The following is a 60948-nucleotide window of genomic DNA, read 5'->3' on the forward strand; positions in this document are numbered from 1 at the left end:
TTTTCATCATTGGGATCAAAATACCTGACAAGGACAATTAGAGGGAAAAATATTTGTTTCATGTTTCAGAGGTCTTGGTCCATGTTCAAGTGACTCCTCAGCCCTGGGCCTGAGGTGAGGAAGAATTTGAAGTTAGAAGAGCACGGCAGAGGAAAGCAGCTCAGGACATGGCACTGGGAAGTAGCTGCCCAACTCTGTTCAAGGAGATGCTCAAGCTAAGCACTGAAAGGAAGTGAGATCACTGGAAAAGGAGGACTTTTAATTAACTGGCACTGGGGGATGTAATGGAGGAATATGGAACTAGAGGGAATAGGAAGGAAAAACAATCAGACAATAATTAAGGACCAGGAATACTCTTGATTTTGAGTAGTGTAGTTTGACCATTATTGACTTTCAGCAGCATTTGTGCAAACATGTCATGACCACTTATCTGCAGAGTGCTTACTGTGGAAATGCAGTAAATGAGGAACACCAAGATAGAAGAGTTTTTTTTTGGGGGGCGGGGGGTGGATGGCCAGCATCTCAATAAGAGTTCCTTCTTTATGCCCAGGAATCCAAGCCACCCTAAAACTTACGATCTTAGATAATTAGTAAGTAACAAAACACAAATACTCAGAAATATATTTACAGAATGCAAAGCTCCCAATAGATGTAGTCCACATGGGTTCTGGAACTAGACAAAAGGAAAATGGCTCCAGGGGTTATTTAAGGGGTACATCGAAGCATGGATAAGGTTTCAAGGGCAAAGTCTTGCTTCATGGTTTCTTGTAGTCAGCAGGTTGATTGACATCTTGGCAGGTCACACCCATCTCATGTGCTGTGTGGGCCATAGCAGAAAAGGAAAGAGATTCACATTGTCCCTAAGCAATTGACCAGAGGAAATGTCCACTGGCCATTCCCAGACAACAGATGTCTCTACCTGCAAAGTTTCCATGCACAGTGTCCCACTTGCAACCCACAGATGGCTCATGACAAAAGTGCAGGACTTCTCCCCTTGGGGTGACTCAGACTGTGGCAGACATGCAGGAGAGGCAAATCACGAGGAGGCTGCAGGGCCAGTCATCTGGGTGTTGGAACACAGGAGTTAGCAGCAGTCATACTCTGTTTACTTCATGGCCTGCCACTGGGCAGGCTACCTGGATAAGTTGTCAGGTGTGGAGACACAGAACTTTGACTCTGGATTTAAAGGAGACTGGGAAGTGTGGATTTTAAGCAGGGATGTTTCTCCTATTTCACAATTTATCTTTGGTTCTGAAACTGTCTCAAAATTTACTGGTAGTTCTCACATAGAATTGGATGATTCATCAATTTTGCAGATAGGTAATTTGGAATGGTTGGTTTTGTCTTCATTCACACTGTCTGTCAAGTTCTGCAATGAAGACAAAAGCAAAAACAAAAAATTTACTCATCCACACGTGTATGGTAAGAATGTACAATGCAGCCTTGGACTCAATGTTTCTTGAATTTATCCTTCAGCCCACACCAGAGTTGACACTGGCCACATGAAATATATTGTGGACGATGCTAGGAAAAAAATGAATACAATTCATGACTTATTGGCCATCTAGCAGAACTGAGCTAAAATGATAGAGATGTGTGTGTACATACATATGCATATATATTTGAGTTCTCTGATAAAGGTGAGCCGTTAAAAAATCAAAATGAATAGAAGTTCATCAATATGGGGTATTCATAAGACAGAAATGGCTTTAAAAAGGCAGTTTCATGATGAAGAAGTAGAAATATTCAACAAAATCATACTAAATTTAATCTGGAGGTAAAACATACAGAATGTCAATTTTAGGAAATGTAAATTATTATTTTAATTGCACTGCAGAGTGTCACAGGAAGATGCATGAAAACCTGAGAAGTGAGCAAAAAGATCAAGATGGATAATTAAACAGATCTATACAATGTGCTCCAAATGAGAGTTTGGATTCATCTTGAAATCTCTGGAAGTTTTGTTTGGAATTAAGCAGAATCTCTGTATCTAATCATGCACATCCCCAGATTCTGTCCATCTGTTTCTCAAGCCCTAAATCCTTGGTTTGCTGCCCAATCACAGTTTCCTCAGAAATATTTTATGTTGCTATTGCAATAAATACTACAGGTTTATTGAACATGCTATCTTCCTCGATTAGGTTAGTCTACACTGGAGCCAGGCACCTGCCATGTTTTCCATTGTATCTCTCTCTAGTGGAGACACAGTGGTTCCCCACCCTGAAAAAATGACAATCAAGAAGTACCAGGTATATTGTCACCAGGTGTGGCCAAGGTGAACCCATCCCTGAAATGAAGTGTGAGGAGTTGAGATATAATATGAGGTTTCATTTAATTTATAGATAATGGTGACAACTGCACATTGAGTGTTCCATTTCATAAAATGATATAGTTCTTTATTTCATTATTTTTTCAGTGACTTCTGGTCTTTTTTTATTTTTTGTCTTCTACAAAGCATATATATGCTTTGTAGAATACAAAAAAAGACCTATATATATGCTTTTGATGTTTCTATAAATGCTAGTTTTATTTCAAATTTCAATTACTTATTGCTGGTAAATAAAAATCTGATTGTATCCTGCAACTTTTCTGTGCTCATTATTTCCACGAGACTATTTAAAAAATGCTTTTCCCTTCCCAAGTTATTTTGTCTTCTGAACGTAGAACATTCTTATTTCTTTCTTGCCAAATTTTCATCCTTTTATTCTTTTTCCTGCCCTATAGCACTGGTTAGTGTAATGATTCTGAATAGGAATGGTGAAAGCAGCTATGCTAATAATGGGGGCCAGAGGGGCATGTCCAGCCTCTCAACAGTGAATGTGTTCCAATTGTAGGGTTTTTTTGGTAGATGGCCTTTCTCAGGCAGTGAAAATTCCCAACTAAAGGTGAAATTTTGTCGAAGGCATTTTCTCTATTTAGAAATCATATGGGTTTTTTTTTTCTTTTTGTTTCTATATTTATTTATATTTTGATACCAATGATTGAACCCAAGGGTGCTTTACCACTAAACCACATCCCCAGCCCTATTTTTAGCTTTTATTTTGAGACAGGGTCTGGCTAAGTAACATAGGCCATGATCTTCCTGCCTCAGCCTCCAGAGTTGCTGGGATTACAGGAATGCACCACCATGCCTGGCTGGGTTTTCTTCCTTATTCTGTCAATATAGTGAATTGTATACATGCAGATTTTATTAATTCATGATTACATTCCTTAAATAAGCCATATTAGTTGTGGCTTATTATATTTTGATATACTTTTGAATTGGATTTGATAATATTCTGTTGAGGATGTTTGCATCTGTATTAATAAGAGTTACTGATATGTAGTTTTATTTCCTATACCTTTGTTTTGTTTGACAATTAGAAGACAGCTGACCTCCTATTTAAAGGTTTATGTAGAATTATTATTTATTCCTTAAATATTTAATTAAATATTTATTCCTTAAATATTTTGCACCTAATGTACATAGAAATCAATGGTGATATGATATGTATTTGGGTTTTTATTGTTGTTGAGATGGTTTTGTCTATACATTCGAATTGTTAGATAGATGCTGGACTATTCCAGTTATCAATTTAATTGAGTCAGTTTTGGTAACTTGTGTTTTTTGAGTAATTATTTTACTTCCACCAAGCTTTCAAATTATTGTCATAAATTTGCATAAGGTATTTTCTTAGATCCTTTATTAATATCTGTGGGTCTGCAGTGATTTTCCTTCTTTCATTCCTAAGTCAATCATTTCTGTCTTCTCTCTTTTTCCTTTGGCCATTTTGAACACAGTTTGATCAATTTTACAGATTTTAGTGTAATTTCATCTTTATACAGTTATATGTTAATATTTTGTTGGGTATCCTTGAGCCTGCCATTCATAGATTGATAGAGATAGATTGAGATGCGTGTAATAGATATATAGATAGATATTCTTCAAATTTAATGATCATTGAAAATATAATTTCTTGAATTTTGTTTTATTTTTTGTTTGCTTTATTATTACATTTTGAATATATTATTAATAAGTTAAGCACAAAAACCAAGAGAAGGTACATGAGAATGTGAACTTCCTAGAGATTGTTCCAAAGAAAATAATTCTATTTAATAGGTTAAAGACTGAACATAGTCTGTCAGGTTAGTGTAAAGAAATAGAGAGAACATGTCAAAATAAAGCTACCAGCTGTGCTGGGGATGCCCCTAATGAGTCTGAGCAGAGGAACATGATATACATCAAGTTTGCCTCAGCATATCAGAGCTGTTCATCTGGAGAGTTCTGGGAGTGGAATCGCAATGAAGGATATAAGGCAGAGGTGACAGTGCACTTTCCTCCCGTGCATGGGGGCTCAGGTTTTGAGAGGCACAGAAGAGACCCAGCTTAGGAAGACTGTGGGCTCCCACCTCTGTGTGCTGGAACAAACCCACATAGGTAGCACTTTTTGATTCTTCATTACTCAGTCCACAGAAAGTACATTGTCTATACTCTTGGTGGAAAGAGGCAGAGCCAGCAGAGACTGGGCAGAATGTGGGCCTCAAGTCAACTGTTTTTCTTTTATTCTGGTTGTAGATTCTCAATATCAAATGTTTCAGGGTAATTTTTACATAATATGAAAATCTGCAGAGACTTAGAACAGCCTGAGTTAGTTTTTCATTGCTGATTTTGTCCTTCTGATTACACACACAAATTACCCACCAGGAGACAAGGAATAAGTCAGAATTCACAGAGAGGGACTTTTTCCAAACTTATTTTCTTGCAGACCTAATTTAAGACACAGGGCAATCATATGATTAGAACGCTAATACAGAAACATTTTTGGTTATGATCTGCAAGTGGCATTCAGAACATAGAGATGAGACGTTGTGCCAGCTGAGTTTCCAACAGCATTCTTAAAGGAAATGCTGAGGACATTATAACTCATCTAGTGTAGATGTTATAATGAGGTCTAGATGGGTTTTAAGGCACATTTACCTGTAAAGAAAATAGAATTTTTCAGTTAATAATTCAGGTGAGCACAATGTAGCAAACATACTGAAATCTTATTTTTGAATTGAGTAATAAAATTCTCTACATAGATAGCAGAGGTGGAAGAGCAGGCTTTGATGGAAAGATGATGAGTAAAAATGTCAGAATCTGACTCCATCTACTGAGTCAATGGTTGGATTGCAGCTTAGAATAACAATCAAAAGAGGAACTAAAATATTAACATTTGATAGAATATTCTAATGCTTAACTACATATATCTGGAGTAAAAATCATTAAAGATAACAGTGAATAAATGAATGCCTTGGATATATCATGGTAAATTATTTTGAACCTAATGTACATATTTCTTGAGTGAATGATGGATGAGTGAATGAATGAATGAGTGGATTGTTCAGAGAGGAGTATTAGGGCACACTTTTAGGAGTGAATGGTTCATATTCTTCCAATAAGTGCTACCTTGAGAGCAATGGCTCCCTTGAACACCCAAACTTGACTTTGTAGATTTGAAGGAGCTAAATAAGGGATGTGTTTTTGAATCATCTGACCTACGGATTTTGGTCCTGCATCTCTAAATATATCTGTGAACTGGAACCAGTTATTTTTTGTCTTTAGAGATAGGGTCTCATTAAGGAATTGATAGCACTAATGGAGATTTTTTCTATTCATAAAGCATTAACAGACAAGTATCATGCACCAAAGATACCAACATAAAAGGTTTCTTTTGGTGTGAACTGTGTGATCACAAAAAACTAAGTGCCTTGTATCAAATTTTAAACTTAAAGATACGATGGGATATTTTAAAAATACATGTTTTGGGTTAACAAAAAGTATCCCCTAGGCATTCCATTGCCACAATATCATAACCTTTCACTAGGACTTTAGAGAAATTTATACCCAAACACTGCTGGGATCAATTTAACCTGCTGCTTTTCATATTTTGGAAATTTTCAATGAATTTCAAGAGGCAAACATTATGTTTCTACTTTGGTCCAGGAACACTACACAGAATCAGCAATCTGAATGGGTCTAATTCCATATGTCAATATAAAGTAAGAAGAAAATGTAAGACACAAGAAATTATAAAGTGCAATAAATATAAATTAAACATCTGTAATAGAGATGTACTGGAACTCAGAAATAAAACCTTAGTTATGTAAAATCAATGCAATTAGGAAGAGGCTGTGCCCCTACTTTCTAAACTAATGTAATGTTATAAAATAGTTATAAATTTGCCTTAGTCATAATGGTACAGAAAGAAAACTCTTAAATTTGAGGAAAATATCTAATATGAATTACTTTACAAGAATGCCTATTGAAGAGTTTGTTCCACTGTGGATATCCTAGTATTAAGAAAATTGGACATTGGCATCATTTCTAATTGTCAAGCTGATACTGCTGGTTATGGGTGACGAGTTCTGCTTCCCCACATGTTGAAGTCTGAACATTAGAGAAGCACACTGAGGCAAGCAAATAAAGCAGGGTTTATTTAAAAAGGGGTAATATAGACTTCTCCTGCGAGGGAGAAGGGGGCCATAGATGGTATCCTGGTCTCCCAAGAGGGGAGGTGTTCTGCCCTTTTTATATGTCCTGGGCTTCCTTTGTTCACCTTTCCCCCTTATCTTTCTCCTTTGTGACTAGGCCCAGGAATGCTAGGTGGGATGGCCAAAAGGTGAGAAATAGGTGGGCTGAAGGGGGAAGGACTGGATGGAGTAGCCAAGGACACATTAACAGGTGGGGAAATTCCTGCCACAGGTTATCTTGGCAACAGGTTAGAGCAGGGGCAGGTTCTTGATAAGGGTGAAGGAAGGGCTCTGAGGGAATTAACATTTTAATCCCTCAGGGGACACTCTCCAACTTCTCAGATTCACTCAAAATTGGCCTCCTAGATCGACCTGACTCCATTTACCTATCTATACTCACTGCCTATCTAATTCTGGCTTCAAAGCCTGTAGACATAAGTATGATGACATCTTCTAGCTGGCAACCTTGAGACTCAGGTGCATGAGGACAGTTCATCTCCACACAGAGAATAAAGTCAGTGGCTTCTTCATGTCTCCCTTCAAGATTCTCCTGTTTTCCAACCATAGTTGAAGCATGACTCTCATTGTGCTATATTCTCACAATTATCTTGGATTTGATGATCAATTCTGTGATATCTTTAATTAAAAGATAGGACAACATCTTCAACTGACATCTGCTTGCCTTTAAATTCCAAGTTGTGTCTTTGTTCCTCTGGATAAAGCTAAATATGTCACCACTCCAATGGTGGGCCATTTTTACAATTTTGTGGCTACATACAACTTAACAACAACAAAAAAAAAATTTTAAAAAGTGACTTGACTCATAACATTCTCAAAAATAAAACACCTTATAGTTACCTGAACTTGACATTTCCCAGCCTCCATCATGTCCCCAGTTGATGTAGACTATAGACTGCAGTTGAGGGCTCCAGGCTTAAAAATCTCCAGCTTAGCTACATGGACATATGAACATTGCTGGGTCAATGACCTATCATCATGTAAAACAAAGATTTCAAATAATGGAGGCCTCCTGTCTTCTACCTTTACAATCTGAGTACCACACTTTGCATATGGAAGGGGCACCTCTGTGCAGTTAACAGGTGGCAATCTATTACAGAATGAGCCAGACTCTGGGTTCTGGTGGGATGACACTGAACGTTCTTCCAAACCAAAACCAAAGAATCCCATTAGAAACCAATGGGGCAAGATCACCTAAAGGACATCGCCAAGGCAGGCTGCAAAACTTCCTGAAGAGGAATCTGAAATCTCCAGGGGTAATTAAGTGAGTCACACTGATAGAGACTTTCAAATGAGAAAAGATGGGGATTTGGGGGGTTGGAGTTTGTTCTGGCCAAAGAGGTATTTGGCACAGAGTTAGGGGATAATTTTCTGTGTCAACCATTCTGTGAAATAGAAGAAAGACACCTTGACTAAAGCAAGACCCCACTACATGGCAGGGGGTGGGGGTGCACAGAGAGAAGAATTCAGAGTCCTGTTTTCCTGGATGAGACAGTAAGAATACCACACCTAAGTCTACTGATTTTGAAATACATTGCTTCAAAATAAACATCCCCTCATTATACTGGTGAGCTACATGTGTTTTGGACTCAAAGGAGTCTAATGAATGAACTCCAAACAGGGCAGAAGTTGACATCAATGTCAATCATGACTGAAACTACCTCATGATTCATTTTTTCCCTCAATATTTTGCCAAGAGAGTTATCAGTCTATCATACCAGCATTTCAGGAAGATGAAGGAAAAACGATGCATCCTTGTTAAAATAATTCTTGCATAACAAAAATAGGGAGAGGTAGTAGGGTTTCCCCCCTTTATGATGTTGAATGAGGAATATCAACAAGGTAGTATTGGATCTTTGGCAATATGGTAAACCTCTGAGGGACTCGAAGATAATGAGTTACTAAGGGAATATAAGTAAGCTCCCAAAGTTTATGAACATGTTTTTTTGTGTTTCTGTGCAAACATTTTAGTTGTGATTGTGTGTGGTGCTATACCATTCTCTTTTGATTATTTGGTAATATAATACAAATTTTAATAAGAAATGATTATCTTCATAAATTTCTTATAATGCCTAACCTATGGTTCTTCCTCTGATATTTCCCTTCTTATTCTTTAATAATAATTGCAATAGTTTTAACTTGAAAATGAATATTCAGTTGTTACTTTATATCCCACGCACTCTGGCAGCTCAAGATGAAGAAATGGCTGGTGAAATGTGACGCTGCATGCCGTGTCTTACTTAGGGGTCACTCCCTTAAGCCTAAGGGGCTATGCTCCCATTTCTCTCTTCCTTTCTGCTGAGTGTGATGTGGATGTAACAGAGGGGACTGGAACCACCTTCACAGAGCCAGAGGACAAAGCCAAATGTTGAGAATACAACATCTGCCCTTACATGTCATCACAAAGCCCTGGCTTGCAATGACCAGGGAAGGTCTGAAGTGTCAATCAGCTCCAGCACAACCCCCGCCCCCATTAGGAACTTGATGCACAGGTGAAAGGGTTTCTCCAAAGCCCACTCCAAGAGGCCTAGACATGGACAGTAGTGCAATGGGACAGAGGGGAATGGAAAAGTTGATTCCTCTCAGCCAAGAAACTGTGATGGAGCCTTAGTAATTTGTACCACATCTTGGGAGATCTCCATAATTCCCACCTCAGAATCCTTATTAGGACTAATAATTTGTCCCAGAACTTACCACAAGGATTTGTTGATGAGAACTACAGTATTCAAAGACCTTGGCACCTGAGATTGGTGCGGTATGTTCACTGGGTGACAGTACCCTGGTGAGCTGCGTGTGTTTTAGACTCAAAGGAGTCTAATGAATGAACTGACAGTGACAGTGAGGTGTGCATGGGGAGAAAGGCGTGTGTGTGTGTGTGTGTGTGTGTGTGTTCAGTGGTCCTGATGACGGCGACCCATGATGGTCCTCATTCTCCTTTAATAATAGAAATCATAATTATTTTAGATAAATCTTGAGCCTAATAGAACTCCGCATCCTCTCTTGCAGTTCAGAGTGGTCATATCATAAATGGTAGCACCGTGTCCTGTGAGAGAAGAAATGTGTGTCACTCAGATCTAACAAGTAAATGTCTTTGTTCTGTGCACTCGTGCCACGCACATTGTGAAGATATCAGAAGGCAGCTGTAGCTGTAGGGGCTGTTTTCATGTCTATTTATCACCTCCATGGATGGTGCCATCCTCTGATTCTGTTATATAATGTGGTGGGAAATGCACTATTTCAAGGGCCAAATGTAATCCCAGGAGATTTTCAATGCTGAACATTTTAGCCCAACTCTGGGGAACAGGCCTCTAACCCCACTACTCAGGAGTCTGAGGCAGGAGGACTGCAAGCATGAGGCCTGCCTGGGCACCTTAGCAAGACCTCTCTCTAAATAAAATGAAGGTAGCTGGTGACATAGCTCAGGGCATGAGTGTCCTGGGTTCAATCCTCAGATACTCAAGAAAACAAGTGTTTTCCCTTTCTGGTAGAAGAAGAACTAGGGAAGATGTAAAAGATGATAGTGCTCAGCAAAGAGAGAGTTTTCCCTTGCTTCGGAGAAAGCCTCCAAAATATCTGTCAGTGTCCTCTAAGACAGAGGTCACCCTGTCTTAGAGGGAGAATCCAGGAGAATCCAGCCAGGCCCATCTGGAATCTGATCTTCAGAACTTTGTGATGGTAAGGAGATATTAGGTATTATTTCTAATTTGCCAGTTTATTGGAATTGTTATGCAACAATAGAAAACACTTACATAGTTTGGCACTGGTTATGAAATGTTACCAAAACCAATATCTAAACCTGGGAGAATCATTGAATCTGAGTAATGGGATGAAAGAAATTTCAGAATTTTTGAGGAGCAGTATTGAAACAAACAAATAAACAAATGAACAAACCTAAGGTAACTCATTCTGTTAGGAGAAATAAGGACACTGAGAATGTTGTCTGTTGTCCAAAGGAAGAGAGGCACGTGCTATGGAGACTGGAAAGAGGTATTGTTGTGAAGTAGCAGAAGTTGCACAGAGTTCTCTCGGGCACTTATATGTTGAAAACTAAGATGATAAATGGTCAACGTGGACATGTGTCTGAGGAGATTTCCAAACATAATATGGAAAATGCAGCTGTTCTGTTGCTTCTTATAATAAAAATGTGTCTTACTTATGGAAAGCACCTTCTGCCATGCCCTTGGGCTTAAGCCTGCCCATGACCTTCCTTCCTCACTGTGGACCACTTGCAGCTTTTCTCCATAGTTTATTTCATCAAAGGTAAAAAAGAATTCTTGACATCATTCAATGAAATAGTGGAATTTGTTCCTATTCTCTCAAGAACTGTACTCACCCAGTAAATATTTTTGTCATCTACATTATAGTTGACCATGGAGAGAAGGAGTGAGATTAACATTTGCAGACAGGTCAGCATCATTAGGATGGCCACAAGTCCCTGTTAAATAAAGAAAATTTCATAACTTCCCATTCTATGCCACCCTGATGGCAGTTTGGAGAGTTTTATTTTAGAACTCCGAATAAGGCTCTCAAAATGGGACAATCATTGCATTGGGCAAAATGTTGGCATGAGTTGGGATTTGAACATACAAACAGATGTTCCACTGTAGAAGAGCAAGCAATTGGAGACTAATTCCAATCTTTGTGGACATAACAATATCATATGTGAAGAAAATCATTGATGATTTTTTCAGAATTCACAAAGAAAAGGTTTTTGACTTCTTATTTTCATTAATGATATTGTTGTGATGATGGTCTTTTTAAATATTATTACTGAAGTGATTGTCAGTCCATCACAGATATCAGAAATACTTCCAAAGCCTTCAAAGCTGGCTTTTATCCACAGAGGACAGAAGTGGCAGGGATTGCTATCTCCCGGTGACATTCAAAGTTTCCAATTTTCCATTGAGTCCCAATTAAAACTGAAGGTATCCTAAATTTTGAATACATCTTAAAGTTAAAAATCAAATGACAAATTGCTGAATTCTTTGTCATTATCTTCATAATTTGAAACGTGTCTCTGGTGTCCCAGGACTGCCTGATTTCTGTAGGGTGAGTACTCTTCTGTTTCAGGCCCTGGGTCCCCCCTTTTTCACATGGACTTAGTGCAAATAGGGGTTCACATTCAGACATCAACAAATCAGAATAAATATTATTTATCCAGGGTATTGGATTGATACTCGTGTTTAAATCATAGCCAGAATAAATATTTAAAACATAAAGCAATTTTTAAAATAATAAACAAAAAGATAAAGTCATCTTTATCTTTTATCTAGATTTGAACATCTTCCTTTTCCTCTTAAGAAATGAAGTTGAATTAAATGAGTTGCATTTTCTGATATTCTAAAAGAAAAATGTTTTACCTTCTTAAAAGTGATATTATGCTTTAGAGTGGCATTTGCAAGGAATCTTTAGAGGCTTAGTCATGTTCCTGAGTGTACCAAATATCATGTTTCATCTTCCCCATGCTCAAATGAACAGTGTTCACAGAACTCTGGAGGAAAATACTTACAGTTGCAATAGATTTGGCATCAACACATGTAGAATGTGCTTTGCAATCATAGTGGAAAATATTCATAAACTGTATGATACAAGGCAGAGTCCAACATTGGAGACCAGGGTGCTGAGGGTGTTAGCACCCAGATTAGCTTCCAGCTGAAAAATAAAGGAAATAATGTGCTTAAAATAAATAGGTTGTTTTTGGACTCTAAGCTAAGAGAGGAGTTCTGACTCCATAAATGTATCCATTTGAGCTCCATTAGGCATTCATCACCCCTATGCTGCCAATTCAGTTCAAATACCAGTTACAACTGGGTGAAGGAAAGTTGGAGAGAATTAATACTTCACAAATAAACACCTTGATTAAGATGAAATTACTGAATATTTTAGTTTCTATGACTATCTGTCCTGTATTAGTTCCTCCTCTCTCCCCCACAGACAACACCATGAATAAAGGGTTGTCTTGCTTAAGCCCAAGCCAAGCTTGTCTCTCTACTAACCCTCCCCTGCCAGCTGCTAATTGGACTTTAATGACTCCATAAACCTTTACTCATTTTTCTCAAGGTGATGAGATCCAGGGATAAGCATGTCTGAAATCTAGGGAGACAGATCCTGCCTATCATTTTCAGATGTAGGAAGGTATCACGATTCTTCGGGCCAAAGGGACAGCTATATGGTGAAACATAGTAGAAATAATGGATTCTCTGGGTTATGGCTTTATGTGGGAACAGCAGTATTGGTAAGATTTCATGTTCTCCCTCAATAAGAAATGGGAATTTTTTTAACTCACTAGTGATTTTATCTGTTTCTTGGAAGACATGACAGAGATCCAGAGATGATAAACTGTTTACAAGACAAGAAAGATGTCACCAGAGCAGAAGCTCCTTCCATCTCACCTCGTCCACCCGCTTGCCAGATGCAAGTCTTTCTCTATATCTAGTGCCATCTCTAAGAATGCCAAGAAATACATATATGCAAATCTAAGAAACATGTTGAGGATAAATATGTAGAAGACAAAATTTTTTTTAAAAGAAAGACTGGTAGAAGTCACAGAAGAACTAATGAAATGAAGAAATGTATCATTTTATGAATTGAAATATTCAATATGAAGTTGTCACCATTATCTATAAATTCAATGAAACCTCATATTATCTCTCAACTCCTCACACCTCATTTCAGGGATGGGTTCACCTTGGCCACACCTGGTGACAATATACCTGGTACTTCTTGATTGTAATTTTTTCAGGGTGGGGAACCACTGTGTCTCCACTAGAGAGAGATACAATGGAAAACATGGCAGGTGCCTGGCTCCAGTGTAGACTAACCTAATCGAGGAAGACAGCATGTCCAATAAACCTGTAGTATTTATTGCAATAGCAACATAAAATATTTCTGAGGAAACCGTGATTGGGCAGCAAACCAAGGAATTAGGGCTTGAGAAACAGATGGACAGAATCTGGGGATGTACATAATTAGATACAGAGAATCTGCTTAATTCCAAACAAAACTTCCAGAGAATTCAAGATGAATCCAAAATCCCATTTGGAGCACATTGTATAGATCTGTTTAATTATCCATCTTGATCTTTCTGCTCACTTCTCAGGTTTTCATGCCTCTTCCTGAGACACTCTGAAGTCTAATTAAAATAATGATTTACATTTCCTAAAATTGACATTCTGTATGCTTTACCTCTAGATTAAATTTAGTATGATTTTGTTGAATATTTCTGATTCTTCATCATATAACTGCCTTTTTAAAACCATTCCAGCCTTAGGAATACCCCATATTGATGAATTTCTATTCATTTTGGTTTTATAACGGCTCACCATTATCAGAGAACTCAAATACATATTTATATGTATGTACACACACGTCTCTATCATTTTGCTCAGTTCTGCTAGATGGCCAATAAGTCATGAATTGTATTCATTTTATTTTCCTAGCATCATCCACAATATATTTCATGTGACCAGTGTCAACTCTGGTATGGGCTGAAGGATAAATTCAAGAAACATTGAGTCCAAGGCTGTATTGTACATTCTTACATACATGTGCTGAGGGGTAATTTTTTGTTTTTGTTTTTGCTTTTGTCTTCATTGCAGAATTTGACAGACAGTGTGAATGAAGACAAAACCAACCATTCCAAGTTACCTATCTGCAAAATTGATGAATCATCCTAGTCTATGTGAGAACTACCAGTAAATTTTTAAACAGTATCAGAACAAAAGATAGATTGTGAAATAGGAAGAACATCCCTGCTCAAAATCCACACTGCCCAGTCTGTCTTTAAATCCAGAGTCAAAGTTCTATGTCTCCACACCTGACAACTTATCCAGGTAGCCTGCCCAGTGCCAGGCCATGAAGCAGAGTAAGGCTGCTGCTAACTCCTGTGTTCCAACACTCAGGTGATTGGCTCTGCAACCTCCTTATGATTTGCCTCTTGTGTATGTATGTCATTGTGTGAGTCACCGGAAGGGGAGAAGACCTGCACTCTTGTCATGAGCCATCTGTGGGTTTCATGTGGGTCACCGTGCATGGAAGCCTTGTGGATAGAGGCACCTGGTGTCTGGGAATAGCCAGTGGACATTTCCTCTGGTCAGTTGCCCAGGGACAATGTGAATCTCTTTCCTGCTCTGCCATGGCACACACAGCACATGAGATGGGTGTGACCTGCCAAGATGTCAATCAACCTGCTGACTACAAGAAACCATGAAGCAAGACTTTGCCCTTGAAACCTTATCCTTGACTTTGATGTACTTTCTTAAATAAACCACCAAAGCCATTTCCTTTTGTCTAGTTCCAGAACCCATGTGGACTACATCTATTGGGAGCTTCACATTCTGTAAATATATTTCTGGATATTTGTGTTTTGTTACTTACTAGTTATCTAAGATCGTAAGTTTTAGGGTGGCTTGGATTCCTGGGCTTAAAGAGGGAGCTCTTATTGAGATGCTGGCCATCCACCCCCCCAAAAAAAACACTCTTCTATCTTGGTGTTCCTCATTTACTGCATTTCCACAGTAAGCACTCTGCAGATAAGTGGTCATGCCATGTTTGCACAAGTGCTACTGAAAGTCAATGATGGTCAAACTACACTACTCAAAATTAAGAGTATTTCTAGTCCTTAATTATCGTCTGATTCTTCTTCCTTCCTATTCCCTCTAGTTCCATATTCCTCCATTACATCCCCCAGTGCCAGTTAACTAAAAGTCCTCCATTTCCAGTGATCTCATGTCCTTTCAGTGCTTAGCTTGAGCATCTCCTTGGACAGATTTCGGCAGCTACTTCCCAGTGCCATGTCCTGAGCTGCTTTCCTCTGCCATGCTCTTCTAACTTCAAATTCTTCCTCACCTCAGGCCCAGAGCTGTGGAGTCACTGTGGAGTCACTTGACTTCAGAGGTCTTGGAGTCACCAAGACCTCTGAAACCATGAAACAAAAATGTTTTTTTCCTCTAATTGTCCTTGTCAGGTCTTTTGATCCCAATGATGAAAAATCTGAGTAAAAGAGATATTAGTGCCAGGAGTGGGGTCATTGCTGTGGGTAACCTGACCATCCTTCACAAATGGGTTGGTGGAGGAGGAATTTTGGGGGAAAAAATCTTAGATATGCAAGCTGGATAAACTTTAAAATATTGTAAGCAGAGTTTAATGAGCAACTCTGGTGAGAGCTCAAAAGCCTGGAATGCTGATAGAACTGTGGATAGTGACGACTATGCATGTGAGGTTTGAGAGGAGATGAAGGGAAGGCTCTATTAAAAACTGGACTAGAGGCCATTTATGTTAGGTTCTGGCAAAGAAGTTGTCTGTGTTTTGCCCATGTCCTGAGACTCTCTGTGAAGCTGAATTAAGGGTGATGAACTACTTAATCAGGTGGAGGAAATTTCAAGTCAGCACAGCATTTAGGCAGCGGTGTGGATATTTCCCGGAACTTTTGACCAAGATTACAATGATAATCAGGAGGAGGAAGCAAAGCTGAATGATGAAAGTTTCGTCTGTGACAAGAAACTGCAATGGGGAATATGCATTATTTAGATAAAAAAGTTTTATAATAAAATCAACCTATTGATCATATAAACAGCATAAAAATTTTATCAGTCTAAATAGGAATTCAAGCAAAGCCTTTATCTGTGAGTATTTATAGTTTACATCAGGTAACATCACCTCCAGGTGGAGTCACTGGGCTGAAGAAGTTGAGGTTCAGGAGGAGCACACCCATGGCTAAGGCCCTGGGTAAGTGCAGACTCTCCTTTGGTATGGCCTTGAGCATGGGAGGGGTGCAGTGAGATTGCCATCCTCGGGGCTCATGCAAACCAGAAATGACAGATGCTCATCTGTGTGGGTGGTGGGACAAACCACAGGAAGTGTGTGGCCGCGTGGGACTCCTGGCAGGGCTCTCCTCACACAGCACACAACAGAACAGGCCCCTCCTGGAGACTGTGAATGAGGGTCCACGCACCATGGAGGATAACAGCTCTCATTGGTGCTCTCTGGGGAGATGGAAAGGTAGGCCAATTGGCGCCCATGCCTTCTGTTAGCCCCGTGCTTGATCTCAGAAAATAACTTAATGTGAGGGGTGTGACGGCCTGGACTTAGGGGGCCCCTGTGAATGATCCACAGGAAACTGTGATGTGGGAGAATCTGGTCTGAAGTTTGCTGTTGGTGAAGCATCCAGGTTTCAGGTTTATAAATGGAGACCCTCTGCCTTAGAGCTGAGGATTAGGCAGCTATTAATTATCTGAGCTGACCCTTTGGTGGGTATGGGAACGAGGATATAGAAAACATCCATGCTCTTCCCTAAGCCAGAGGTGGGAATCAAATGTCATTCATTCCCCAGAAAGACAAAATGCCCCCTGTTTCTGGCCTTTGATATGGATCAATAAAGGTGTTGGAAAGCAACCCATGCTGAGCAATATTTTGTTTGCTGGTGCTAACAGCAATGCCTGGACATTAAAGGAAGTTGCAGCCAAAGGACCAGCCAGCATCCTCCCCAGGGTTAAGAGCATCCTTCAGCCAGGCAAGCTGGACCCTTGAGTCCTGCCCTCCCCACAGCAGAAGAATCTACTGCTCTCTGGAAGGGGAAGCCCCAGGTCCTAGGGGTGAGTATAAACACAATGTTTCCAGAGTGCAGGCCTCAGGGACAAGATTGCTTCCTGTAGCACTATATGAGCAAACACTTTTATAACAAGTGACAGGGTTGTGTACTGGATAAAGGGAAATGCTCAATGTGTAGATGGGTATGGCCCTGGAGATGTGCCAATACTGGAATCTGAGCGGTGGGAAGGAGGTTAGTGGGCAATGATCCTGAAGAAATTCTACCTGCTGAGAAACTTCACCTTCTCATAGAATGTTTCTTCCTTCTGAGGTGGCTCAGATCCTGATTGGGCTGATGATTCTATGCCTGGGGGTGTCAATCACTTCTTTGATTCCACCAGGCTATCCTTTTATGATCCTTTTCATCCTGATTTGAAAGCATACTCCAAAGCTATGGTAATCCAAACAGTGTGGTGCTGACATAAAGACTGACATAGAATAGAATAGAATAGAATAGAATAGAATAGAATAGAATAGAATAGAATAGAATAGAATAGAGAATAGGCCACCCAGCAGTAAGTGCTCACATATGTGGAGGCAGTGGTTTGGATATGGTTTGTCCCCCAAGAGTTTATGTGCCTGAGACTTGGTCCCAATGTGGTGATATTAAGAGATGGTGAAATCTTTAAGACATGGGGCTTAGTGGTTGGTGATTAGGTCTCTGGGGGCTTTGACCTCAGAAGGAATTAGTGCTGATCTTATCCTACAGAAGGAGCCAGCTCTTCTGAGAATGAGTTGCTATAAAAAGAGAAAGACTGGCCCCTCACTGGCCTCTGGCTTCCTGACCCACCATGTCTTTTCCCTCTGCATACTGCTGGTTCCCCTTTCTGATCCTCTGTCATGGTGCAATGCAGCCAATGGGGTCCTTGACAGAGGCTACATATGTCTTAAAGGACATTACCAACAAAGGAAAAGAGCCACTTAGGGAAGGAGAGAAAATATTTGCAAATAATGTATCTGTAAGGGATTAATAGTCACAACACATAAGGAACTCCTACAACTCAACAATAAGAAAAAGCAAACAATGAGATGGCGCAATAGGAAAAGGACTTGAAAAGAGCCAAACACACATAAAGATGTTTGATTTCCCTGATCATTAGGAAATGCAAATCAAACCCACAGGGAGATACTATTCTACACCCAGGAGGATTGCCATTCTAAAAATAAATAAATAAAAACTACATGGAAAATAACACGTGTGGGTGAGGATGGGGAGAAATTGGAACATTGCACCTTGCTAGTGGGAATGTTAAATGGTGCGGCTACTGTGGGAAACAGCACGGTGGTCCTCAGAAAATAAATAAATAAATAAATAAAACACAGTATTACCATATGATCTCGTAATGCCACTCCTAGATAAACCCTCCCAAAGGATTGAGAACAGAACTCAAACAGATATTTGCACGCTGCTGTTTATAATGGCATTTTTCTAAATTGCCAAAAAGCAGAAACAACTAAAGTGTTTGTGGATAGAATAATGGATAAGAAAAACATGAGACATACACACAATGGAATATTCCATACCCTTAGAAAGGAATAAAGGACTATGTATGTTGCAAGACAGGGGGAACTTCAGACATATGGTCAGTGAAATAGGTTAGTCTCTTGTCAAAAGGACAAGTGTCATGTGATTTCACTCTCACAAGATTCTAGAAAAAGCAAATTCTAACATATACACTGCATATATGATATATATTTGATTTTATTCCTGCTACCTTATTTAATTTCTAGCTGTTCCATTATAGAACTCCCTTTTCCTCCTTTTTCACTCTTTTTCATGAATTGATCACTTGAAAATATTTTAGACATTTCCTTTCTATTTGCTTAGTACATATATGTTCCATTAATATTCTTTAGGTGATTGTTCTAGCAACTAAACATGCAAGTTTATGTCATAAAGACATGGATAAATTATTAATTTAGTGTGAAGATTCAATAAAAGAACCTTAGAATGCAATAATCAAGTTGACAATCTTTGTGTATATCTGATTGTATACAGATAGATAGATCATTAGCAGAGACAGATTTAGTATGATTCTGTTCCCTTCTGGAGAAGGTTCGGGCTTCTCTTGCTAGATTCTGTGGGATATCTTCTCTGTAATCCTACAAGGACTTGAAGACAATTTGCGTATTTGGTAAGGTTTCACTTAAAAGCCTCATTCTTAGTTCCCTGGGATTTTATCTGAAACCTTGCGTGTCTTCTAAGACTTGTTTCCCAGGCAAGTCTATGAATCTGTTTATATTCTTCATCTGACTAGACTGCCAAAATTTTTGCTTTTTAGATGCTTTTTACTTGGAATTTTATCCTCTTTCCTTGCAGGGCTTCAGAATGCAGCAAATAACTTGGAAAAAAGCAGTCACACACCATATTCTGTTATTTTCCTCCTAATTTTCCTAAGTATTCTCTCCCAACTTTTTAATTTTTTTTCTCTCCCATTTTGCAAAATAACCGAATGTTCCCTTGACTTTGTCTTTTATCTGTCTTTCCAACAAAAAGCCTAGATTCTCAGCCTCTTACCACTCCTCCAGGGAAGGGAACCTGTATGCTTCTGTTGTATTTTCACAGCTCTGAAGAACATGCCAGTTGGATTTGTGACGTCAGAGAAAGGGGCGGTGTCTGCTCCTTTGCATCTCACTCATGCCTGGGAGAGTTGTGAGTACACTGCAAACCTGTGCTCCCCAGCAGGACTGCAGCGCTACATTAAAGAAATTTGCATGGCTCCATATTACTTTTACAAACACATTCTCCAATTCTCTGTTTCACACTCTTCCACGATGATTCTAGAACAAGACCATTGAATTAACAGCATGTCAATTCCAGAGTAAAAATGAAATAACCCAGAACTTTGTAGGACCTACTTATTATTTGGTTACTTTTTAGATGCATTATCTCATCCAGTGCTCCAAGAGTTCCAAGAGGTAAATATTATTCTTTTATGTCTATAAAATATGAGATGAAGGTAAAAGAAATAGAAAATGAGTTTCCTAAAATAATTTCAGTTTATCTTTTTTCCAAAGGTTAACACTCCACCTGTCTTCCATTCATGTTGTGAAAGAAGTAACACTTGTTTGGACTAAAAATCATTCCTCCCACTTCCAAAACTAGGTAAACCTGAAAGTATTAGTCTATTTGGAGCATTTTGGACAGTAGTGCAGGGAAAGTGCCACATTTGGAGAATCCCTCTGGCATCTTACGCAGGTGCCTTTTCATTTCCATGCTCCAAGTGGCTGCTTTGAAAGTGTCAGTCACAACTCATTGTTTCTCAGCCCTCAGAGCACCTCTTGGAAAACAACATAATTACACATTTCTCCCTTAAAGTGAACAGGATAATCAGGCATGGGGACACACACCCGTAATCCCAGCATCTCGGGAGGCTGAAGTAGAAGGATTGCAAGTTTGAGGCTGGCCTGGACAACTTACAGAGACCCTATCTCAAAATAAAGGGCTGGGGATGTAGCACAGTGGTAAAGCACCCATGGGCTCAATCTCTAGCAGTGTAAATAAATCAATAGAGGGAACAGGATATGGTTTTCTAGTAGAGGGTGCATGCAGGAATGAGAGGTATCCTGCAATTTCCGGCAGGAACCACAGGCCCACAACATGGATCATTGCAACTGTGCCCCCTCAGTCTGTCCAGTTGCCTGCTAATTCCGTTGGCAATCCTGACAACCTGCACACAGCCTCACATGTCTGCAGGGTCGTTCTTCCTTCAAGCTTCATGTGCCCTGAAGACCTTCTACCCCACCTACACCAAAGACTCACTGTACACCTAGAGCACTGAGTACCTGCTCCCATCTATATTCTGGAGGACTGTGAATTACTTGTCCAGCAACTGCAGACCAGTTCCACCCCAACTAAACCAACAACCTTTTCTTCTATCAGGTATTTAAACCACGCTGTCTCCAGTAAAGTCTGAACCCATTCTGTGCACAGGATCCTCAAGAAAGGACAAATTCAGCCCTAAGATGCCATAAAGGATTTCCTTATGTCTTATAAATTCTCTTTTATGTTGTTAATAACTCATATTAAATGCTCCAGTTAGCCTACTTGCGGTCTCTGGATACAATAAGATTACTTCAGGGAGTAACTTTATGAGGCACATTAAACAGACACCTCCAAGAGAAATTCTCCCTGGTTGGAGGTACCCCAACCGAAAAGGCATTTGTTTCATCTTGACATATTGGTGATTAAATTTAAAATATTTTTAAAATATGAGAATAAATATTTGTCCTACATGAAGGAATGAAAAAAGGAAAATTTTAAAAAGTGAAGACTATCTAAGAAAGATGAGATGACATTTCTTACCACGTTATAACTGAGAAAGGAAGAGAGATAACATCGTTTTTTCAGGGTCATTTGTTCCTGTTTCTGGAATTATCTGTGAGGCCACTTTTTCCCACAGAGGAAATGGAATTATCTGCAACATCATCGCCATGAACATACAAAACCAACATTTAACAAGCGTAAATAATCTTGTATTTAGTGAGTGTGTACTCTCTCTGAGATGCAAAGGTTGGGCAGACATTCTAAAGAGGACTATAAATCTCTAAGAAGAGTTGGCGTTTTTATGAAGACATGAAATAAGGGCTGTCTTGAACTCTAGCGTATAGATTTTTCTTCTACACATACTCACTCCGTCAGGGTTTATGATGAAGAGCCATCTCCAGGGAAAGACACTTCCTCCCTAAAATCCTGCTGCATCCTAAGTTTCCTTCTTTCTGGTAAAAGGAAATATAATTTAACCCATTGGTAGATGGAATGAAATAGATCTAGAGGTTAATACCAACTATATAACAAAAGTATTTTAAATATGTATATTGGATTTTTTTCCCCCTTGAAACCAGTTAGGCCCTCCTCATTCGATATTCTACTATGCATTAAAGGGGATAGAATCTTGATGCAATTTATATTATGTAATCCTATGAACAATAATAACATTTGACAGAAAAAAGAGAAGGAAAAGACCACATATATACAAAATAATATAAACATATTTTTTCCTTGTCATGGAAGAAATATATACAAATTTCAGCAGCCATGAGGTTTTCTGCAACCATTTTTTTTCCTTATCAGTCCATGTCACAGTGTTTCAGGTTTGCTGTGGCCACTAATGGAGATTTTGTAATTTCCTGTATTAGGCAGGAGCAACAACATCATGCTGATTTCCTGAACCTTTAGCTGAATTTAAAGTCATCACCTTTTTCTTGATATTATCTTCCTTCAGTATACAGTGTTTAGATGTGAGTTTGTTTTCGTTTTTGTTGCTTGAGATGTCTAGAAATTTCTTAATTTTGCACCTTGACATCTTTTATGATTCTGGTTCATTCTTACCTTCCCTCTTCCAATATTACTTCTGTCGCTCTATTTCTCCTATTCTATCCCTGCTCCAAATGCTATCCCTACAGAGCACTTGGTATCAAGGAGAAGGGGCACATCTTTCTCAGCCAAGCAGAAAAGTAGATTCTAAGTACATTCTTCAGCTGTCTATGAGATTCTGATTATTTCAGCTCCATTCCAACATTCGAACCCTCTGCTCCATATATCTCAGTGTCAAAGTAGATACCACCTGTTCTGCCATTCATCCTGTTATTAGCCTGGGCAAGGATATCTCGCTGGAGATTTCTAAGGGCTTAAAGAGTCTGAATCATTAATAATAAAGTGCTTAAATCAATGTAGTTAGCAAAGAAAATACTATGTATGTGGCAGGTTATTACCTAAATTAGGCAAGGGAGACATTGGAATTCCTTCACCTGATTGAAAAATGCTAGTTTTTCTCTCCCAGGAACAGCTTCTACATACTACTTCTCAGAAGAATCCCAAGACAGAACAGTATTCTGTTCCCTCCTTTGCTACCTCACCAGCCCATCTTATTTTTTATTTCAAGTCAGGGTCTCACTAAGTTGCTTAGGGCCTCACTAATTTGCTGAGGCTGGCCTTTAACTCGCAATCCTCCTATCTCAGCCTCCTGAGCAGCTGGGATTATACGTGTGAACCACTACATCTGACTTGTCTTGATCTTTCCAAGCACCTAGATTATATCTTCATATAAGGTAAGAAAGTAATAATGTTTTATTGTAACAGATGTAAATATATACTGCAACAAATTCAACATGAAATCTGAAGCCAGCAAGTAAAATTTAGGACTGAAAAACTCAATATTTTAACTTGTATGTGTGGGACAAGTGGCGAGTAAATTGAAGACGTTATCACAACAGTTTCTGGAATCACACTCAAATAGTCCTCATTCAGAAAAAGCAGCCCTGTCCTCACAAAAATAATTTCCAAAGGATATTGAGAAATTCTTCAATTAACATAGGAAATAACAAAAGAGAAAATGAACGATTGGTCTTTGCAGAATTTGATTAAACATTCACCAACAAATGACTGATTTCCTTTGTTGGGCAGATAAATTCTATTTCATCAGGAGGCAGAGAAGCCTCCAAGCTGCACTGAAACACACACACACACACACACACACACACACACACACACAAGCTTCAATGTGGTTGTGATCATTTCAACTTGGAAAAACATGAGGACTCAGACTCACGATCCAACTCAGAATTGGACTAGTCTTCATATAATGATGCTCTATTTCTGGTTATATTCATCAACAGAGCATGAAATATCTCATAATACCTAGCAAGCACAATTCTCAAATGAAAAGACCTTTATGTTGTTCATAATTCCTGTATCTATGTGCATGTTCCAAAAGCCACAAATGGAGTGCTCTCATCTGGAGACACAGTGATATGGTAAGCCCTAAAGCAAGGGCTGGAATAACCCAATAATATAAAAGAGCTAAACCTCAGGGGTCATTTGTTAGTTTAGTTCCTTGTACTCCTGTCTAGGTGTGGCTTCTAATTGTTTAGTCATCGGTTACCAGGTAAAATCCAACCTGTGAAGGTATCAGGAGGGAAGAACCCTTGGGTCACATATATCCACAGAACCAGAGGCCTCCCTTGCTGGTGACCCTACAGCATTTCTAGTCCCCATTTCCCCCAGGACCTTAGCAGTGTGGCTGTACGGTTCCTGGCAACACCTCCGTGCCCGGCAGGAACATTCGCTTCCCCGCAATAGTTAAGTTTCTCCTTTACATTCAGCGAAAACATATATCTAAACATATCTTTTCTCTATTTCTTAACTTCTTTCAAGGCTAGAGCAGGAAGAAAAAAATAGACCACCCCATGAGAAACATTAAATGACCAAGGACCCAGAACCCTCACCCGGGTGACAAAGCAGAGTGCCACATACCCACAGCAGAGAAGGCTAACACGGTCCACATCTCCAGCAGGGAGAAGATTGGCACGACAGTCCCAAACACCTGCCAAATCCCTCCCATCCATCTCTGTGGGGAAATAGGAAAATACCAGGAGCAGCGGAGTCCGGAAGGCCTGAGCATTGGGTGATAAGTCACCACTGTCCTGGGCGGCTCTGATTCTAAGCTGGTGCCTGTCTATTAGGATTGTTTTATTCAGCTTTTTCACTGCTGTGACTAAAGGATCTGACAAGAGCAACGGTAGAAGAGGAAGAGTTTATCTGAGGGCTCACGGTTTCAGAGATCTTAGTCCATAGAAGCCTGGCTCCTTTTTTCGGGGCTTAAGATGAGGCTGAACATCATGGTGAAGCATGTGGCAGAAGGATGCAGCTCACATCATGGTGATCAAGATGCAGAGAGACTCCACTCCCCAGATACAAATATATCCACCAAAGCCACACCTCAATTCCCATGTCCTCCAGCCACACCCTACCAATTTAGTTAATCCCATCCGGGACTAATTCACTGATTAAGGCTGCAGCTTAATCATTTCTCCTCCAAACCTTCTTGCATTGTCTCACCTGTGCGCTTTCAGGGAACACCACATCTAAACCATAACAAGGATCAAATGAGTTATTCGTATCTGACTGTACACCAATAAAACACAGGAAAAACTAAGAACTAACATGGATCACAGATGGTCTTCACTGGATCTTCAAAGATGTATACGATGTCACTCTATTTCTCCTATTCTATCTCTGCTCCACACGCTATCTCTATAGAGCACTTGGTACCAATCTCCCAACTAGAATTGGCACATCTTTCTCACCCAAGCGGAAAAGTAGACGCTAGGTCTATTCTTCAGCTGTCTGTGAGATTCTGATTATTTAAACTCCATTCCAACATTCGAAACCCCTGACCCATATATCTCAGTGTGAAAGTAGACACCACCTGTTCTTCCACTCATCTTATTAGCCTGGGCAAATACATCTTGCTGGAGAGTTCTAGGTGCTTAAAGAGTCTTGAATTGTTAATAATCAAGTACTTACATCAATACAGTTAGCAAAGGAAAGGCTGCTGTGTGGCAGGATTTTGTCTAATTTAGGCAAGGGAGACATTGGAATTCCTTCACCTGATTGAAAGTGCTCAGTTCTTGTTCAGGTGAAAGAACAGTTTCTACATACCACTACTCAGCAGAATCCAAAAGACACTACTGACAATACTCTAGGTTCAATATAAGCTATTATTAAAATAAGAACCAATATAAGCTATTATTAAAATAAGAAATATTATTAAAATAAGCTATGATTAAAATAAGAACCAAATAGACTCCTGAAAAGGTGTATTTTTACCTCTGCAATGAAAGATTCTTATTTTCCAAACACTCCAGTCCTCATTCACAGGTGGTAAAGCACAAGCCACCCCACTTTTTAAGCTGTGAAACTGATTATGTTCATAGTCAGGTGCCCTGGAATTTGAAAGAGATAAGAAACTTTGAGTTCTGTTCTCAGTTCATTTATCTCTAGCATTTGAGAGTAACAAATGGAAATTGATATTTTGAGGGGTTCAGAATTGCAACTGGGAGATCCTCCATTTGTAGTGTTGAAGTCAGCAGTTACACTTGGATTTTTCATTAACATACACACAAGAAATGAAACCTAAGGTCAAAGTGGACCAAGGATAGTGATATTCAAAGGTGACTGAGCCACAGTGCTTTAATGTGGACATTTCTCATTGTAGTCCCCTGAGCTAAGGTTATTCAAATGACTAGAAATATCTATTACAAAAGTTCCACAGTGTCTCTATTGATTTTTTTTTAATTGGGCCATATACTACAGATCTTACATCAGGGGAAAATACTTCTAGGCCAATAAGCCAATTTTCTTTCAGCATCAACGAAGAGTGCTCTAAATATAAAAAACTGGCCAAAGAAAAATTCTCTTAAAGATTAAAGATTTCAGTTCCACCACAGAAGCCATAGCCTACCTCTTCAAAAACATAGCAAAACTCAGCAATTCAAGCTCTGAAAGCTTTGAGAAAACAAAATTGAAGATATGAAGATCCTGAGAGGTAAATTGAAAGGAATGCTTTCAGACCCTGCTAATGTTACCAATGGAGAAATTCCAAGGCACCTACAAGGAAAATTTCCAGAGAGAATAGACAAGAGCATGTACAAGGGGGGAGGATCTCTCTGTGCCTAGAAACATGAAGAAATGCCATCCTCCACATTCCCCACGAGCATATTCTCATGAGCCCAAACAAGATCCAGGTCACCTGGAATATGAGAATGAGATTCAAGGTGTCAAGAAGTTCCTTTCTGAGAAAGAAAGTCTGTCCTCTGGGAAAGGTCTTAACACATGTTGGATGTCCCAATTTTCTGGGTGGGGAGGTCACACATGTAGAAAACCTCCTGAGATGAAAACAGTCACAGCCAAATACAAATGATGTTTGTGGAAGGTTGCTATGACGGCATTCATAAAATGGCTAATGCACTAATTTCCCTTCACTTCATGTAACACTATCAGCAGTGTTTTTCCCTGATATCATAGTCTTAGTTGAAACCATCCTGGAGATACCGACTCACCTGACAGAAGCCGCCCTTTCTGTCATATAAACAGATGTTTCTGCACAAATGCTCCCCTGATCTCAGGTTCTCCTATCCCCCCAAACCCTGAGTTTCCCTCTCAAGAATTTCTACATCTTGTTCTGTTCTTAATGAGGAAAGTCCCAAGAGCCAGGTGGGTCCACCTGGAAGGTACTGACAGCCTCAGGATGAGCCAGGAGCAATATTAAGAGGATTTTTGAATCGGCTGTCCTGTCTCTGCCACTGATGTCAAAGGACAAGGTAATGGAGAGACCTGTGGGCAAAGATCTGCTTTTGAATTACTTCATAACACCAAACTGAAAAAGGAGTCAGGAGGTGGGATTATACACATTGGTGAAAATGTTACAATTTTCATAGTCTTAGACAATAAATACCAGTAAAAATGGAAAAATGTATCAGCATTGAAATAAAGACATGTTCTGTTCATTCATGATAGTTTGGGCCAATTTGTGGTTTGCAAATATCAAAACCACAATTACAGTTCCAGTTTCAAGGGAGGGGTGCCGAGAGCTGGAAAGAACATGGCTTCCACCTATCCAAGACAGAAGCAGGGGAACCCACAAATTAATAACTGTTCTTGAACCTTTGGGAGAATGAAGGTTGCAGGGAACACAGATGACCTTAAATACACAGAGAGAGAGAGGTTCCTGCAAGAAGAAACAGGACCCAAGTACCCAGGATGGACTGGTACACGTCTCTGTTGATGTTTTATAAAATGGAAAGAAGATTGAACTTGAAATTCTAACATTGTTAAAGGTGAGTGTGGGCTGATGTGACAGTCATGGAGACTGTCACAGGCACAGGCAAATGGGGAGTCCCAGGCTAACAGTACCTCCCATTACTGAGGGCAGCCGGAAAATTCAAGAATGACCTTCACCTCCTATTCTTCAACTCCAAAAAGCTTTGAGTAAAAATAAGAAGGGGGAAGCTGGGAGTGCAGACAGAGTCTCTCCAGCAAAGAGCAGAAAAGGAAGATCCAAAGCCAAAGAGGCAAAAGACAGAAGCGACACCTCTTGTGAATCAGTCTACACCACACACTCCAGGTCCCACCAGAGGAATGGGAAGTGTTCATTACAACACAAGAGACTCCATGCCCAGCCCAGCACAAAGGTCTAGCAGAGGAGAACCCTACTCATTCCCAAGAATGCGCAATATGAATCTCAGTAGTTACAGTCCTGTGTAAAATACCCAGCTTTTCACAAAATATCACAAGGCATATTTTTTTAAAAGTAAAATAGGAAAACACTATCTACAAAGACATTCTATTTTTTATTTTCTTTATTTTTTAAAAATTTATTATTCTAATTTGTTGTATATGACAGCAGAATGCATTACAATTCATATTACATATGTAGAACACAATTTTTCATCTCTGCTTGTAAAAAGTATATTTGCACCATTTGTCTTTTTCATACATGTACTTAGGGTAGTGATGTCTATCTCATTCCACCATCTTTTTTTTACCCGCTTCCCCTCCTCCTTCCCTTCCTTTCCCTTTCCCGTATCTATAGTTTGTCTAATCTTCCCATGCTCCCCCTCCAAACCCACTATGAATCAGCCTCCTTATATCAGAGAAAAACTTCAGCATTTGATTTTGGGGATTGGCTTACTTCACTTAGAATTATATTCTCCAATTCGATCCATTTACCTGCAAATGCCATGATTTTATTCTCTTTCATTGCTGAGTAATATTCCATTGTGTGTGTGTGTGTGTGATATATATACATTTTCTCTATCCATTCATCTACTGAAGGGCATCTAGTTTTGCTCCACAATTTAGCTATTGTGAATTGTGCTGCTGTAAATATTGATGTGGCTGTGTCCCTGTAGTATGCTGTTTTTATATGTAGTATGTAGTATGTATATTTATATGTATATGTAGTATGCTGTCCTTTGGGTATAGACCAAGGAGTGGTATAGCTGGGTCAAAATGTGGTTCTAGTCCCAGTTTTCCAAGGAATATCCATACTGCTTTCCAGATTGGCTGCCACATTTTTCAGTCCCACCAGCAATGTATGAGTGTACCTTTTCCCCCACATCCTTCCCAGCACTTATTGTTGTTTGTATGCATAATATTGCCATTCTGACTGGAGTGAGATGAAATCTTAGAGTAGTGTTGATTTTCGTTTCTCTAATTACTAGAGATGTTGAACATTTTTTCATATATTTGTTGATTGACTGTATATCACCTGAGAAGTGTCTGTTCAATTCCTTGTCCCATTTATTGATTGGGCTATTTGTTGTTGTTGGTTTTTTTTGTTTTTTTTTTTTTTTGTGTGTGTGTGTGTGTGTGTATGTGTTTTTGAGTTTAGCTTTCTGAATTCTTTATATATCCTAGAGATTAGTGCTCTATCTGATGAACAAGTGGTAAAGTTTTGCTCCCAAGCTGTAGGCTCTCTATTTACCTCACAGATTGTTTCTTTTGCTCAGAAGAAGCTTTTAGGTTGAATCCATCCCATTTATTAATTCTTGATCTTAATTCTTGTACTATAGGAGTCTTATTAAGGAAGTGGAGCCTAATCTGACATGATGGAGATTTGGACTTACTTTTTCTTCTATTAAATGTAGGGTCTCTAGTTTAATTCCTGGGTCCTTGATCCTTGAGTTTTTGTGCATTTTGTTGCATATAGATTTCCAGTTTTCCCAGCACCATTTGTTGAATAGGCTATCTTTTCTCCTTTGTCTAAGATAACTGTAATTTTGTGGGTTAGTCTCTGTGTCCTCTATTCTGTACCATTGGTCTACCACTCTATTTTGATGCCAGAACCATGCTGTTTTTGTTACTATTGCTCTGTAGTATAGTTTAAGGTCTGGTGTAGTGATGCCACCTGCTTTACTCTTCTTGCTAAGGATTGCTTTAGCTATTCTGGGTCTCTTCTTTTTCCAGTTGAATTTCATGACTGCTTTTTCTATTTCTATGAGGAATGTCATTGGGATTTTGATTGGAATTGCATTAAATCTGTATAGTGCTTTTGGTAGTATGGTCATTTTGACAATATTAATTCTGCCTATCCAGGAACAAGGGAAATCTTTCCATCTTCTAAGGTCTTAAAGAACTTATATGGAAAGATCTCCCTAGTTCCTGGATAGGCAGAATTACAAAGACATTCTAAAGCAACAGTGGAAATCAGACTCAGATATGACATAGAAACTGTAACTAATCAGATGGTGAATTAAAGAAAAACTATGAAAATATATTGAAGGATCTAATGGGAAACAGAAAACATGCAAGATGAGAAAGGTATTGTTAAGCAAAGCTAAGGAAACTAGGAAAGCTATCCAATGGAAATAATAAAAATGAAAAGTCAGTAACAGATAAATAATGCCATCAACTAACTCATCAAAAGATTGGATCCAGCAGCTGCAGAAAGAATCACATGTGGCTTTAGGGTAGAAATTATCCCAACTGAAACACAAAGAGAAAAAGTAAAACAGTAGGGAAAATAGAGTATCTCTTAGCATTTATATTGGGAATGTCCCCCGAAGGCCCAGGTGTCAAAGGCTTGGTCCCAGCTGGTGATGCTACTGGGAGGTGGTGGTAACAGGAGGTGGGGCTTGTAGGAGGAAGTATGTCACTGTGTCACTGGGGGCATGCCCTTGAAGAATTTATTTGCCCCTGACCCTTCCCTTTCTCTGTGTTTATCTTTTCTCCTTCTTCTTCCTATTCCTCTCCCTCTCCCTCTCCCTTCTGGCCACCATGAGCTGAACAGCTTTGCTGTATCATGTACACTCCATGTTAACACCTAAAAGCAGTGGAGTCAGCAGAGTGTGGACTGAACCCTCTGCCACTGTGTTTCAAAATAAACCTTTCCTTCTTTAAGTTGTTTTTCTTTGGTATTTTTGTCACAGTGATGGAAATCTGATTAATACCATATCTAAGAGCTATAAGTTATTATTAAAGGTCTAACATAGATATAATGGAATTCCAGGGGAAGAAGAAAGAGAATTGGCAGAATAAATGTTTGAAGAATTACTGACAAGAATATTCCAGAATAAATGACAGATGCTTACCCACAGATTATAGAAGTTTAAATATCTCATCCTTTAAATATTACCAATCCCACACCACCAAATACTAGGCATGTAACATTCATATTGTTAAAAGCAAGTACAAAGAAAACATCTTCAAGGTAGACAGTGGAGAAAAAAAGACACATTATCAAAAAAGGAGCAAGAATAAGAATTCTTTTCACAAATCAAGCATGCAAGAAAACTGTAGAATGAGACTTTAAAGTGCACAGAGAAAAACTGTGAATCCTGGATTCTATATTCTGCAAAAATACTCTTCAAAAGGTGAACTGCATATCTTAAAAGGTCTATCTATGTTAGACCTTTACTAATAACACGTTGCCAGTATGTCTCGATGTGGTAAGAACAGTCCGTTCCAGGATTTTGTAGGGGCAATCTAGCAATGCAAAGACAGAATGGTACCATGCCCCAATTTCATACTCAGCCCCTCTCATGCAATATAACTGGGAAAAATTGCAATGGAGAACTTGATGATACATATTCTTCAAGGCAGTGGGTATCCACTAGAAAGAAAAAAAAATAACTATACTGAGTTTTCAAGGAACAGCCATATGAGACTCTCCTCTTCTTGGAGTTAAATCCCTCAGCTTTCTATTGGTCTCCTAAATGAGGATACTGAGAGCACAATCCCAGGTCCCTGTGTCAGCTGCTGATTTTCAAATTCAAAATTGAGTTCAAGATCAGGGCTGGTATGTTTTAAACTGCAACAGCCAAGATGAATGACAAATGGAAGATCCAGTCTTCACTGCTCCCCCTGGGGTCAAGCCTCAGCCCCCCCCCCATGCCCCCTCCCCTGGCCTGTCTCCCTCTCAGCAGAGGTTTCCAGGTGAGCGTGGAAATGCCCTGCCCAGGTCTGCCTTCAAGGAAGGACTTGTTCCCCAGTGCAGACTGCCATTGGCAAACTCTGTCTGGCCTGCCTTAAATTCAGAGAGGTGTTTCAACGCCTGTCAGAACCCTCAAGGCAGCCCACGGCAGGGGAGGAGGAAGGAAGCAAGGGACTGCAACTTCTGCCTGGAAGGAACACTGACTGCTCTCCTCCCTCCTGAGTGCCCTGCTGTCCTGGCCAAGTCTCTTCACGTCTGCGCGTCACTTCACATTTCAATACTCTGTTTCTCCTATGAAGACACCCAGGAGCATATGGGACCTAGAGGGCTGAATTCCAAGGCCACGTTCTCTACACACTAAAACCTGCCATGTGTTTCCTCAGTGTTGTGTTTTGGAGTCTCTTTTGGATTATAAGCTCCTCAAAGGGGGAGATACCATCTTACAGACCTGACTTAACCTTGAGAAGGAGGGCACATGTTAGCATGTAATAATCGTCTACGAAATGAGTGGGATATTTAGGTAATTTTAGAAGTAAATCTGAGAGATAAAGCCACAGACGTGCTTCTCAGAATGAAGAACCCGTGTGGCAGCAAAAAGAAATAAAATTGTCTTCTTTAAAAAAAAAAAAAAAAAGAGTGTGAAGTTTTAAAAAAGAAGTAAAATCCCCATTAACCAAAAAAAAAAAAAAAAAGACACTGAATGTTGATTGTAGTGTATTGATAACTAGAGAAAGGAAAATAACTATGAGTTTTCTTATCTTTAATTAACACAAACAGAAATCAATCGGGGGCGCATGTGCAGGAATGGATATTAAGGGTGGGGAAGATGTGGGTGGATTCGGCTGAATCTATTGATATGGGCCTCTAAGCAGAGATTCTGCTTTAGAGGTTGTAGCTCAAGAAGAAAGGTGCCAAGTTGTTTTGATGAAAAGGTGGTTCACCACGAGGAAGTTGGAAACACCTGAACTCACTGGGGTTAACATAGAGGAAGGGATTCAATGACTTAGGGAATCCAGGACTTACTCCAGTGCCCCACCCCCAACTCTCAGGCCTTTGGCCTCAGACAAAATTATACCATCAGGCTTCTTGGTTCTGGGGCTTTCAGACTGGGACTGAGCCACACATTGGCATCTCAGAGCCTCCCTATTGCTGACAGCCTCTTGGAGTCATGGAACTTCTCAGACCCCATAATTATGTGAGCCAGTTCCCCTAATTAATCCTCTCAGATGTCTATCATCTATCTATCTATCTATCTATCTATCTATCTATCATCTATCTATCTATCATCCCCTATTGATTGTCTCTCTGTAGAAACAGGTTCACAAATATACAACACTTTCCCAGGTTCACATAGCACAGCAAATATAATTGTCAGGATTAACTAATAAAATGTGACTTACATTCCAACTTCCCTTTCAGCCCTATCCCAGTCTTTATAAACCAGAGGTGGCTGTTTTCTATCTCTGAAGTTGTTTACGGATCATCTTATCTAAGAAAGGGTTGATAAAGAGTACTCCAGACACTATTCTTTGCCCTTGGCTTCATTCAACTGATTCTTGATTCTTCATCGGTCTCTCAACTTCACAGGCAAGTACAAAGACAAGAAATCAAGTTAGGTAGTTTCAATTTATTGCACAATTACTAGCAGTTGAGGCTACATAAGGAGATCATGAGTACGCTAATAATTCATTATACTATGCTTCAATGAGAGAGACAGTGGTTATGGAGCAAAGAATAAAGGCTAGAAGAAGAGATGCATATTAGGGAATCTTTACAGAGAAGTTGTTGAAATTTAGAATGATCACTGGGGCCATGGAAAGGTGAGGAGCATGCCAGCCGTGTGCCCCTGGTGGGTGTGTGGCAAAAGAGAGGGGCCTGAGCCCTACACTGACTTCTCAGTGACTCACAGGGCTCCTCCACTTAGGCTTAAGACAGGACTGACTCTTTCCTTCTTTTAGAAATAAAAACAGCAACAAAACCATGTGCTTAACTTAATTTTTCTTTACTCTCTTCTACTCAGTCCCCCGCTTATTGCCCAATAACCCCCACACACACCTCACGGCCTCTCTCTCCAAATACCTTTACAAATGTTTCACTCCTCTACTCTTCACACCCCTAGATGGAATGCCTCTGTGTCTTTTGCATTCATTTATTTTGCTATTTTCTCTTTCCCATCTCTTCGCATACCTGGAGTCTATATGTCACTGTGAACTTCTCCCAAACTTGCATGTTCCCCCTCTAAGTGTGAGTTATTTTCTCTTTGCTTCACTTTTATCTACATTGGGATACCTGATATCCTCTGTTTCTCGGGCACTTTTTTTTTTTAAACTAATTCTTACGTCTTCTAGATTTTAACATTATTTTTTTCCCTCGTATTATAAGCATATAAAGTTTAACTTGGCTTTCCTTCATCTCAAAATAACTCTTAAGAGCATTAACCTAATAACGAACTCCCTTGTAATTAAACTAAACCTCTATCACCAAATTGTGTTGGACGCCATCAGGCCTTTCCACTGCACTTCCCTCAAGATGCAAGTCTAAAACTGAGCTTCCCCTCGGCTATCTGTGAGCCTCATTCAAACCTCATATTTCTGAACTCCTAATATTTTTTTTTCCAAAATGACTAGGTGTTCTCCTTTCATCTTAGACTCAAACACTTAATGTATTAGTCAAACCCTTGCTTGCTTAACTTTATTCTTTAACTTGTTAGTAAGATCTACTAGTTTATTTAGGTAGATCTTTTGCTACGTGTTTTAGATATGATCACTTCTCTCCATGACCACTCATTTCAATTCACACCTTCGTTATTCTTCCTTCATCACAAATGCCTTACGAAATGTTCTTTCCACTTACAGGTTTCCTGTTTTTACCTGTCCATCTCACCAGATGCTGGTAGCTGAATAAACTCCCCACTACCTCTTCACCAAACACTGTTGAACTACACTGTATCAGTGAATGAACTGGTGATTCAGGCAATATACTGTTATAAAACTAGTGTTTTTGCAAAAATGTGTTGTCATTGAGGGAGAGTAGTATATTTGGATATAGAAAACTGCATATCATGTAAGTCATATAAGTATATGGATGTGCATACAGGTGGACAGGTGCATATCATACATAACTATAGCTATAAGGAACTCTAAAAATAACTAAGAACTAAATATCACCAAACTGTCCAAGTTTAGCTCAACTCTCAGTCCAGCTTCCTCTTTTTCCATCTTTGCAGAGTTATACAGTAAAAGTCCAGGGATTTTATGTTGGCTTCCCAGAGTGATCACTTGGAGATCAAGACACAAAATAAGCAAAGTATCTACAAATGGGGGTGATGGTATTTAGTTGATCAGAAATAATAAAAACAAAATATTGTCATTTGAAGGACAAATCTAACATAAAATGTTAGAAAGACCATGCTGAGAATAGAAATTTTGCCTTTTAAAGGTTTTGGCTTTCTGGACGTTGTAAATCAAAACGTTCTGGGCATATGACTCTTAGGAACTCGTGGGAGAAGATGTTTCTATTTTTTCTTCCAACTCACTGTAAATTGGTGAATAAATGTTTAATTCTTCATAGAGTCGATCATCTGGAATCTGAAAAGGGAAGAATCATTGCAAATCAATCACTAAGAACTGTCCATTTCTAGAAGCCCTATTCTAGAGGCTCACCTCCATTCCTCCTGTCCTCCCAAATCTCCCTTCCCCTCCTCCTCCTCCTCCTCCTCCTCTCCTTCCTCCTCCTCCTCTTCTCCTTCTCCTTCTTCTCTCTCCATTCTAACTATTCCCTCCCTTTCCAGAAAACCACACCACATTGGCTGCCCAACTGGACCCAAAAGAAATCACGTGAGTCAACAACAAGTCTGTGAGATTATTGCCGTGTCTAAGCTCTGGTACACCTGCCGTCCTATCTGTCTTTGGGGTAAAGTGTTTTTAAAAGGTGGCCAGACTTGAATGCATCAGGAAGGTGGATAGACAGAATGCTTCATCTGGCAGATTTGATTGTGCATCAGTATGGCTGATTCCCACCAAAGGTGGAACTCACGGAGGGGTGAGTCAAGCAGTAGTGCAGGTGAAATCATGAATTAGGACATAAAACGTAAGGCTCTGGAGCAGTGAAAGGGGGAAAGTCAAGAAAAAAGAAAAAAAAGCAGGGACAACTTTAAGGATTTTCTTCTAGAACAAAAATTAAGACATGCTGTCTGCACATCCATCTGCCATGCTTAACACATTTGAGGTAGCTAAAATTTCTAAAATTATAAAGATCCTATTTCCCAAGCCCTATTTCATAAGATATTTGCTAGTTCTGAGTGTAAAATGAGATTTAAAACATAATGTTTGAAAACAAAAATCAGTGAAATTTTGAAAAACAATCTGGAAACCCCACTCCCCCCCACCCCCCAAAAAAAACCTCAGCACCTATTTTTAAGGGATAAATCAAATTACTTAGCCTGTTGTTCAGGATTTCATGTTAAGCTTCTACGTACCTTATTTCTTTTGAATTCTTCTCCAATCCCATAGATTGTGAGTGACACCGCACTGCACAACCCCAGGATGGTGAGAAACAGCATCATTGCCACAATTTCCTGTTGAACAACAGCCCAAAAGATGGCCATGTGACAGGTGTCCCAAGAGTTCATTCCCTCATAGCAGCCCCTCTCTTTCACCTCCTTGGACATAATAATCATCTTTTGCAAAGTGACACATACGTGGGAAAACCAGGAGGCAGACAGTTTCGACCTTGAGGAATCTGACCAGGGATGGGGAGAGGGGCAGGCAGCCTCTCCTTGGAGTGCATGTGCCTGAAGAACATTCCCTCCTGAGACAGAGGTTCCCCCAAAAGGACTGTGTTCACGGGAAAGGAGAAGAGGTTTCCTGCTAGGATGGGCACCCTGAATCTCAGACTTTTCCCAAGAAATACTTACAGTGGTAAAAGAAGCCACGAAGCAGCCGTCATCCTCATGAAGGTTCTCACACTGGCTGATATAAACCCAGTTGTTGCCCAGGTTGAGGATCAGGATGACGATGCCTGCTCCTCCAGCTATGCTGCTGACCGTGTTTGCTCCCAGTCTTCCTCGCACCTGGTGACCAAGAGGCCATTCAATCCTGGGCCTGCACCTGCCAGCACATTCAATGCACTGACCTGCATTTTCAGAGCTGGTTGTGTCCAGTAAACTCTGCTTGGTTCAAGTTCTCAGTTAAAGGGGGAAATCTTAAAAAATGTCATCATTGCTTAATAAGCAGCTATTACTTTCTTGCTGGCACGGTTTTCAACAAGAGCAGCACAAGGGGTAGGGATGGAGCTCAGTGGTGGAGCATAAGGCCCAGCTGGGTTCAATCCTCAGCACAACAAATAAACAAACACGAAGGCATGAAGGCACATGGCCTATCCTCAAATAGTCCTCTTAATTAGAAGCTAATTATCTATTTGAGCATATGACTATGCTTAAATATTCATAATATATAGTATGTGGGACTTAAAAAAACACAACTAATGTCAAGGCAATTAGACTTCCCTGTATGTTTCCAATCATTATATCCAATGTTTGTTACAAAAAGCTTTCCAACACAAAATAGACTGGGGGAAAAAAATCACATAGCCACACTCACTATAAGACTGCAGCTGAATAAGCACCAAAAAAAAAAAAAAAAAAATAACCCAATCAATAAATGGGCCAAGGACCTGAAAAGACACTTCTCAGAAAAGGATATGCAACCAATCAATAAATATATGAAAAAATGTTCATCATCACTAGCAATTAGAGAAATGCAAATCAAAACTACTCTAAGATTTCATCTCACTCCAGTCAGAATGGCAGCTATTATGCATACAAACAACAACAAGTGTTGGCAAGGATGTGGGGGAAAAGGCACACTCATACATTGCTGGTGGGCTGCAAATTTGTACAGTCAATATGGAAAGCAGTATGGAGATTTCTTGAAAAACTGGGAATGGAACCACCATTTGAGCCAGCTATCCCTCTCCTTGGTCTATAGTCAAAGGATTTTAAAACAACATACTACAGGGACACAGCCACATCAATGTTTATAGCAGCACAATTCACAATAGCTAAACTGTAGAACCAATCTAGATGCCCTTCAGTAGATGAATGGATAAAAAAAAATGTGGCATATATACACAATGGAATATTACTCAACAATAAAAGAGAATAAAATCATGGTATTTGCAGGTAAATGGATGGAGTTGGAGAAGATAATGCTAAGTGAAGTTAACCAATCCCAAAAAAACAAATGCTGAATGTTTTCTCTGATATAAGAAGGCTGATTCATAGTGGGGTAGAGAAGAGGAGCATGGGAGGAATAGACAGACTATAGATAGGGTGGGGGTGGGGTGGGGAAGGGAGGGGCAGGGGGTTAACAAGGATGGTGGAATGTGATGTACATCATTATCCAAAGTACATGTATGAGACACGAATTGGTGTGAACATAATTTATATACAATCAGAGATATGAAAAAATGTGCTGTATATGTGTAACAAGAATTGTAATGCATTCTGTTGTCATTTATTTTTTAAAAATCAATTAAAAATTTTTTAAAGACTGCAGCTGAAGATGAATATCCCTCAAGATCCTACAATTCCATTTTTCTTACCTTCCCAGGGATTAATAAAGACAGGGTTGCAACTCACCAGATGAATTCCATTTTTCTTTTCAGATATAATTGATAAGAGTCCAGAGATAGCAAACTGTCCAAAAGGAAAAGGCAAATAAAAACATGAGTCTCTGCTCTCTACACTGTCCCTTTCCTCCCATCTCTAAAGTAAAGTTTTGAGTACTCTATAAAGCTACCTCTTCATGTTTCACTTGAGACCAATATTTCTTTATTCTTATTTCCTATAAAGTGCTTCTCAGAATTAAACATGTATATGAATCCTGCGTGTCTTGGCATAATATAGGTTCCTATTTGTTAGGTCCCTGGTGCAGCATGAGACTCTTCATTTTTACCTGGCTTCCAGGTAAGGTTGACTTTGACAGTTCATGGGTCACTCTTAGAGCAGCAGCAATCTGATGCATGAGAGCTGTTATAAACACGATCCTCATTTTATTGCAATTTGTGTGTGTGTGTGCATTCTCTGTGTTGCACGACAGCTCCCATGCATCTGTGGCACCTCTGGCTCCAGAGTCTGGTGTGCATCCACCAGGCTCATAATGACTATGAAATGTGCATGAGGAAAGGCTTGGCAAAAACATAAATGGAGAGCACAAATTCAAAACAGTCTCTAGAAGATCTCAGATTGTTTATGGGTTGGCCCACACTTAATGAGCTAAATGTTTGCAATGCAAAGACATTGGAGAGAAATTTCAAATAATATATGGGAGAGGTTCAAGGTGATTCTTGAACAAGGATCTGAGTACTGTGGATTTAGCAGAGTGTCAAGCCAATGTGATATTTTTTAGGGTTAACATATATCCTTGTGAACATACCAACACATTCTGGTGTTGATGCAAAAAACAACATAAATAATTGCACAATAGTTATGTGAAGTGAAGGAAGATAGAAAAGAGAACATACTGTAAGATTTCAGTTACATAAAACGCTAGAAGGTGCCAATTTAGTTACAGGTATAGAAAGAAGATCAGTGAGTCCTTGAGGGCGGGTGGAGAGAGAATAAAGGCAGGCAGGGAGGGGTTCTAGAGAAGCCCAAGGAAACTTTTGGATATGATAGATGTGCTCATTATATTCATGTGCTGACATTTTTTTTATGTGCTGACATTTTAATGTGTATCTATGAGTCAAACATCAAATTCTAAATATCAATCTATTGTTCATCAATTATACCTCAATCAAGTTATATATCCTTGTGATCTCATTCAACCATCAATTTTATGGACAATCTATTGATTAAAAGAAATGCAATGAGAAAGTGCTCAAAAGGATTCCTAGGGCGTAGTAGAAGTTCATCAGATACCTGCTAATCTTCTTTACTCTTCCGCAATCTCCCCCCACCCACCACCACCTTCATAAAGATAACTTTTTAAATTATTTTTAAATGGAAAGATAAAATTATAGGTAGTCATTGTAAGATCTTATTGATGAATAGTGTTAGGGGTATTTTCCAGGAATTGAATTTTGGAAGTTTGGGTTCAATTTCTATTAACTAAAAGTCCCTGGACAAGTCATTTAACTTTTATTAGGTTCTGATCTGATAAAAGTATGTTAAAGGTTTAGAACACAGTTAAATATAATAAGATTCCTTTATTGTCATAGTTAGTGAGCACTATATGAAAAAGTGCTTTGAAAACTGCAAATACATGTATCTATAGTGCACATATATGTGAATAATTATATTATCTTAATATAATAGATAAGTAAGTAGTTATAAAGAAAATAAAATCTGTTCAATTGTTATTTAATAATTGTTATTTAAATTAGTTGTCATTTTAAAATTGTTATTTCAATAACAATTATAAATATATACTCACAAGTACTGCTCCCCAAAATGGGTAACCTGCTTTAATTGATGAAAATATTTCTTCATCAAAGTCTGACATTTCAAGTACAGAGCAGACAATTATTCCACAACAAAGGCATATGGCACCAATCAGAATCTGTGTTACCTAGAGAAAAATGAAGTTTTATGAAGTTGGAAGATATTTTTCCAGAATTGGATTCATGTTCTTGTAATTAGATCAAATATGGGAAATTGCTTTGGTATCTTAGATGGTCCTGAGAGGGAGTCCAAATGTGAGATTCTTCAGTCATCCCCTGGCCACTGTAAGAGCTGAACTGATAGAAGAACAGCCTACAGTGTGAATGGCCAAAGCATGTTTCATATCTTTATTTATGGTGGACATCAGCAATTATTCTTTCCAAGTAAAGACAGCGGTTATAATAGTGAATCCTTCATGCCTATCAGTCATTCTTGTCCCCCTAATTTAAAGTCTTCATGAGGGAATGCTTCTGTCCTCCAAGAGGGCCCAACTATCTTCAACTCTTCATCTACCAGGATTTCTTAGAAGACCTCTCACTCCTCATGAACCCAAGTGAGAAATCATTCCATGGAACCAAATTCTCTTTCCTAGAGCCAAACCTTACTCATGCTGAGACTTCTCTACTCACCCCCAGGAATTGCAGCTCTCTCTTCAAAAATGTCAGCCATGTCTTTGGTGGGGGGGGTGCAGTCGGTGTCCCCAGCTGGGGAAGATCACCAGGAGACACTTCCAAGACCTCAATTTCAGGCGCACTGTAAAATTTAACAGAAATTCGGTCGTCAGGAAATTCTCTAACTCCCTGTACAAAGTCTTTCACTGACAGAAAGCAGAGTTTCATTTATGTACTTTTCAAAACAACCCTGCAATTGAAAATTTTTAAAATTTTATCATTAGTATTTAATTTTAAATATTTTTGTTTAATTTTTTTATTTATATATGACAGCAGAATGCATTACAATTCTTACTATATAGAGAGAGCACAATTTTTCATATCTCTGTTTATATACATAGTATATTCACACCAATCTTCATTGTAATGATTAAAACATGAAGGCTCAGATGATCCAAGTACCTCATCAAGAAAACTTAAACATTATCTGCATGATCAGATGAAATAATATAGGACAAAAATCATGCCAAGTATTTTCATTCTTAATCCAGGTTTACTGTTAAACTCTTTCCCATTTATCTATGTTTATAAGTAAAACTGAAAACAATCAAACACATATGTTTACTTTGCATTCCATAGTTCTTGTACCATAGAAATGCACCTGAATGTTTTTTGTTTGTTTGCTTTGTTATTATTTCGTTCATGACATACAAAAAACTTCCTGTGCACTGAGGAGAGTAAAGATAGTGGCTTTGACTGGCAAAACATCTGTAATTCCAGCAGCTCTGGAGGCTGAGGCAGGAGGATCCCCAAGTTCAAAGCCAGCCTCAGCAAAAGTGAGGCACTAAGCAACTCAGTGAGACCCTGTCTCTAAATAAAATACAAAGTAGTGCTAGGAATGTGGTTCCATGGTTAAGTACCCCTGAGTTCAATCCCTGGTACCAAAAAAAAATGGCTTTGAATGCTTTATTGGAACTCTATTCCTATTTTCCTCTTCAGAGCAGGACATCACAGTTGAAGGTTCACAAAGGCCAACCACGGAGGAGGTCATTTTGTAAATCTGCTGTCCCCAGCACATGTCAGGCACAGAGGCAAGAGACCTACATAAGTAGTCAAACTCTCCTGTCCTATACCCAAACCATGAGGCTCTTGTGTTAGAAAACCAACCCGTCACTCCCAGTTCACAAGCTGAGCGAGAACCCACCCATCAGAAAAGAAGCCCTGGAAAAGTAAAGCAAACAGTGTCCCTAAACCCAGTGTGTCAATCAAACCAGGTGAATCCATGCATGAGCCCACGAAAAAGCTTCTATCTGACCAGCACAGTGACCTTCTCTAACCCAATGAGTGATACTAGAAAGGAATAATAACCTTTGCTTACCTGGAAGGCTCCTGTGGGTTTGGAAGAGCCAGATCTGCTCTGCTCATATTTTCTGGGTCCATTTTTTCATGAACTACGCTTCCCAGGAAACAATCAAACACATATGTGTGTTGTCACATGGAGGCATGGTGGACTTCCTCTGACTTGTGGCCTTGAGAGGCAGTTAAAACAGCTCAACTCCAAACACCGATGATTATCTCCAACCCCAGCCATTTGTCAAACAGATAAGTTTCCCAGCTGATCATGACCCACGGGGTGGGTCTTCTTAGAATGGAAATAAACTTGAGAATTCTGGTGAAGAAGAAATATATAAAATGAGGAAATTTGACATTTCTGGATCAGAATTCTCCTAGGATTTATAGAACCTAAAAGGGAAATATTTTAGTGGGAGTTGAGAAGGTGCAAGAGAATTGTAGAACAGAAAGAGGCGTGGCTTTTTTCGGGAGTTTTCTCCAGTTGTGTCTCTGTCAGAAGTCCTCTAGTTACACCTTCGAAAAGGCCATCTTCCCTGTTTAATGCACACTTGGTTTCATGTGCAGGTTCAAGGCCAAAGCAGTGTGTGTGTCTGAATCTTCAGATCTGTCTCTCTAACTTCACTATCTGTTCTGTCTCTCTCTTGTGTTTTTTGACAGTGTTTATATAATTGTCCACAGCAAGTAGTCTTGGAAACCACCTGCTGGACAGGTAGAGTTCTAACTCCTGTGAACCATGCTTAGTCGAATGTGACAGCTAAGAAGTTGTCACACTGAAGACTCCACGGCCTCCTAAACCATTAGACTATGCTGTTCAGAGCTTTGCAATGGTGAGACTGTGCCAATGGAAACTTGAACTTGATTTAGAAGTCCCATGAGCCAGTCTAAATAGTGTGGGACTAAGCCACATGCCTACATTAGGAGGGTAGAGCCAAACCAACACACTCATTCTATACTATACCTAGCCACACCAGAGAAAAGCTGCAAGGGAAATTCATAAAAGGTATGTATTTCTTATATTTCAGGTTAATTATAGGCATAGCCTTGAGTGGCTTTTAATAAACTGCAAGAGACTACCCATTACATCCCGATCACCTGTGCTGTTCTGCTGGGGTGTGGCAAAACTTCTCAAGGGAACGAAGATATTTGCATGAACAGACTCTAAAGGACATATTGGCACCTCTTTCCTAACAACATATTACTGACCCAGGGTCCATCTTTCCACCATGTCTGCAGGAATGGTGGACCTAACAAATATGCTACTTGAATTAAGAAATAAACCTTATTCACTTATACATTTATCACTTATACGTGGACAGTGCTCCATGCCAGGCACTGATGTTATCACTGAGCAGCACATAGGCAGGCCGTGGCTCCAGCCCCATCTAACCCACAATCTAGCAGAGGAGAACAAAGATAAATGATGTAATATAACCCAATAGGTCAGAGGTTAGGGACTGTTGGAACAGGGAGGAGGGTATAAGAGCTCTGTCTGACGGGGAGATGGAGATCCGGGGAAGGAATTCCCAGGGAATTCCTCGAGCCCAGACTTAAACTGAAAGACTCAGGAGTTTCATTTGCTTGCCTCAGTGAAATCACCCACATCTGTTGGGGAAAGTCCTGAAATCGGTTATTTATGGTGTATCCTATTTATGCGCTACAAATAATCGGGAATCAGATTTGAGGGATGGAAACAAATTGAGAATTGTCTTTGTGTTGGGACACGATGCTACTCTGAGAATTTTCAACAGAACCTTGCAAAATGTGAATCAGAAGCTGATAGGTAACTTAGGACCTCCCAGTTGTTTCATATCCCAATTTTAGCAGCACCTTCATCTTGTCCCTGGGATGCCCATCGCCTTCTGTGCCCACACATTGGATCCCCACAGTTATGGTCTTTCACCTTTCTGGGCAGTGAATATTGAAACACAGGACAAAAATGACTTTTCTTTTTCTTTGGGTTGGGGCAAAATTATCAAGATGAGTTTTAACCATACCTCTGCCTGAACGGAAGAGATAATCGAGCTAACCTTCCTCCCGCCATCTCTCTCTCCTCCTCTGGCATAAGCTTTGCACACGCCTTCTCCCCAGTCTCCATCTCTGGCTCACTCATTTGACGACCACTGTCTTCTTTGCTCAGTTACTTATGCCCTAGATTTATTTCCCCAAACTCAAATGAAATTTGCTTTCAGATCTCACATGAACATTTTTTTCTCAAATCAAATGCTCAATTTACTTACAATAAATGTGCATTGCTTTGCATGTTATAATTTGTAAGTAATACTAGCTCTTAGAGAGTATTTTCAGATGCTCCCAAAGGAACCAATTTCTGTCCCTCTTACTCTCTCTTCTTTGTCCTTCCCTCCATCTTTTCCTTCTTGTCTCTCAGTCTCATTTCTACATAGCAAGGCCAAGTCTGGTTTAATCAATACAGTTCAGAGACTAAGGGAGCCAGAGACCAACACCAATCTCCAATGTCCCATGGATAACAACATGGTTACAAAAATAAAAAAGATGAGAAAATGTTGTTTCACAAAATGATAAATTATTATTAAAGACATAGTGCCATGTGCAAACTTGAAGTAAAACCTTTTGTCTCTTCATTATAGGGTAAGATTCACATAGACCAGCTCCTTGAATCTTTGTGTAATTGGAGTTTATTAACTGTTGTAGCCTGTGTGACCAATTAACACAGTGATTGTCCAATTCATGTGAATTCTTATTGAGTCATACCCATCCCATCTTCCAAAATGATGCTTTTCAGAAAGAAATAACAAGCATCTAATATATTTGTTTTCTTGTGAATAAGAACACCTGCTCGATGGGGAGAGGATTATAAAACAGAATTGCAGGCAAGGTGTAGACCTTAGCTGTCCTAGTACCATCATGAATGATAACCGTGTTAGCTTTCTTAATCCGTTCTTTCTCCCTCCCCCCATCATCCTAATACAGTTAGATCTGAAGGTCTGGTCAAATCCATATATTTTCAAGATAATTCCAAAACCTTTAAACAACTTATTAGCTTGTTTTTAAAAGCACATCATTTAATCTTAGATTATTGTTTCTATTAATACCCAGAGGAAAGAAATACATGATGTTAAAATAACAAATAGCATGTATTAATTTTATAGGATGGTCAGTAGCTGTTGACAAACTAAAGACCTGTGTAATTTTTTTTCAGTTTCTTTATTAAAAACTTCTTTCTTCTATCCTTATGAAACTTTTACATACAGCAAACATCCAAAATATTTCTTTTTAAATTTTTTTTCACATATTTCCTAATCATCTATCTCTTCTTTCTTCTGGGAGAACTTTCCATTATTTACCTTCTAAAGTCTTCTTGATTTTTCTTTTTTAATGTTTGTTATAATTTTCAAAAGTTTGTTCTCTGTTCCTATTTTCTTAACTACAGGCCTGATTTCCAGGTTCTAATAATATGACTTCTTCTTCTACCTTTCAATGAAGCCTCCGTTGTTGAAGACTGGACAAGAGCTTCCCACTCTTCAGCCTTACCTGCTCCAGTGGCACAATGTGTCTCATTCCCTTTAGAACTTCCGAGGCGGGAATTTGCACTTGACTTTCCTTCTCTCCACTCATTAATTTAGACATCTTTCATTTAATTTCACTTTTAAACATCCACTTGCACCAAAGATAAAGATTTAGTTTCTTTTTTAAAATTTATTTATTTATTCTCATTTGTTATACATGACAGCAGAACACTTTTCAATTCATAGTACACATACAGAGCACGGTTTTGCATATCTCTTTTTGTACACAAAGTAGTGTCACATCATTTGTGTCTTCATACATGCACTTGGGATAATGATGGGCATCTTATTCCACCATCTTTCCTACTCCTATGCCCTCTCCCTTCCCCTCCCTCCCCTTTGCCCTATCTGAAGTTCCTCCATTCCTCCCATGCCACCCCCATTCCCCATTATGGATCAGCATCCACATATCAGAGAAAACATTTGGCCTTTGGTTTTGGGGGATTGGCTTACTTCACTTTGCATTATATTCTCCAACTCCATCCATTTACCTGCAAATACCATGATTTTATTCTCTTTTATTGCTGAGTAATATTCCACTGTGTATATATACCACATTTTCTTTATCCATTCATCTATTGAAGGGCATCTAGGTTGGTTCCACAATTTAGCTATTGTGAAATGTGTTTCTATAAACATTGATGTGACTGTGTCCCTGTAGTATGCTGTTTTTAAGTCCTTTGGGCATAAACCAAGGAGTGGGATAGCTGGGTCAAATATTGTAGTTCCATTTCAAGTTTTCCAAGGAATCTCCATATTGCTTTCCATATTGGCTGCACCATTTTGCAGTCCCACCAGCAATGTATGAGTGTGCCTTTTTATCCACATCCTCACCAACACTTATAGTTGTTTGTATTCTCAATAGCTGACTGGAGTGAGAGAAATCTTAGAGTAGTTTTGATTTGCATTTCTCTAATTACTAGAGATGTTGAATATTTTTTCTTATATTTGTTGACTGATTATATATCATAATCTGAGAAATGTCTGTTTGGCTCCTTGGCCCTTTTGATTGGGTTATTTATTTATTGGTGTTAAGTTTTTTGAGTTCTTTATATATCTTAGAGATTAGTGCTCTATCTGATGTGTGTGTGGTAAAAAAAATTTGCTCCCATTCTGTAGGCTCTCTCTTCACCTCACTGACTGTTTATTTTGCTGATAAGAAGTTTTTCTGTTTCTTGTCCAGTTTGATTTGTTGATGCAATTTCAGGAAAGAGAAAAAAATCATCCTTATTCTGTCATCTAATATGGAGAAGCTTTAGTGAAGTATTAATAAAAGAAACTTAGAGCAGTAAAAAAATGAGTACATATATTTTTCAAAGAAGTTTCAAAGAAAAGAAAAATCGCTTAAAAAAGGAAAGAAACAACTGTATGTTCACTGAATGAATTCACTCAAAAAATGAGAGAAAAGAGGAAAAGGTAGTGTAAATCATACATATATATGCATATGTACATTTACATATATATATATGTACATACATATATATATATGACTTTTTTCTAATTGAAGGACAATAATCTATATTTAAGTATCTCTCAAGCATCTACAAATATAAGAGAATAAATTTACATATGGTGTCATGTTGCCATAAAAATTTTTAAATTTAAGTAATAAAGATCCTTAAAACTTTCACAGAGTAGAAAATATGTCATATCATAAGGAAATAAATGGACATGACTCAGATACTTTTCCACAGCCTGAGTTAGAAAAAAATAATTCTAAATTATATGTTTCAATATAGAGTTAAATTACCAATCTCAATTAAATTAACCAAAACTTAAATTATCAATCAGGTGTTGATTTAGAATAAATAATACTGAAAATTTTTAAGCCAAATTTTACCCCTCCCATTGTTAGGTATGTTTTGGAAACACTGGAAAGCAAGCTGGCAGAGGAATGCATGGAGTCCACACAATGTCCACTGTTGGGCTCCTTTACAATCTAAGTGCTGCCTGGACTTGCTGCTCACACTTTCTGTTAGTGTCCCCCAGTCTACCTCTTTGTCTGACATCCACACCACTTGACTAAAACTGATCACGTCCAGATCAAAAGAGCTCTCATCAAATCCAGTGACCAACACTCAGACCTTGCCGAGCTCAACCTCTCAAGATCATCTCTCCTTTTAACTCCATTTTCATTAGGTTCCCCAAAAACATTCTACCCAATGTTCTTTCTACCTTATGAACTGATCTTCTCCAGCCCCTGAGCTGGTTCCTCCATCTTCTGCTGACCTTGGTATTTTATCTTCCCCTGCCCTCTGGCTAAAAGATGATTCTTGGCTTCTATGTCTTTCCTAACTACACTCACTCACAAGGGATCCCATTCATTCCCTTAGTTTTATACACTGTCTCCATACTGATGATATATCAGCTTTTGCATTCAATTCAACCTATCAGTTGTGTGTCGGACTTTTTGGACCATCAATTGCAAACTCATCATATCCACCTGGGCACTTAATACACATCACAAACAGAACCGATTCAAAACAGAACTCTTCTTGATTCCAACTCTGGGTATGTCCACCTACCAAAACTCCATAATTCCACCTCACCTACTTTAGTCTTCCCCAATTGAAGACAGCTTTAATTTCTGTTAGCCCTAAAACATATAAAGTCCACTTAGCAAAAGATCGATTACACACTGGAGAAAAGAAGTACTTAGCAAAACATGCGAAAGTCACATCTTTTGTACATAATATAAAAAGATTTCCAAAAAATTAATAGGAAAGAGACAAAATATGATAGAAAAGTAGCAGGCACATGAGATAATAATATATAGAAGAAGGAAACTAAATGCCCAGTAAATGTGTTGTCTCACTATTTTTCAGGGAGAATATGTTAATATAAAATTATACATCAATTTACTCTCAGCTAGGCATAAATCTATAAGATAAAATAATTATCCAGTACTAATGAAAAGGAGGACAATGAGTTGTACATATTGCTAGTTAGATGATTTGTTTTAGCATTTTTAAAAAACATTTTTAAAATAATCCTTTATTAATTAAAAAAATTATCCTTTGGCTTAAAAGTCTTATTTCAGAGATTTTGTCTCAAAAATAAAAGAGCATTAATTGTGAGATTTGAAAGCAGATATTAATTCAGCATTATATAGTCTAAAGCAACCTGAATGAAAGAAAAAATAAGCAATATAATTATATATAACTATACTACTACAAATAAAGAAGCATGATAATATAGATTGGATAATTTAAAAAAAAAATAGTATGATATTTGATTACAAATATTTTTTAGATAATTCAATTCTTCTTGCATCAGTATCAAACTTACACAGGATATTACTCTATTTGGTTGGGCTTCATTTGAAGTGTTTGACATGATAAACGAAATAACTTCAATGAAAAATGGGACAAAAACGATTCAAAATAACAACTTATAATTTAATCTACAAATTTGCAACACAATGCCAAATATGTGAAACTCATTATTCATTGAATGGATGGATCAATAAATCAACCATCATTTCTTGGATTTCCCAGCTTGCTGGTAAACTCTGAGACAAGAAGATAGGACAAAGTCCATAAATATCAGTGTCTTACAAGTTACAAACTTCAACATCTTCTCAAATTGTTCATGTACCATAAGAATTGGGTGGAGACCGTTCATTAGGATTTTCCATTAGATTCTTTTTGGAGAAAGCCCTTACTGGGAATATTTTTAAAAGCAATAGAAGTGAATGAAGCAAAGCCAAGCCAGGAGAGAAATTATTTGCTACAAGCATCATTTATACAATAAAAACAAAATTCATGTCTTGTTGAGTCAGAAGTGTAAATTCAATTTCAGGTGTGGTTAAACTGACTTCCGTTTTCTGAATTTCTCCTGTGTGGCCTCCAGCTAAATTCTTAGGCTATCTTATCTCATGGCCTCCTAATAGCTACGATTTCTACTCATAATTTAAATTCACATATTTTATGAAAAACAAAGTCATAGTTCACATATGTGGTGATGGTCATTTTTTATTTGACAATTTTTGTAATGCTGCTGTTGGCTAAAGTCAAGAAGAATATTTCTGTGCTGCAAAAATAAATCTGACTCATCTTCCTTCCTACTAGGTTGTCTGAAATGAGATTTTAGGAAGAAAACATGAAATAGTGCTTATAATAGCTCCTTTCCTTAAATCTCATAAAACGATGAAATAGGAAGAAGAAAGAGAAATAATTTTTAAGGAATGACTTTGGAGTAGTGATAGTAGAAGTTACAAATCCAAGAATTCATAAAGAAATACATTGATTCATCCATACCCAGAACACACTAAAGACATTTATGATTAGGACAGAAAAGCCTAAGTCCGAGTTTCCATGATTGGTGCCATGAGAGAAGGATTGAGTTTCATCAGCTCATGTTTTCCTGAGTTCCTGAATGAAGCTCTGATTCCTTGGAGATTTGAGGTTAAGTTTTGATGCTCTCCGAATTACCTTCATTAGGAGGTATTCCTGATTCCATAGAACTGGGAAGTGAAGAAATTTCCTGCAAAACAAAACATTTGTCTTTAAGAATAGGATCACCATCTCCTCCTCCCATCTCTTCCTGTTACCATTAAACCATCACTAATAATATTCATCCAACTTATTACTACTTGAATAAAGGTGATGTGCACAGTCTTCAGAACAAACATCAGAAGAAAATGAAAAAATATATATATTTTTATTTTAAAGTTAGAATACCTAAAATCTAGGGAAAATATGTGATTTTTTCCTACAAAAATCATATAGCTAGAAAGTCACAAGTTAAAATGAAATAATTAAAATTAATTCCAGCTGCATAAAAAAGCATCCTCTTATGTATTAAATACGTAGTTTCCTTTTGCATTTTCACATTTGAGTTCTTTTCTGTATTTCATTCCATCTCCAACATTGATGCAATGTCTAACTCCAGGAACCCCAAGAAACATTGCCACATCAAAGTTTCTTTCCAATTCTTCCAGAAATAACTTCAACCCCAGATAGCAATCTGCAGACCAGGCAATTTATTCGTCATTTAAACAAACCCACCTCTCTTGAATCACAGCAGTTTCCTTTGCACCACATGGCTGAGAGGGAGATAGTTATGCACAATTCCAGCAAAGTGAAGATGAGCATTAGAGACACCAAGCCCTAGGGGAGATGGTATCTCACATCAAACACAATGGAAACATCCTCAGGAAAAATCTGTCAGCAGGAAACCAGATCACAGAGTCTCCCTCCCACAAAATGCAACAAAATTAATCCCAAATTAGATTTAAGACACAAACTCTGTAGAAGGGCTGCACTCTTAATTCAGCAGCAAGGGAACATTTTCCCTGGAGAGAGAAAGGTGTACAATTTGTATATAAATTCAAGTGAACTAATCATGGGAGAGGGATCACAGAGGCAAAATTCTAACACTATTGCTAACATTGCTCAGTTAGAAAAGAACTAAACTAAGGAAATGAGTAGGTAATTTAAGAAAATGGAGAAAAGTGATCCCTTCTCTGTTTTATCAATAGCACCTCATAGCCGTTTGGGCATTTACGTTATCCTTAGAAACTAAAGCAAAAAGCTGGTATAAACACAAAGTAAACATTGTTGGTTTGCTAGTGATCTTTCTATATCACTGAGGCACTTAGAAGAAATACAATTACAAACTTTTCTGGAGGGAAAATGCCACTAAATCCACACCAAAAAAAGTCAAACTCAGGTAAATATAAACTTAGATAATTAAAAATTTAATAAAGAAAAGGCAGACTCAGATTTCCATGATGATGCCAGAAAACAGGAGGATCAGGGATGGATAAATAATAATTTGGCAATCACTGGGCTGCACTCAACACACTTGAAGGACAATATTAATTTCTAAGTTGACTTCAAAGAGGTATAATACCTAAAACACAGACCAAAAAATCATGTGACAGCCTATTAAAGAGCTTCTTTTTCAAAACATCATAACTCGGAAACTCAGAAGTGAAGTCAATCAAAACTTTTCAGACTTCAGAGAAAGTTGTATGTCTCCCAAGTTTGCTTTATTAAGCAAAGATACATGAGATAAATTTTTTTAAAAAAATAGCATAATAGAATTAATTATAATGTCAATAAGAATATAACATGATGTGCTAAGTATTGCCTTCATTGCTTTTCAAGTATCATTTCATTCTTACACTAACCCTATGGTTACTATTATTTTCCTCATTTTAAGAGTGAGAAAATTAAAATACCAACCTTATTTAGTTTTCCCTTCATTACAGCACTAATAGGCAGCAAAGACAAATTTAAATCAAGGTAGCATAATATATGACATATTGTTTTCTGTACATTTTGAAATGTTTAAATTATTTTCTATGATTAGACATAGTTTTAATTGCCTACATTTGATGAGGAACCCAGGTAATTGCATAAATCTGGAGACCGGGAAGACGGACAACTCCTGAAGGCCTGGTTATTTAGTACTAGATGTATTAAGAGAAAAACGATCCCAACGAAGGCAATTGTAGCACTGGCGATGTTCATTCCAAAACTGTTTTGCATCTAAGAAAGAAAAAGAATTTTCCATTAATATATGCGGCCCTCTTTTATCCCCCGGCAATAAATCATTTCTACAAATATGGACTGATTGACACCCAACAATATTCTAGATGCAGGACAGACATGGATGAACAAAACCCCCCACCACCCATGGAGCTTCTGTGCTAGGAATAAAGATAAAGGAAACGATAAACCTACTAATAGGTAATATATACAGTATTTTGAAGCAATGAAGTACTTTGGGTTAATAAAATGATGTAGGGAGAATCTGAAAATCCAAAAAAAAAGGAGTGGAGGTTTGTGATATTAAATGGGAATAAATGACATGTGGGGAGAGGACCAAAGAACTTATGTTACTCCAGATGTCTGAGAAGATGCAGAGGGAGATGTCCGCACAGTCGGAAACACTCGTTCAAAGCCCCAAGGCCACGGTGCTCCAGAGAAGCAAGGTGACCAAGGCCGTTGGAGGCAAACAGAGAAGATTAGGAAACTAAGACAGAAAATAACGGAGAGCCACGTCACATAGAGGTGGATTCAGGAGGAAGATGCAGAATTGGGTTTTGGACCTTTTTGATATCTAAGTGGAAGAAGGCAGATATGCCAAACTGATGCTCAGGAGAAAAATCTAGTATGGAAATACTTGCCTTGGGGTTGTGGGGTATAGAGATGTTATTTGAAGTCATGAGAAAGGATGAGATCACCAGAGGACAGAGTGTAGGTTGAGAAGAGCAGGTGGCAAGGAATCGCACACTGAGGACCCTAACACCCAAAGATCAGGCACAAGAAAAGGAACCGGGAAAGGAGATGAGAAGGTGAACCCAGAAGACAGGAGGAAACCAGCCAGTCAAGGTGGAGGAGAGGCCAAGGGAAGAAATCCCTGGAGGAAGAATGAGTGGCCAGCTGTGCTGACCACTGCTCATCATTTAGTCAGATGAGGACTGAGGATTGCCCGTTGTTTTAGCAATGTGGAGGTCTCCAGTGATCTTTTAAAAAGAGCAGTTACAGAGGTATGGTAGGGAAGAAAGTAGTCTTACTAAAGTAGGTCTGGGTCAAGCTGTGTGTGTTTGTATGTGTATGTGTGCATATTCACTTAAAATATATATATATACACACATATGTATATGTATATTTACACACACACATGTATACATTTTTAAGTAACTAGATGCTCATATACTGATTTAGAAAGATCTGGTAGAGAGACATAAACAGGAGTGATACATTCCTGTGGGGAAAAACGAAAGGAATATAACACTCAGGTAGAAGAATCAGCTTTAAAGGAAATCACAGAGAGTTCACCTATGCCAAGAGGCTAGAATAATAAAAATATCGAAGCAGATCTACTCCACAGAGTAGGTGTTGTAGTGGGGTCTGAAAGCTCTCTTTGGACGGCTTCTGTTTTCTCAGAATCTCAGAACAGAGAGCAAGGACATCAACAGAGAGTGGAGTTGTGAGAAAAGGGACTGGTGTTTGAAGATGAATATTGTTATGGCTTGAATGTGAGGTGACCCCCAAAAGTTCATGTGTGAGACAATGCAAGAAGGCTTAGAGGTGAACTGATGGGGTTATGAGAGCCTTAACCCAATCAGTGAATTGATCCTCTCATAGGGATTAACTGGGTTATAAGTGAAGGCTGATGGAGTGTGGATGGAGGAGGTGGGTCATTGGGGGAGTGCCTTTGGAGTATATATTTTATATCTGGTGAGTGGAGTCAGTCTCTCTCTCTCTCTCTCTCTCTCTCTCTCTCTCTCTCTCTCTCTCTCTCTCTCTCTCCTTCCTAATAATATCCTGAGCTACTCTCCTCCACCACACTCTTCTGCCATGATGTTCTGCCTTACCTCTAGCCCTGAGGAATGGAGCCAGCTATCTTTGGACTGAGACCTCTGAAACTGTGAACCCCCAAATAAGTCTTTTCCTCCTCTAATTGTTTTTGTCAGGTCTTTTGGTCACAGCAGCAAAAAGGCTGCCTAAAACAAATATAACAGTAAAATAGTCATCGAGGGAGGAGGAAAAGTGAATGAATGGAATAGGAATGTGGAATATAAATGGCTGGGTGACTCAGCGAGAACACATCACAGAGAGCATCATTTAATCAGTGACTAAAGGAATGGAATTTCTCACTCTCAGTTTCAGGAAATCCTATCCTCAAAATACTTAAAATTGGTTAAACCAAACTCACAAAAATCAAGAAGCATTTTCATGAAATATTTTGTAACCATCCCAGATAGACATGTCCACAATTTATATGACTTTCTGAAACCCTCTATCTGAATGCTCTAAGAACAGAACATTAATTTTCTGGTGCATTAAATGACTCAGTGTGATTCGCCAACCTCTATCTTTCCACTGTTTGTAGATCATTTATTTTCAGTCCTGTATTCATAGAGAAAGAAGAACTGCCACTTACCAGCATTCTTGTGGATTTTCTCCCTGCTACAACAGTCAAGGATCCTGAACTAATAAACTGAAAATGGGAAGCAAAGGAGATAGAGAATATTAAGTCTCAACCATGTGCTTCTCGACCCTCTCTGAATTAGTGGACGCCTAGCGTTAGTTACACAAACCTCATTTCTAAACGCACACGCTAGAACCAAAATTATACTTGATGTTGCTCATTATTTTATACAACTAAAATTTTAAAGTAGTTTGTATTTTAAGCAAGCTTATCCTCTTTTCATTTTGTTTTATGTCTGGCTTTGAACAAGTTTTTGTGATTACAGACACTTTAAAAACATATATACATTTAGTTAATTCAATAGAATTATAGTTATGTTTATATTAAGTATATGAAATTATATATGCATGCATTTAGAATATGATTTCTCATATTTCTACTCAGGCTGCAGATAAGTTTCTGAATTATTGGACTAGATATTCCAAGAGATATTTTATAAATCTAAATGTCTTTATCTATGTACCCTATAGTTTTTAAATCTTTAATAATAATCCTATTTCTGTGATACTAATTTCGATACACTGAATTCTCACAATAGTTATGATTTTCCTAACTTTTATTGTTTTTAACTCCTCAATCTCACCACCCTTCACCAAATCATTCCTATGGATTGCGAGAAAAGTTGCCGAAAACATGAAGAGAAATCTTGCTACATAAAAATTCAGCTATTGGATTTTGACTGAATGTGCAGGAAACATCTATGGATTCTGCTTCAGTTAAAGAAGCAGAAGTTATCACAGGACCCTCCTCAGCCCCTCTGTAAGAGCATATGCTCTGTGTCCCCATCCCTGCTCTCTCTTATACTTGTCCCGTCACCTTGATCAAATCCCTGCCAAATCACTCCCCACCTGTTTCTTCTTCTGCAAAATGGAGATATGTGCATCCCCATTGTTGAGATCACCTACCTGATAGCAGTATGGAGATAAAATAAAATGATACATAAAAAGGACTTAAGTATTTGCCCAGCACACAGAAAACATCCAAATTGTCAATGATATCTAAAGTTTTTATATACATTTTTGCATTTAATTCCAGAGATCCAGAGAGGGTCCTCATGCTATTTTTACCATCCTGGTGAGGAAACTGAAGGGCAAGAGCTCATGTCTTTTCTGATATCACACTGTTCATCAGGATGAGCCAGAGAGAGATGAGCAAATAGAAAGGATCATGTGGTCAGTACATGACAGGGCATGGACACATTGGGGTGAGGACCAGGCTGTGGCTGTAGGTAAGAGCAGGCACAGAGGGCACATCATAGACCTTAGACTGTGCTCTGCAGTGGTATGGACCAGAGAGAAGCTTCCAGCAATTGTCAGTTTTGAGTCTTAGTGTTGATGATGTTAAAATGAGGGGAAAAAAAACAACACTATCCTCACTGAAACACTGCAATCAGTATTCTCTTTTCTACAGTACAGTATGGAAATCCACCATTTAGGTAGTCAGGATTTATTATGCAAAATATATTTAGAAAAATTCAGAGCTTAACTAGCATTAAAACAATATTATCTAAAAATTTCTGGAATGCTAAACCCAAATTACATGTTTTGGACTGTACCCAGAAACAGTATATAATATTTTCTCAGAATATGAACTCTGATTTTGATCAAGAAATAGCCAGATTAAGAGCAATCTTCTTTTTCTGTGGTTGTTGTTGTTTTTAGCAATTTCATTTTAAAGGAGAGCTAAAGTTTGGAGATTTGGGGAGAAAGAAAAGGAATGAAATATTCATTTTTAGAAGTTTTTTCCCTTCATTTGCCAATAACTGTCCTATTCACAACTTTCAATTAAATATCTCCATCTTACATTTTATAATAGCTGCTTTATTTTTTAAGTTCAGTTCAGAACTGGACATAGGTAACTTGTCAAAGATCTAGCACTAGGGATAAACAAGCAAATAATAATGATATTAGTAATAGTAAGTAGTAGCAATGGCTGATTAAGAGTTTCTATTAGCCACTTTAAAAAATGAATCTCAGGCAAACAATAATAAAATAACAAAGATGAACGAGTAAATCCCAAAGATCACCTAGGCCCCCATCTATGGATTCTGACTGAACATGTAGGAACCATCTATGGATGGGGTTTTTGTTTGTTTGTTTGTTTTTCTGAATACATTTTGACCCAGATAAGGAAAATGGCTCTTCTGATTTTCCAACAGTGATCCACAGAAAAATTTCTCATCTCCCAAGCCTGGACTCCCAGCTGAACCACAGGGCAATACTCATTCACCAGTACTCATTTTTCATTGGATTCTGTTAGTATCCATAAATTTAACCTCTAGATACTAAGTTCCTGTTTGGGACTTAAATGTGCTTAGCAAATATGATTTCTTGAATCAGAAAGAAAGGGACTTCTTTTCACCTTGCTTATGTCAAAAACTATAATTTAAAGCCACAGTATGTAGCCTTCAAATGACCTACAAACAACACTTTCATAACCAAACATAACCAGCCTCTTAATTCAAAATATAGACTATGAAACTGATGGAGCTCATGCTTCTAGCTGTTGCATCTAAGAAATGATCAATAAATGCCAGGGGGAAAGGGATACTCACAAACACACCGCCCCATAGTGGATACCCTGTGTAGAACGTGAAAAAAAAGAAGTGCCTGAAGAAGTGGGTCAGGAACTCTGAGGATCCCAGGAAAATGCCCAAAGCCAGAATCACCACTCCATTCAGGATCTGCACGGCCTCCAGGAAGAAAAACAAAAGACAAAACACCATTTTAGCTTCCTTCAGAAAGAAGAGATCATGGCTTCCAGTGGTTAAAATATGAAGCCTAATTGCTAGCGATGAACATTTTTTCATATATTTGTTGATTGATTGTATATCCTCTTCTGAGAAGTGTCTCTTCAGGTCCTTGGCCCATTTATTGATTGGGTTATTTGGTTTTTTTTGGTGCTTAGCTTTTTGAGTTCTTTATATACCCTAGAGATTAGTGCTCTATCTGATGTGTGAGGGGTAAAGATTTGCTCCCAAACTGTAGGCTCTCTATTCACCTCACAGATTTTTCCTTTTGCTGAGAAGAAATTTAGTTTGAGTCCATCCCATTTATTGATTCTTGATTTTAATTCTTGTGCCAAAGGAGTCTGATTAAGGAAGTTGGGGCCTAATCCCAATATGGAAAGCAGTATGGAGATTCCTTGGAAATCTGGGAATGGAACAACCATTTGACCCAGCTATCCTTCCCCTCGGTCTATACCCAACGGACTTAAAAGCAGCATACTACAGGGACACAGCCACATCAATGTTTATAGCAGCACAATTCACAATAGCTAAACTGTGGAACCAACCTAGATGCCCTTCAGTGGATGAATGGATAAAAAAAAAAATGAGGCATATATACACAATGGGATATTTACTCAGCAATAAAAGAGAATAAAATCATGGCATTTGCAGGTAAATGGATGGAATTAGAGAAGATAATGCTAAGTGAAGTTAGCCAATCCCCAAAAAACAAATGCTGAATGTTTTCTCTGATATAAGGAGGCTGATTCATAGTGGGGTAGGGAGGGGGAGCATGGGAGGAATAGACGAACTCTAGATAGGGTAGAGGGGTGGGAGGGGAAGGGAGGGGGCATGGGGTTAGAAATGATGGTGGAATGTGATGATCATTATTATCCAAAGTACACGTGTGAAGACACAAATTGGTGTGAATACACTTTGTATACAACCAGAGATATGAAAAATTGTGCTCTATATATGTAATAAGAATTGTAATGCATTCCACTGTCATATAAATAAGAAAATATGAAGCCTAAATAAGCTGGGCAAGAGCATCTCCTAGGAGGTTCTTGTTCCACTCTATCCCCGTCAATTCCAGTGGCAAGACTTCATCGTCATCTGTCCACCTCCCCCCCTTTTCTATTCATTCTCACAAGGTCTAACTCAAATAAAGGAGCAGAAGAACAATGCCGATGTGCTGGAAAGACAAGAGTCCCAATACCTTCCCAGCAAGCTTTGGGGCCACAAGGTGATGGAGGCAGACAGATGTTAAGCAGTTTTCTTAATTCAAAATATAGACTATGAACTTGATGGAGCTCAGCCTCAGACCTGCGGGTCAGAAGGCACAAAGCAAGAATGAAGGGCCGTGGAGTCCTTCCCCCACCGTTGGACAGGCTGCTTTCTGCCATGAGAGAAGGCCTCTCCATGGCTACTTCTCAGGTCTGACGTGTCTCAGACTTTTCTTCATCGTTGACTTAGTGATGAATAACTCAGAAATTCCTCCTGCTGGCCCTACACAAAGGTTTCCACATGACGATTATTTTTATTTCCTTTTAATTTCTAAACTAAGGCTGACTTACCCCAAGGGCCTGCAGTACTCCCTTCTGGTGATCCTGTGATCCCTCCATGAGCTGGTAATCAGAATTATTCACACACTCTGGTTTGGCCTGGCCGCCCAGGGTGCTGTCCGCAGAGACCCTCAGTGGCTCTGCCTTGTTAACTTCTTCAGAGGCCATTTGGGGTTGTTTACGGCTGTCATGGAAAAGAAATCCAAAAGCTTAAAGTTTTCCCCTTTGCCACGTGCTAATAATATTTTTGGTGTGTTGGAAGAGTTCCACTCTGTCCACGCACCAAAATGATGGACCACAGATGGAGCAAGAGGGCAGAAGACAGAGTTCACACGACGCTCTGCTCTGTCCCACCCTTCTGAGGGCCATTCCACGCCAGAAACATGTTTCTCTGCAAGCTTCACCCAGCAGTCTGCTCCTCTGCCAGACTGAGTCTCACCCCGTGCCATGCTCTCACGATGCCCCTGGAGTCCTGGCCGTCTGAATGAAGCCCCCCCTCTTGCTTACTCTCAGACTCCCCAGCTTCCTTCTCTGGCCCCTTAATCAGGCTGAGCTTCAGTTTCTAGAATACTTGTCTGAGTCTCACTTGCCTCTCATCACTGGGGCCCAGTGCCTAGCCCAAGTCTATCATGTGGTTGGCACGCAGCTAATACACAGTTCATAAACAAACTTTGGTCCAGTAGGACATAGCCGTGCCTCACAGATGACACTAGAAAACATGTCTGCAAACTGGATCCTCTCACACTGCGAACCCCAGGCCACTCTGGAGGGAGGAAATCTAAGCACGTTCGTGCGTTTAACTTTTCTAAACCATCAGAGAGAATTTTCAGTCTTCGGATAAAGCAAGTTATGTTCTGTAACTTTTGGTCAATTTAATATTAAAAAAATCAGAGAAATATAATATATAATATATTGCCTAGGAATTTTCCAATTTTCCCTATCCAGCTCTGAATGTAGCAGAAGTTGGTCTAAGTGCTTTGCTCATGTTAACTAATTTAGTTCTCACCATATCCATTTGAGTGGTTACTATTGTTAAGACCCTTTCTGTCTTATAGGGGAGGAAGCTGAAGAACAGAGAGGTTAAGTAAGTTTCCCAAGGCCACTGGCCAGTGATTTCATGAGCTAGGGATCATAGCCTGGGACTCTGGCTCTAGTTATCATTATACATATCATTCCTTGGTGTTTATGCTGAAATTCACTCACCAAACCCAGACAACCCTCAGGAACATGCAAACCATTTCTTGCTGTCAAGACTGGCAGCCGTTTGGAATTAACATGCATAAGAGGTAGGTGTGTGTGTGTGTGTGTGTGTGTGTGTGTATCCGTGCCCACATTTCCCAAAGAAATAGCTGCATGTCTCCACTATTTTTTTTTATCATAGCACCAGAGTAACATTCACACTCTAAGTAGAAGCCATCTTTATGGATGAATATTTCCACAACTCCATAAAACAATAGCAAAACACTTTATAGACATCCCAAGGGGATCACTGGGAGGCAGCAGACCAGAAAGAAAGGGGAATTTCTACCAAGAAGGAACATACAGGTATTACCTGGGGGGCTTCAGGCTTTGGCAGACTTCTTTCCACTCAAGTCCATCTTCTGGAGAGTAGGAGACACTCAGGAATGATCCCCACGGTGTCTGTTCCAGAAAACAGCAGCCACTTCCTCCTCAGGCTTAACGGATCTTTCCCTTATGCAACACTTCACTAGAGCCAGTGAAAATGTGTCCCTGGCTGATTGGAAGGTGTGCTAATCACATGTGCATTTATGGCCTCTCTGACCATCAGCTTCCCCAAGGCTCAGCAACAAGTAGGAAACTGGTGTCGGGAGTAACTGTCTTCTGGCTTTGAGATGTTGCTTAACCCATTGTTGGAGCAGAGATGATATCTCGGTCAGTGGGAAAGGGTTGTAGAATAGAAGAGTAGAGCTGGTAGAGTT

General features: G+C 38.9%; 2 protein-coding genes and 2 long non-coding RNA genes across 5 annotated transcripts; 2 read left to right on the plus strand and 2 right to left on the minus strand.

Annotated features, from left to right (window-relative positions):
• The first annotated feature begins 16403 nt into the window (after positions 1-16403).
• LOC139707055 (uncharacterized) lies at positions 16404-19990 on the plus strand. Its single transcript, XR_011708663.1, has 3 exons — positions 16404-16509; positions 16941-17102; positions 19664-19990. It is a non-coding gene; the product is annotated as an uncharacterized lncRNA (long non-coding RNA).
• Positions 19991-20106: 116 nt separating this feature from the next.
• On the plus strand, positions 20107-21144 carry LOC114099698 (uncharacterized). The gene is made up of 2 exons (XR_003583946.2): positions 20107-20203; positions 20981-21144. It is a non-coding gene; the product is annotated as an uncharacterized lncRNA (long non-coding RNA).
• A 12277-nt stretch (positions 21145-33421) lies between these two features.
• Ms4a2 (membrane spanning 4-domains A2) lies at positions 33422-42378 on the minus strand. The gene is made up of 7 exons (XM_027944634.2): positions 42247-42378; positions 40887-41010; positions 40250-40384; positions 38455-38511; positions 36730-36885; positions 36292-36390; positions 33422-35401 (listed from the first exon to the last, which is right to left on the minus strand). The coding sequence occupies exons 1-7, from the start codon at positions 42306-42308 to the stop codon at positions 35303-35305; spliced, it is 732 nt and encodes a 243-aa protein (XP_027800435.2). The 5' UTR covers positions 42309-42378; the 3' UTR covers positions 33422-35302.
• A 7336-nt stretch (positions 42379-49714) lies between these two features.
• Ms4a3 (membrane spanning 4-domains A3) lies at positions 49715-60718 on the minus strand. 2 transcript variants are annotated; one of them, XM_027944507.3, is made up of 7 exons: positions 60561-60718; positions 59021-59192; positions 57270-57398; positions 54668-54724; positions 52105-52263; positions 50776-50877; positions 49715-50251 (listed from the first exon to the last, which is right to left on the minus strand). In XM_027944507.3, exons 2-7 carry the CDS (start codon positions 59174-59176, stop codon positions 50174-50176), a joined length of 681 nt encoding a protein of 226 aa, XP_027800308.1. In that variant the 5' UTR covers positions 59177-59192; positions 60561-60718; the 3' UTR covers positions 49715-50173. The 2 variants fall into 2 exon arrangements, with proteins under 2 accessions (XP_027800308.1, XP_027800307.1); XM_027944506.3 differs by having other exon boundaries at positions 57270-57407; positions 60561-60713.
• Between the last annotated feature and the right edge of the window lie 230 nt (positions 60719-60948).

This window comes from Marmota flaviventris, chromosome 9, assembly GCF_047511675.1.
Source record: "Marmota flaviventris isolate mMarFla1 chromosome 9, mMarFla1.hap1, whole genome shotgun sequence".
Taxonomy (NCBI): domain Eukaryota; kingdom Metazoa; phylum Chordata; class Mammalia; order Rodentia; family Sciuridae; genus Marmota; species Marmota flaviventris.

What these genes read in the sequence shown, in the direction of transcription:
- Ms4a2 (XM_027944634.2), bottom strand. Translation starts at nt 42,308, where the DNA reads ATGGACCCAGAAAATATGAGCAGAGCAGATCTGGCTCTTCCAAACCCA. An exon ending in AACCCACAGGAGCCTTCCAG is followed by an intron (nt 41,011 to 42,246) that starts GTAAGCAAAGGT and finishes TAAATTTTACAG; the next exon opens with TGCGCCTGAAATTGAGGTCT. An exon ending in TCGTGGCTTCTTTTACCACT is followed by an intron (nt 36,391 to 36,729) that starts GTAAGTATTTCT and finishes GTTGTTCAACAG; the next exon opens with GAAATTGTGGCAATGATGCT.
- Ms4a3 (XM_027944506.3), bottom strand. Translation starts at nt 59,176, where the DNA reads ATGGCCTCTGAAGAAGTTAACAAGGCAGAGCCACTGAGGGTCTCTGCG. An exon ending in CACTATGGGGCGGTGTGTTT is followed by an intron (nt 54,725 to 57,269) that starts GTGAGTATCCCT and finishes TCCCATTTTCAG; the next exon opens with TTTATTAGTTCAGGATCCTT. An exon ending in GAAAATCCACAAGAATGCTG is followed by an intron (nt 52,264 to 54,667) that starts GTAAGTGGCAGT and finishes TTTCTTTCTTAG; the next exon opens with ATGCAAAACAGTTTTGGAAT.